General features: G+C 43.6%; 2 protein-coding genes across 2 annotated transcripts; both read right to left on the bottom strand.

The window, feature by feature from the left end:
- Nucleotides 1–14804: 14804 nt before the first annotated feature.
- rhogd (ras homolog gene family, member Gd) lies at nucleotides 14805–19943 on the bottom strand. The gene is made up of 2 exons (XM_080745527.1): nucleotides 19895–19943; nucleotides 14805–18291 (listed from the first exon to the last, which is right to left on the bottom strand). Exon 2 carries the CDS (start codon nucleotides 18259–18261, stop codon nucleotides 17683–17685), a length of 579 nt encoding a protein of 192 aa, XP_080601653.1. The 5' UTR covers nucleotides 18262–18291; nucleotides 19895–19943; the 3' UTR covers nucleotides 14805–17682.
- Nucleotides 19944–25387: 5444 nt separating this feature from the next.
- Nucleotides 25388–57994, bottom strand: fhdc2 (FH2 domain containing 2; the record flags this gene model as incomplete). The annotated part of the gene is made up of 12 exons (XM_080746545.1): nucleotides 25388–27481; nucleotides 28790–28951; nucleotides 31293–31410; nucleotides 37184–37254; nucleotides 38361–38468; nucleotides 39712–39782; nucleotides 40884–40984; nucleotides 43006–43091; nucleotides 46503–46605; nucleotides 51167–51228; nucleotides 55833–56021; nucleotides 57656–57994. 12 exons carry the CDS (start codon nucleotides 57992–57994, stop codon nucleotides 25388–25390), a joined length of 3504 nt encoding a protein of 1167 aa, XP_080602671.1.
- Between the last annotated feature and the right edge of the window lie 14095 nt (nucleotides 57995–72089).

Consider the following 72089-nt stretch of genomic DNA (forward strand, 5'->3'; position numbering starts at 1 on the left):
GCCGGAGTTGACTGCATGCACCCGGTGCCATCTGGCCGCCCTCCTCTCACCACAGTGCAGGTGATTCAGACGTCAGTGGCATGCATTTGGCTGACAGTGTGAGAGCGGACCTCTTGTGGTTTCAAGGGGGATTGTACGTCAACGATGCACAGCATCACACACACTCACACACACATCAGGAGCGTCATACCAAATTCTGGGCCCTGGGTACAAGGATTCACTCCGGCCCCCCCCCATGAATGTTAACTATTGAAAAATAGCAGATATACCAGCTCACAGCTGCGAGCTTGTAGATCTGCTATTTTTGAAAAATCGTGGAAATGTGTGCAAGAAAACCTATGTTTCCATGTCAGTGGTGCTCAAACCTTTTCATGTCAAAGGACCCCCAAGATGTTATATATTTGGCCACGGACCCCCATCTCAAAATATTTAGTTCCAGGGAGTCAGGGACCCCCCGGAAGCAAAATCTGAGTCACAAAATACATAATTCAAAGATTTGCACACATTTTCACGACTTTTCAAAAATAGCAGATCTACAAGCTCGTGCCGCGCTGTGAGCTTGTATATCTGCTATTTTTCAATAGCTCAAGTTACTCGGGCCCCTCCACCTTGGGCCCTGGTAACTCAGTCCCACTCCCCCACCCCCCCCGCCTGTGACGCCCCTGCTCACACACACACACACACACACACACACACACACACACACACACATCTAATCAGCCATGTTTAATTCTCTCTAAGTGTTCCTGGAATCGGAGAGGAACGGGTACGACAGGGAACAAGGGTGTTGCGAGGACACTTGAGGACGCCGCGTTCACGGTGTCATTATCGCCAGCGGCACACAAGGACCACCTGCACACCGCAAACCAGCATAATTAACTCCTCCTGCCGTCTTCATTATCTTTTTCTTTCTACAGCGCTCTTCAATTTCTTTCGATCCTTCCTCTTTTCCGCTCATCTCTTTTTATGTTCCGTACACTCAGGAGTGTCGCATCAAATTCTGGGCCCTAGATTGGGAACGCATTATTTATTACGCATTATTTTGAACTTTAACTATTTTGTAGGCAGAGGAGAACTCTGCCCCCAGAGCATTTTCTGTCCCTCGCTATTTCAACAGATCCGAGACAAAAATAACGACTAAAGTATAGTTCTTCTAACACTTTCCTTTCAACAACAAAGAGAAGAAAAATGTGTAAATAGTAAAAATAGTAAAAAGATTCACGGAAACTGGGGGCAGAAATTCTCCTCTGCCTACAAAATGATGTCATACTTAACAGCCCCATACTGTACAAGTACTGTGAGCTTGTAGATCTGCTATTTTTTGAAGAATCTGAATATTTGAAATCCTTCTAAGGTTTTTTTGAAAAACCTATGTTTCTATGTCAGTGGCGCTGAAACCTTTTCATGTGAAGGACCCCCAAAATGATATTTGGCCACGGACCCCCCCATCTCAAAATATTTAGTTCCAGGGACCACCCCCAGAAGCAAAATCTGAGTTACAAAAGTTTGCTTACAAAATACATATATTCAAAGATTTGCACACATTTTCATGACTTTAAAAAAAATAGCAGATCTACAAGCTCGCAGCGCGGCACTCGGTGCCGCGCTGTGAGCTTGTATATCTGCTATTTTTCAATAGCTAAAGTATAAAATAATTAAGGCCCCTCCACCTTGGGCCCCTAGTAACTCAGTCCCACTTTCCCCCCCCTTGTGACGCCCTTGCTTTCACGCCTCCCTCCACCTGGGCCTTGCTTCAGCGGCTTGGCTCTTACTAGGTTTTCAATTGAGTCTCTCCAGTCTGCTGCCAGAGCCGTGCAGAATACTAATCTACACATTATGACACAATAAACATTCTCATCTAGACCCAACCCGTGTCTCCTTCCACCTTGGGAATTGAACGAGTCGAGTTGAGTCACTCTGCCCCGTCTCTCCTCATCTGTCATTTCCGCTCTCTCTCTCATTGTTTACTCTGACCTTTTTTTTTTTTTAAATAACCCTTTTAACCCTATCCCCCCTTTCGTCAGTCACCTCCATGTCATTCGGGAAAATCCGCGGTGGAAAAACGAGTGATAAATCATAGCGAATTTTTTGTTATAATGGATAAGCCTAAACAAACCAGTTCACATGAACAATACTGATGTCTGAACGGCTACATATATTTTATATACAATTAAAATGTCGTGAACCACAGTTACAGGGGGCCTAGCCCATGCTTTTCTTCTTGAAATGCCTGGATCCTGAGGCTATAAGCTGAAACTGAAGTTCCCCCTTGGGAATGGAATATTGAAAACACGGAAACACTAAAGTAGATGTATCTCAAAATGTCACTCAAGTGCAGTACTTATTATGACACTTTACATTACTATTAATTGTCACTCAAACAATTGCGATTAACGATTTAATTGTGTTTTTGTCGTTGACAATTACATTTCTGTTTGGCTTTTAGGCTTTGAAGTTGCACATGGTAGATGACGACACATAACCTAAATATACAAAGAAATTACTGACATATTTGACAACTTTATACATAAAAAAGAACATTGATAGTGGAAATAGCCGATCTACAACGCATCACGACGCGTTGTGAGCTTGTAGATCTGCTATTTCCACTATTTTTTGACTTACATGAAAAATGTTCAACATGGAAACGATTAAGACGGTTATGAAAAATAATTGCGATTATGTTGAATAATCACGATTAGACGATTATGTAATAATTGTGACAGCCCTAGTAAATGTGCTTAGTAAATTTCCACCACAGGTTGCTGTCCATCTCCCTCCCTACCTCCCTCATCAGTACCTCAGCAGCAACACTGTTCCCTCTCAGGGGCGTCAATTGGGTATGGCAGGAGTATGCAGCTGCCATACCCTGCCATGAATGTCTCTTTGTCGATCTGTGCTGGTTATTTTGTTGTTAAATATAACTACAAATGCAAAATGTAACAAAATGCCACTTTAACAAGGTATTATAATTATATTCTCCAGACTCGTATTCTCCCCATTTTGACAAAATGGTATATTCCCAGGTTCCGCAGGTCAGCTGCACAAGTGCAATGCATTATTGTTAATTGTGGCACATTTACTAACATGCCAAGTTTAGCTGCACTTGAACTACCGTTCCAGGCTGCCATATCCAGCCCAAGAAACCGTAGAAACCTATGTAAAAAAACTGACAAGACTTTGACATTGTGAAAATAGCCGATCTACATGCTCACAACGCCTCGCAGCGCGAGGCGTTGTGAGCATGTAGATCTGCTATTTTCACAATAGAACCGTGTTGTACAAAATGTAATGCCTCTTTTCCATGAGGACTCCCATCTTTGCCATACCCTAGCTTTTGCTGAACTGACGCCACTGTTCCCTCTCCTCTGAAAGGTGTGTGTGTGTGTGTGTGTGTGTGTGTGTGTGTGTGTGTGTGTGTGTGCTCGGCCCAGAGCCTCCGTCATCCCCTGTGTGTTCCTCCTTCCTATCCTGCAATTTCATTCTCCACTTCATTTGATTGCCCAAACCACAGCTTTCTTGTGTGTTATTCTCGCCGCAGGCTGAACTGCGGTAGTTCCAGCTCTTCATGGGCTTCTTTCTCCCTTCCGTCTTTCAGCGGAAGAAAGAAGTGTTTAAATCTTGTATAGGGTTTCTGTATACTTGATTATTTATTGACGATGTATAGGGTGCATAAGTCTTCATGCTTTGGTTAATATTTTATTTCTATTGTGATGTTATGCTCCTCTGTACAGGTTGTACTTCTTTTTTTTAAAGATTTGTTTTTGGGCTTTTTATGCCTTTATTCGATAGGACAGTAGACTGACAGGAAATGGGGAGAGATGGGGAATGACATGTGGCAAAGGTCGTCCGGATCGGGAATCGAACCGGCGAAGCCAGCAGGCATCGCAGCCTAGTATATGGTACGTGCCTTGACCACCAGGCCAGCGGGCACCCATACAGGTTGTACTTCTATGCTCTTTTTGCTTCTACTCCCAGAGGTAAATAAAGTACTTTTTGCTCCACTACAACTTTTTGAAAACGTAAGAGTTATTATTATATATATTATTAATTTCAACACATATAGTAACCAATTAAGGCTTGTTTTATACATCGGCCATTCGAAAGATTGCTGATCTAGAAGCTCACATCTTATGTGTTAGCACCTCTTTTATATTAACCACTTGAACACATAATCTGAGAACTTTAGCCAAAAATAGCAGATCTACAAGCTCACAAGCTTGCAGATCGGCTATTTTTGCCAAAGAGCTTTGGAGCGGGAAAAGAGCAGACTAAGTACAGTGAAAAGTCAAGTTTATTAATTATTGACGGTTCAAGTGGTTAAATATCTGAAAATCCGCATGAATCCAAAATATACTGATGATCGTGCTGTCAAACAATGAAACTATATGGAATCTATGAACAGGTTGTGGGGGTCCCTGCTTCATCTCTCTCTCTCTCTCCTAAGGGGTCCTTGGCCTGAAAGCGTTGAAGACCCCTGCCCTGGGGTATAGTTTGAATGAACTAACACATCTGAGTAGCCTACTTCTGCCAGCAGTAGCAACTGATGGACAGGGAGAGAAGGTAAGTGAAGGGAGACGGAGAGGTGAGAGACAGAATCCAGATAAACACCCCCTCCCACTCTGTAAACGCTGATGACGCACAGCTCTGTGCTGGCAGGCGAACCCCCAGCATCACACGTACACCCACCTCTCCCTGCGCCAGCGACAATTTAAGGACTTTTAAGACCTAAAAAAACAAAAGACAAATTACCCTATAAAGACTGGTCAAACAAACACATTGGCCAAATTGTCAGGTAATATAAGAAAGAGGCAAACATTGTGGACATAGCCGATCTACATCACAAACTCACAAGGCCTCGCAACGAAAGAGAGAGAGAGAAAGAGAGAGAGAGAGGATACAGGAAGAGTGGGTGCCTACACTCAGTAAATAACATTGTGGATGCAGGGCACCTCAATGTTAAACTGTCTATTTCTTCTAACACGTAAACATTTTTAATCAGATTAAGAGTTTGGAAAATCGGTACATCATTATCAGACCTAAATGTACCCTTCAACTTGTGTTACGTTTGTGTCCAAAAAGACTGGCTAGCCACAGGTTTTGTAACACTGACTGTGTAGCAATTGTAGGCCTTAAATGTCAAATGCACCAAGCATGTTCAAGCTATGCATACTTTACATCACTTCAGACCATTTTCCAAAATTATCTATTTTTGCATTTTGGGGAAAATAAGCCAATTTTATATTGAGGTGCCCACAATAGTTCCCACTCTTCTGGTTACTGTGTTTTGTATTCTGAAACAGATGAATGCAAATAGTGGGTGGCGAGTCATCTTATCATATCACCATAATCCAACAAAAGGTGGGATGTAAGATAGAGAGAAATGTAAAGATTAAAGATTCAAAAATATACATTTTATATTTGATCAGAGGGACGTGCAGAGAATGTTAGAGAGGCAGGGGCTGAAATTTCTAAAAGGGCCTTTTGGTGAAAATATAGAAAATAGCAAGACGCGTTGAGTGCTTGGAGGTTGGCTATTTTCAGTACTTTATACCACACTGAACTAAGCATAATCAAGTCAATACTGGATATGTGGTTGTAGCGGCATGGATTTCTACAGAGAGGGCAATTCTTTCAACATAAAATGCAGCATTCAAGTTCAGGAGAGTTTGGACAAGGCAATTCTCTTGAATGCTGACTTCAGGTATGGCATGGAAAAGGGGGCATTTTCATTTATTTCACCATAGTAAAAACTACATTCATGGTCTGGAGAGAGCACTTTTTACAGACAGATAAAAAAGGGGCAGTGGCTCAAGCCCCCTTTGATGTCTATGTGTGCACGTGCCTGGTTGATCATTCCCCGTACTTGCCGCACTGATTATTATGATAAACACTTGCAGTACATGGAAAGTTCATAAAATGACAGAATCGTCTGTTTGATCATCAGGATCCTTCTGTCATATTTATGTACGTTGATGGATCCACCTTTATGTGCCCTTATCCGTCTCGGCTGCTGTAATGATTGAATTTATCCAGCGCAATCAATAAAACGCAATCTCAACTATAAAGCACTGCATCTAGATAAATACATGTTTCCAAAAAGGAAAGCAATCCAATGGCCTACCAAATGGATGATCTTAACTGTGCCATGTCATAGTCATGTTTTCCTAAAAAATAGCTCTTAATTTACGGTTAGACTTACAAAGGGCTTCATAGGCCGACATTTATCAGAGGAAATACATGACACCCACTGTCCTATAGACCCTCCCTCAATACCGTGAAGAAAGACTCCTGTCACTAGACTAGAGATGGGACGATATGAAAATTTCATATCACGATTATTGTGCCCAAAGAAATTGCGATTTACTAAATAGTCACGATAATCAAAATATCCCAAACATCCATTATGCTGGGTTTGGAACATTTGCCAAAATAATAGCTGATCTACAAGCTCACTGAGCTTGTAGATCGGCTATTATTTGGCAAAGAGATTTGGTAGAGAGTGAAAAAAGACTGCATCAATTATGTATTATAAGTATGATTTACCAATAGAGGGTTTAAATGGATATGCAGCTCGGCAAATAAAAAGTGAATTGATCACAATGCATGACGGAGGATCACGATAAATTAAATCTCCACGATACGATAATCGTGTTTCTTTTATCACAATAAACGATAATATCGCTTATCGTCCCACCCCTAGTCACAACAAGTAAAAACTGTTGACAGGAAGAGGAAAGGAAGAAACCACAGGAAGCTTCACAAAAGAGGGGACCCCTTCCTTCCAGAGCGACATCCACATGCAAAACAAACGTACAACACTATTACAGTAGTGGTCTCTAACATTATTAGCATAAAAGGGATAAAGGCATATTATCCCTTTTATGCCCATATATGAAGATCCCTGAGGTCATCGATATACATCACTGGCCTGATGGCCAAGACATTGCCCATATCTGTGTGGCTGGTACAGATAGGGATCTATCTCCACGTATGGGCATACAAGGGATTGTATGTTGTGATGTAATGGGAACCACTTTAACAGAATCCCTTTTATGACACGTTAAACATCGACAGTATACTGTGCCTCAAGAACGGTGGTTGCGTACTTTGTCGAACGAATGGTGACAAATCAGTAGTTCTCAACCTTTTCAGGCCGTGACCCCCAAAATAATCATATTTTAACTGGGGACCCCCCCCCCCCCCCCCACCCACCCAGACGAACACTAAGAGTTGAGGCATTACAACACAGTTCTATTGTGAAATTAGATCTACATGCTCACAACGCGCGTTGTGAACATGTAGATCGGCTATTTTCACAATTTCTGCCTCCAATATGGCTAATGTTTGTTTGTATGCTGGCAGAGTTAAGGGTAGACCTTCAAATTTCAAAGTTATTGAGATACACTGACCTAGACTGCAGTGGTTCTCAACCTGTGCAAATTATTTTTGGGGGTTCCCAGATGATTAGCTTAATGTGAAACACTGTTTTCTCACTCAAAAGCAAACAAACCAACATACGGTTTGAGTGTATGGAGGGTAAGCACATTTCTGAAGTGACAATTTAAGGACTTTTTAATACCTCTAAAATGACACGTTAAACATTGGCCAAATTATCAAATATTAGAGGCAGAAATAGCCGATCTGCTATTTTCACAATAGAACCGTGTTATGCAAAATGTAATGCCTCAACTCTTAGTGCTCGTAGGGTGGGTGTGTGTGTGTGTTTGTGTTGGGGGGGGGGGGGGGGGGGGGGGGGGGGGGGGCCTTTTATTTTTTAGCATAAAAGGGATAAAGGCATATTATCCCTTTTATGCCCATATATGAAGATCCCTGAGGTCATCGATATACATCACTGGCCTGATGGCCAAGACATTGCCCATATCTGTGTGGCTGGTACAGATAGGGATCTATCTCCACGTATGGGCATACAAGGGATTGTATGTTGTGATGTAATGGGAACCACTTTAACAGAATCCCTTTTATGCCCATCTACGGAGATCCCTGATGTCATCATCAATATTAAGCCCATATCTAACAGGACTTCATATGGGAATGCCCATATATGGAGAAAGACAGCCCATACAGTATCTATTTCTTTTCTCTTTTATTAAGCTTTTGCAGATACAGGCTTTATGACAAAACATTCAAAGAACCTATCACTGATCTGCAGCTACTCAGTCAGGGGTGTATGATATATAAACTGAATGTTTAATGATTAAATGTCCTTGAGCTTTATGGGATTACAGTCACAGAGGTGTGTGTTCAGCCTCTTAATAAAGGCATGAATATTGCTTGGTGTAATGTCTCCAAAAACAGCAGGGGGCAGTGTGTATATATAATTATGTACAGTCAATCAACAGTAACAGCATATAATGGCAGCAATATACCATCTGCTGGCAGTAAAACATTTCCGGCACTTAACCTAAGCAGGGAACTGTCCACTCCAGTTGCCTACAGTAGGCCTACAGTATTTTTATAATTATGTTTTATTTAAGCTTCCACTTAGAACAAGGGTCTTCAACAGGGGATCCGGGACCCCGAGGGGGGTCCTCATAGAGTTACTACGGGGGTCCTCCAAATCTTGACAGAAACCTTTTTTCTCCTTTTTTATATTAACCACTTGAATCCAACGCTGCGAGGCGTTGAGCTTGTAGATCGGCTATTTTCTGAAAAGTGGTTTGGTGTAGAGGGGGAAAAGAATGTCGAGTTTATATAAAATATATTGATGATTGTGCCGTCAAACAATGAAACAACCGGTATATGGAATCTATGAAAAGGTTGTGGGGGTCCCTGCTTCATCTCTCTCTCAACTAAGGCGTCCTTGGCCTGAAAACGTTGAAGACCCCTGACTTAGAAAGTGGTATAGAAATATTTGACCAGGAGTATCGACAGTATACTGTGCCTCAAGAACGGTGGTTGCGTACTTTGTCGAACGAATGGTGACAAATCAGTAGTTCTCAACCTTTTCAGGCCGTGACCCCCAAAATAATCATATTTTAACTGGGGACCCCCCCACCCACCCAGACGAACACTAAGAGTTGAGGCATTACAACACAGTTCTATTGTGAAATTAGATCTACATGCTCACAACGCGCGTTGTGAACATGTAGATCGGCTATTTTCACAATTTCTGCCTCCAATATGGCTAATGTTTGTTTGTATGCTGGCAGAGTTAAGGGTAGACCTTCAAATTTCAAAGTTTTTGAGATACACTGACCTAGACCAGTGGTTCTCAACCTGTGCAAATTATTTTTGGGGGTTCCCAGATGATTAGCTTAATGTGAAACACTGTTTTCTCACTCAAAAGCAAACAAACCAACATACGGTTTGAGTGTATGGAGGGTAAGCACATTTCTGAAGTGACAATTTAAGGACTTTTTAATACCTCTAAAATGACACGTTAAACATTGGCCAAATTATCAAATATTAGAGGCAGAAATAGCCGATCTGCTATTTTCACAATAGAACCGTGTTATGCAAAATGTAATGCCTCAACTCTTAGTGCTCGTAGGGTGGGTGTGTGTGTGTTGGGGGGGGGGGGGGGGGGGGGGGGGGGGGGGTCGGTCCCCAGTAAAAATATTATTTTGGGGTCGTGGCTGAAAAGGACCATGTTGTGACCCAAGAAACGGTGCCTAGAAAAATTTATATCGTTCCCACATCTTTTTCAATTCATTTTTGTGTAGACCATACCCTTGTGGACTAAAAAAAAAAGGTAAAAGGTTCCACACATCTGTAGGATTTGTTAGAAGCCAAAAATGTATAGAAATGTTACCAAAAGAAAAGAAAATCTTATCCTGCTGGTTTCGCTTGTACATTTATTTATATTATTCACCTTGGCAACACAAATTCTCTGTGAAACTGACATTTACAGATAAACCATTTGAGACAGTATTGGTACATTAGTATACTCAAATGTGAACTTAAGCCATGAAATATAGCAAAGTCGTGAAGAAAAACGCTCCTTCAACACAAGTGAGGGCACCCAGCATAAGTTAACAAAATACAGTATATAAAATTTGCAACAACACAGAGGTGGAACCAAGAAATGTGGAACCACCGTCAGAGGCTACTGTGTGTAATGAAAAGAAGCAGCACACTGTAAGCCAAAATGGCTGAAAATCTAAATGCTACAGACAAGACTGAAAATATGCATCAATTCTCAGAATCAGTACAAAATGGTACTGATGGGAACAACACAAATATGAACCCAAAGGTATGGGTTCATATTTGTGTTACGTATTATGTGGCGTGTTGGCATGGAGAGAAAGCTCATTAGTATGAAAGGTCTAGTACCAGTCTCCACTGAAACATGCCTTCAGAAAGCAACAGCTCTCACCGCATGAAGGTAACACACTCACATACATACCGATGAACTGGCTTTAATAATAACAAAAATAACTTTAATTTATACAGCACCTTTCATGAACCCACAGACTTCTTTTTACAAAGCCATAGACAAACAACCAAACAAAAACAAATATATGCCATAAGCCTGAGAGAATAGGCGTCGAGTGGGTCGCCTTCAACCAGCAATTGGCACCCAAAGAAGCTGCCCAGGAAAACAGTGGCTTTTAGGACACAATCATGTTATAGACGGAAACAAAAACCATAAATAATATCACCCCGATAAAACCCGAGTGTACACAAGATGATCAACGTTATCGGTGCCACAGGCTAAAAAGGTGTGACCAGCCGTTGGCGCCGAAAGAAGCGCCCCAGGAAAACACATGGGGGCCTGGGTGGCTTTAGGACACAATCATGTTAGACAGAAAATAAAAAAGAAACGTAATATCGCCCTGATAAATCTGTGTGTACACGAGATAAACGTTATCGGTGCCACAGGATAAAAAGGTGTGACCAGCCGTTGGCGCATAAATAAGCTGCCCAGGAAAACAAAGGGTGTAAAGAGTGATAATCTTAAATTTGCACTGCAAGATTTAAAAGAAAATCTAGGTTGATACCCTCACAAAAACATGCAGTAATCCTGGTCTCAATAATGCCTCCCCCTGGCCAGCCGGGGCGTCTGATGGAGGGGAAAGGAACTGGTTGGAATAACGTGCACGAGCTACATCCATCCCAGGGAAATCCCCCCAGTCAGGTGAAAAGAAACAACTTTGACTACCCATGCATGCATTGAAGGAAGCATGAGGTTTGTCCGTCGTCTCCCCAGGAATGGCAGAGGAAATTGGCACTGGGTGAAAATGGGTTTCAAAATCGTGGGATAAACATTAAAAAGAAAAAAAGATTTAATTATGCAATATTTTATGTATTTAAGTATTTGTCTATTATTTATTTAAGTATTTGTCTATTCATTTATGTATTTCTATATTTATTCATTAATTTCCTCATTTATTTATTTATAAATGTTATAAATATCACCCCAATAAATCTGAGTGTACATTCATACCTCACTTACAGACCCGGGCCATTTAGAATCCGGTCAAGGAATCACTAGGTTTGGGAGTATACAAGTGTACTGATGAGCAAGGCATATCTGCTACCTCCATGCCACACTCCTAGACCACTTAGGCCCCAACGCAGATCTGTGTCACGGCCTGCCCAACATCCATGGCCAAGACAAACATTTGACGAAATAATCTTCATTTCAATATAATTATTATTTATCATTATAACTTAAATGAGCTGGCTGCCATCAGAGGGACCCCCACAAAAAGACCACCCCAAAAATCGGCACAAGTGCCCTTTTGTGAGGTTTGAGAACCTGCCTTCTCAGTGTTCTCTGTACGGCCCTGAGGTAAAATAGGTCTATCTGTCCATATTATAAATGGTGAGTTCACAGTTCATTTTCCATATAGTCCTTATTTGCTTCCTTGACCGTGTATATATAATGTACCGTCACTTAGCTGTAGTGTTTTTAGTTACTGTCCACCAGATCCAGTCATCCAACAGGATTGACAGTGTGCTTGAGCTCAGCTGATGTCTCAGAGTGGGAGAGGTCCGTTGTATTGCAGCCAGGTGTAGACAGCCAGCCCTTTGGGTGAGGTCGTTTCTACTCTTGTAGATGTAGATGAAGAGGCTGGTTTTCACTGAAGCTGAGCCAGCCAGCTGTCCATGAAAGAGTTGAAGCTCGACTGGTGATTTGACCATTTTATTTGTAGTCTCAAACTGAGAAGAAATAAATAATAATACATACATTTAAGTCAATTAATCATTGCATCACCTGACAAAACATGTGTACATTTCATGTAAACTCCAAATCACTATGAATACATTGCCAAACATAGCCTACACATTAACAATACAATTAGACTGTTCAGCGTGCATGCATAACCAGTAACCAAAAATGCAATGTGAGAAGATAAGACTAAATACAATAAGACCAATATCCCTCAACAGTGACAGCACAAGATTGACAAATAATAAAATCATCACCTTTCTTTTCCCCCTTCTAGCCAGGTGCTTTTGAAGTGTATTGTCTGTCAGTTTGTTCCACGGTTTGACCTTCCGTCCCTTCCCAAACAAACTTTCCTGGATGCCATTAAGCTCCTCTGCTCTGCCACCAAGGCTGTTTTATAGTCTACCTGTGTAAGGCTATCTGCAGCCATGCTGGGCGTCAGCTCCAGGTGAACTTGATTTCCTTCTAATTGTGGGCAGGAAACTCATGTAGATCGTCTATTTTCACAATTTCTGCCTCTAATATTGAACAATTTGACCAATGTTTGACCAGAGGTACTAAAAAGTCCTTAAATTGTCACTTCAGAAATGTGCAGATACCCTACACTTACTGTATACTGTATGTTGGTCTGTTTACTGTTGAGTGAGAAAACAATGTTAACATTTTGCTAAACATCTGGGGACCCCCCCCCCAAAATAATGGGGTCCCGACCCACAGGTTGAGAACCACTGCTTTAGAACAAAACCACGTTACACACAGAAACTAAGATCATAATATTCACCCATTTAGAATCCTGTCAAGGAATCATGGTTGTCCCTGGACCCCACTTTGAGAACCACTGCCATACATCAACATGGGAGGCGGAATCATGGTTGTCCCCGGACCCCACTTTGAGAACCACTGCCATACATCAACATAGGGCTTTATGATCAATCGCCTACCAGTCCCGATATTGTAAAATCCCATTTTAATTATAATTTATGTCTAGAGTGCATGTATCATGTATGTTAGGTCCATCATATGAGTCTATGTATCATGTGTGTTGTCTGACAAAAACCCCAGAGCCTAAATCCTGCGTGTGGGGAAATTCAGTTGTCACAGCAGCCAGCAATGTGAGTGAACAACATAAATCTTTGTTCACAGTGATTTTGAAAACATAAGTCGTATAGATTATTATTGCGACATTGATTGCTTTCCCGGGTCACTGGTAGCTCTGAATGGGCCCTCGGGCAATTCACAGGCCTCAGGTAATTTAGTGACATAAATGTCAAGTGCTGCTGTCTATACCACACTCTGGCAGCTTTTGGAAGCTGCGTGAGCTCATAAAACATTTAGGGACAGCGCCCCTCCGTCTTGGAGAGATGAAACAGGCCCTAAAATGTTGCTGCGGTGTTGTAATGGTTTATGGTGGAGTTCCACACAATCTGTCATGATGCCAGTAGAGCCACCACCCATAAAGGTCAGGGGAATTTTTCAGAGTTAGCAGCGGCACATTGAGCTTCTACACCCGTGCAATTGATTGGAGACAGGGGCGTCACAAGGGGGGAGGGACTGAGTTACTAGGGCCCAAGGTGGAGGGGCCTTGATTATTTTATACTTTAGCTATTGAAAAAATAGCAGATCTACAAGCTCACAGCGCGGCACCGAGCTTGTAGATCTGTTATTTTTGAAAAGTCGTGAAAATGTGTACAAATGTTTGAATATATGTACTTTTTTTAAGCAAACATGTGTAACTCAGATTTTGCTTCTGGCGGGTCGCTCCCTGGTAGTAAATATTTTGAGATGGGAGTCCGTGGCCAAATACATATCATTTTGGGGGTCCTTCACATGAAAAGGTTTGAGCACCACTGACATAACAGTTTTTTTTCCCAAAAAACCTTAGGATTTGAAATATTCAGACTTGCACAAATTTTCACGATTTTTCAAAAATAGCAGATTAGATCTACATATCTATTTTTCAATAGTTAAAGCACAAAATGTGAGTGAATACTTGTTAGCCTGATAAATCAGTCTGCACATTACCACCCCCTGAATATAGTGTGTGAAGAGTCTGACGCTTGCAGCCAGGCAAAATACTTGTACCCCCAGGGCCCAGAATTTGGTGTGACACCCGTGTGTGGTGGGTGTTCTTCTGGGGTTGAGGATGAATGATTGGCCCTGAATCCAAGGATGGGGGTTCAGACCATTAACTCTGAACGCACCGACAAGACAAACATTGTGTAGTAGGTAAGGCCCCAAGGAAGCACGCTCAATTCCATTATGATGATGATGCAGAGCTGAACGAGAGGTCTGTGTGTCCATCTAGTGTTTAGTAACGGTAATGGCAAAGGTTGGACATTGTATGTATGGGGATTTCCTCATCTAAACTGGGAATTAAAATGAGGACATCGTCAACATGGCTTTGTTCTTATTGCGTGCATCATTCGTCGCAGCCACAGCCCCACAGCAGCAGCGTTGTGTAGTCATCAGCCCATTTTAAGTACTTCCTCAAAATAAAAGCATGAAGGGAAGTTACCAAACTTTGAGGTGTGCATCGGCCTATTTCTAAAAAGAGATAAAGGGAAGTAAAAGAAACAAGCACCGCCAAAAAACACTTCCATCTGGTTTTGACCACCGTTTTCTTCTCTTTTTTTTTATTTGGCATAATTTAAAATCATCTCACTGTTAGTTCATTTATACAAATATGCTTTTTGTTATATATAAAACAATTACAAATAGATTTCTACAAATCAAGTTCCCAGTGTAAAAGTGTAGTACCACGCACACGGTAGCAATACAGACAGCTCCGGGACACAGACAAAGAGAGCCCCACACAGGTGTGTTCCACTTCCACGGCGTCTCCCGAGTGACGTTCAGAAAACACCGAGCTCAACCACAGTTGACAGTTTGACACGTTAACGCGTACACTTTAAGCCCGACTTTCATGCTCCCTCGTACGACGGTATCGCGTGCTGGAAATAGCAGACCTAAACAAGCCTTCGTTGATTGGTTCTCCGGGCCAGGGTTGGTCTTCTCGGCATCTCTCCCCTTTTTCTTGGGGGTAGATTGGCCAAAAAGAAAACAATCTACATGCTCACATGAGCTTGTAGATCGGCTATTTTTGAGGAAACGGTTTGGTATAGTCGGGGCGAAAAGCGATCTAACTACAGTTTAACTCGGGTCCATAAGAATAATAGAGTTGGAGTGGTTAAATCTGACAAGAATGAGATGCAGAATCAGAGTTTGTACGCCACGTGCTGGCGTGTACTTGTAGATCAGCTATTTCCGGCGTACGGCGGAGCATACATTAAGCATTACATTCACCCCCTCCACACATTAAGTCATATGGATCTGTTAAGACGTCACACTTCCTCAACAACACAGACTTCCTCAACAGAGACCACAGACCAACGGAATCATTGGTGTTAACACGAAACCTGGCACCCGTGTCACGCATCATTTTTGCTATACTTTACACAGACAAGCCACATTCAAAAAGTTTACTTATAACAACAGTATGCCCTTTTCATATGAGTACATGAAAATAACAAAAAAGAAACTGTATAGTAAAATGGTCTACCGTTATTGACAGCTGTGGGCATCAAGCAACCATTTTTTTGTTTTAAAAAAATAATCATAAAATGGAATATAAAAATTTCTCAGATTGGCGAACAAGGCACTTTCCACTAAAGAGTTCTTGCCACGCTTACGTTGAGAGTTATGGTGTGCCTGTAAGCCTTCTTGGCCTTATTGCTTGTGCACAACGCGGGGATGTAAACCACACTGTTCAGAAGAAACATGGGCAAGGAGCGCTCCGTTTCACACACCACCAGGCCAATCAAATCAGACCTGAGTTGACGTCGGTTTAGCACCTGTGTGCCACGAGACGAGTCTGAGAATGGGTGTTTTTCAACAGGAAGTATTGCATAAACAAGTTTCTGAAATACACATGAAACTGAAACCAGAGTTGGTTTACCCCGTGTCAAACACAGACAGGCCTGGTGGCACTCGCAGCACTACAACAGGAGCCTTTGGGTTTTGATAAGAGGGGCTTCTGCTACAGTCTTTGGTTTAGATAAGGCACCTGACGATTTCTGTTTTAAAGGCCCCTTCGATGCAGTAAGGAACTAGACCTGCAGAAATACCAGGCTATATGGCAGTCATGGCACTAGAGAATTCTCTGAGATTAAATGATGATCAGTAAACCAACACAACGTAGGCTGTAGCCTATCAAACAATCAATTAAATCAGTCAAACCTATTTATAATCTGCTGAGAGAAATGTTAAGGCGACAAACGTAATTGACAGGGAAACTTAATGCGTCCTGGTTTATCAAATCCAAGTATATTAGCTAGACAACACAATATATCATCTCACGGATCAATTGGACATAGGTTATAACAAAAATAATATTCAACTTTAGCCATGATCACACTCATGGGTTAAAAACAATAAGTGGGGGGGAAATACAACCATCAGAGTAAATTCAACATACTTAGCCAAAAAATAAAACAGTCACTGGATGATCCTACCCTGTCAGTAAGCTATGCTTAGGAGTGGTTTAAACAGCACTCAGTGTGAGTCTGAAAGCATTAAGACAAAGCTAGAGCAGAGCGGCACAACACAACCAGAGGCTTCCTGACAATGACATTTTTGACAAACCCAAGTACTGGCAAGCGGTTCATCCGTCAGGCCATTATGGACACCCGCTCCTCCATTACAGGAGGAAGGGCAAACGGTTGGCTGATTTTAATGATCCGGGGACTTATTATCTCACAGGGCCTATTTGGCTCCACTGGGGCGCTGTGGAAGGAGAGACTGGCAGCTCTCGCGTGATGCCACACCGGGCACAGGAGAGAGAGACTGGCAGCTCTCGAGGAGTTTAACCTCTAATCTGTGCACACTGGAATACGCCTCGGAGACGACCGTCACACCTCGGCTGTGGCCAGACGGCTTAGAATTAAACGTTGCGTTCACCCTCTAGACATGCCGTTTACCGCTGAAAGGGCAAATGAGGGCATGATTCAGGGGTCAGGTGGGGGGAGTTATTTTTGAAAACTGTTGAGATGCACCCAGGGTGAGAGTTTGAGGTAGTCATTATTGCTCTACCTGAACAAAAGGCAGATCTCTTCTCTCCAGTCAAACAGGGCAGCCTGGTTGGTTTGCTTATTATTATGGCTTGTGACGAGCACAGTCAGCATGAGATTTCATAAGGCAAAGCAAGAGAAAACTATTAATCTTAGAAGATGAAACATTTGTTGATGGGGGAAAAAAAGGGTGTAAATATCAAAAGTTAAAAGACAAAGAAGAGACCAAGAAAGAAAGAGGGAAGATCCACTCTGTAGCCTCTGTTTTGGCATCATAAGTCACTTTGGTGTTGATGGAATGAAATCCCCCCCCAGGAGATGAATGAGGGAAGAGAGGAGCGTACAGAGGAGCTGAATGAAGAGTCTACTACACACTGGTAGAGGTGGAGGCAGCTAGACAAGGCCCTCCTGGTCCCACATCCCCTTTCTCTCTCCTCCTCCCCCTCCGCAAGTCCGAGTCCGGGAACCGTTGGTCCATTACAACAGCACACAAACCTTTCCTCCTTTCTTTTTCGTGACGGGGTACAAGACGGCCCGCACGGCCTCGGCGAACACCTCCCGGACGCCCTCCTGCAGCAGGGCGGAGCACTCCATGTACTTGACCGCGCCTATCTGCTTGGCCAGGGCGTTGCCCTGCTGCTGGCTGGTGGGCGCCAGGCTCTGCTCCTTCAGCTTCTTCACCGTCTCGGCGTCGCCCCGCAGGTCCCGCTTGGTGCCCACCAGCAGGATAGGCACGCTGGGGCAGTGGTGGGACACCTCCGGGTGCCACTTGTGCCGCACGTTGGCGTGGGACGAGGGGCTGCCGATGGAGAAGCAGATGATGAAGACGTTGGTCTGCGGGTAGGAGAGCGTGCGCAGGCGGTCGTACTCCTCCTGGCCCGCCGTGTCCCACAGGTTGAGGCTGACCGTGCGGCCGTCCACGCTCATCTGGGCGCTGTAGTTGTCGAACACGGTGGGAATGTACTCCTCGGGGAAGGCGTTGGTGGTGTAGGAGATGAGCAGGCAGGTCTTGCCCACCGCCCCGTCGCCCACCACCACACACTTTATGGTCTGCATCCTGCCTTCAACCACTGTGGGCTGCAGCACCTAGGAAAAACAACAAGGAACAATGAGCAAAACGTACCTGTTTACCATACAAAGAACAATAAGGAAATGAGTACAATATACCTGTTTATTATACAAAGAACAATGGATGAATACTTCCCACAGATTGCACACACACACCCAATGAGAATTTGAAAACATGACCAACGACAGAAAAACTCCCATACTTACTGGGAGAAATACAACAATGTGCGAACACAACAGCAGGAATTGCAAACTGTTGTGATAAAAGAAGGCTAGAGAATGGAATACAACCACCCTAAGGACTACAGACAAAATGTGACACAGCTCTGTTTGCACAACGCTGTACCCCCTCCAACTGTACTATGTTCCCCTTTTTCAACTGTTTTTATTACATTTTGACACTTGCTTTGGCAATGCAAACGTATGTTTTCTCATGCCAATAAAGCTCCTTTGAATTGAAATTGAACTGAGTACAATATACCGGTTACTACATATTATGGATGTCGGGTGGAAACCTTATATGTCCAAAACAAACTACTTTTCAGGAAATGGAATAAAGAACTTGCGTCCTATTGGATGCAGTGTAGTTATTATTCAGTCACAAGTGCTTTTCAATATTTTTGCATTAATAAAAACCCACAGTATACACTTAACCACTTTCACTTTCAGAATTATTCTAAAATAGCACACACAAAAAAAGCCAAAACTAGAAGCTCACTACTTTTACGCAACAACACTGCCTTGAACCATTGCCATTAGCAAGAATATCTGTGGGTGCTTGTACCTGTGTATATTCCTGAAATGTGTATTTTCACAACATATTTCAAGCATTTTTGAATATCTGGCCTGTTTATTGTATCCTTATAGTCCTTGTTTTCCTCCCTCTCTCTCTCGCCCTCTTACATTTCCTGAACACCACAAACGATAGAGCTTGTTGTACCAAACAACAGTTTCACCCACTTCTTCAAACCGGTGATGTGACAATAAGTAGATTCAGATAAAACTTACAACATCAAACAAGTCAATTCAAACAACCGTCGTTTCCACATTTCCTAACGTCAGGCCACTTCATAAACACGATAACAAAATATTATAAAGCCAAATCTTTCACGCATAAGTAACACTTTGGTTTAACGAACCAAAAAAGCGTCTGGTTGTGTTTTAGCATGAGATGAGAGCTAACTTACTAACTACCGCTATTTGGCTGATCGACGAGGCAATAGATTATGATTTATATAATGCCAAGAGACTTTGCTTCTTGATCGACAAATGATCCAAGCATATCGACGGTTTCCCAAACCGAGAAAGCCCAACTATTGGCGTCAACTATTAACTTTGAGATGTTGTTTTACTTTAATGATAGTCCCAAGCCACTAGGCGTTCCCTCACTGGCTAACGGTAGCTAGCGTCAAGCTAAGGAACTAGGCGCAGTTTGGGTAGGCTAACAAGCTAACTAAGTTAGCAAACAAGTTGAAAGTTACTTCGCAAACACAATTTCAGGGCATTTCTGCTCTCGCACACGCGACCAACTCGTAGTTCATCTCGTTAATTGCACATTACGTAGTTCTGAGTGCGTAGTTTTCCCTAAAAAGCGGACTTTTAAAGCTCTTTATAAACTTACCGCCACTTAGCTTGGGAGCTCCTTTTCGTCTCGTACAGTCAATCACAGCCGCATCCGGGGAGTTGTCCATTACGTAACCCTGGGCGCACTGCACCATGGGAGTTGTGGTCTTTGTTTGACGATGGTGGCATCTGACCGCTAGATGGCAGTGGTGAGCCGTGCTAGTTTGCTTATTGTGAAACTTGCTGTATGGGCATTTGTTTTGAAATGCAACGTTTCTGTCATTTGAATTGAAACAAGTTACTTAATCTTGTTGTCCAAATTCAACACAATAGAATGTAGCCCACACACCTCTCCCTTTTACACTGTAAATAGCGATTATTTCCCTTTCTTCTTTCTTTTCTTTTTCTTCTTTATGACTATTATTTGTTTATTTTGCTCTGCAAAGTACTGTGTTCTATCCGTCTGTCATTCAATGTTATATGACATAATAAAGGTTTCCATGTGTAAATAAGCTGCAGAGCTACTAGGATCTCCTTTTAATTGACCTTAATTGTACCAGTGAACTGTACCTTCCTGAAACTGTAGGCCTACCTTTCCCTATGCAACCTACTAATAAAGTCTTCAATCAATCAATCAATCAATCAATCAAGCTATAGTTTAAACGTTTTATGTGAGTATTAGACCTATATATCATCAGATTCAGTGGTGGACAAAGAACTCAACAAGTGTAGGTTTACTCCTGGTCAAAAACTACTCAACTGCAAGTGAGAGTTTCTCTGTCACATATGTACTGTAGTTGAATTAAAGAAGCCTTCTATATGCACTGCTGTATTCAAATGTAGACATAGATTTCCCACCAAAAATCTAAGAATCTCCAGAAATGTCCCCCAAATACCAATGGTGAAAATAGCAGCTCACCACGAGTCATATCAAGATGTGCTGTGAACTTGTAGATCTCCCATTTTCACTATTATGAAATATATAATTAAATACAATTGTGTACTTTCCCCCCTTTCTAGAAATGTAGTGGAGTCAAAAGTAGGCCTAATATCTTTGAAAGGTAGTGGAGTTAAAGTCATAAGTATAAAACTAATACCAAATCGAAAGGTGCAATTCCGGGGATTTGCAAGTGTGGTTGCAAATACATTTATATTATAGGCCTATACATTGTGATGATGAAGCATCAACAGTCAGGGACGTGCAGAAAATGTTAGAGATTTCTAAATTTCTAAAAGGGCCTTTTGGTGAAAACATTGAAAATAGCAGACCTCCAAGCTCACAACGTGTCGCACGTTGTGAGCTCGGAGGTCGTCTATTTTCGATGCTTGACTTCTACACATTTCTTGATTTCAACATAAGATGCTGCATTCAAGTTCAGGAGAGTTTGGACAAGGCATGTCTCTTGAATGCTGCCGTCAGGTATGGCATGGAAAGAGGGCATTTGCATTTCTTTCACCATAGTAAAAACAGCATTCATGGTCTGGAGAGGGCACTTTTTACAGATCGATAAAGGGCAGGGAGTCGAGCCCCCTTTGATGTCTATGTATGCAAGTTCCTGACAACAGTGTGTGAAGCATGACCAAAAAAGCTTCACTTTTACGTTTGTGCAAAAGTTTACAAAAAGCAGGTTCATTTTGCTCGGACCGAGAACAATATAGTGTGTTGCCTAATATAGCAACCACTACAAATAACTTAGTAAAGTACAGCCTACTAAAACAAAATGCAGACTACTAGTAAATGTACTTTGTTACTGTTCACTGCTATGTATCATCACCACAGGCATTATGCTGAGCACTGGTGTGTGTTCAGGGGAAGGGGTGGGTGTGTGCCATGCTATGTCATGGAATTTGACAAATGTTGGGCTGATCCCAAAAGCTGACCCCCTTGACCTAAAAAAATAACAGCATGCTTCTTCTTGAAGCCGTGCAGTAGATCACAAAGCACTGATTAGTGGCCTACCTCACCTGCATTTTAAAAAGTGAGACATCTGCAGAAAAGAGGGGTTTCCCATAGCCATATTTCACGCTGTCAACTTGCTGGGAGCCGGTTGTTACATCATAACATTCAGCTGGAAGTGCAGGATGGATGCAGTTTTTACATGTGAACATGCTTTAGTCTTGCTTTGCAGTTTCTACTTTCTACTGGGGTGGGCGATATGGAGATAAATATCGTTGAGACAATACAATGTCTCCACAATATGCCTTTTCAGATATATCGTATATATTGTGATACAATAAGGGAGCCTTATAAAAAATCCTGTTGAATTATTTGTTTTTACAGAGATTCATTGCAGAATTCAATTTAAACCTGCATTTTGGTCTAAATCAGTAGTTCTCAAACTCAAGTCAAGGTCTCCCCACTCTTGACAGTATACAAATGAAACCAAATGGACCTTTAAGGGTCAATTTAGACCCCACTTTGAGGACCACTGTTACCCTGTAGGTGGTTGTTGTACTTGAAAGTAACTTGAAAAATAACCATTGAAACAAACATTTTTTCCATATTGCCAACCCCTACAATAGCCTAATAGCACCTATGACAGTCGGTGGGGGGGATTTGGGGTCATTTTCCAAGGAGGCCCTCTATCCGCAGCCTCCATGGGAGCTAACAGATAGCAGTCCACAGCCACAGACGTATTCTAGGAAAACCCTTGATCCTTCCGCAGCATGATTTATAGTTAGGAATAGGAACCAAATGGTTCCCTATAGGGGCTGGACGGTGTACACATGATGGAACCAAATGGACCCACCAGGGATATTATGGGTCCATTTGGTGCATTTGTATCTGTCGCTTTTGTACTTCATTACCGAGAAAACCGGATTACATGCATAATAAAAAATGAAGTGGATTCTGCCATGAAATAAACTAGACCCAGTACATCATTTGGGGAAAGTGAAATGCTGCATTAAATTAAAACCCTTGAAGTAATGGTATCCTACTAGGTATCCTTACGGAGTTGCCCGCACCAATGCAACTAGTCGCAACTCCTTGCAACAAAACAGTTTTACAGACAATGCAAGTCCTTGCAACTGCCATTGGGCGTAATTGTTGCAAGAGTTGCATTGGTGTGGAGTGGCCTTAACAGTGTGTGTACACACAGTGTCTATGTATTTTTTATTTCAAATGGTGCATAAAGTTCAGAATCACTGAACTAAAGGGCCCGGGTCTGTTACGATTGACCAGCGCACACACATACACACACATCACACACAGAGAGAGAGATGGGTCAGTAAAAGGTCTTGGGTTAGGTCTGTAAAGCCCATATATCACTTGTTCACCTTTAAGACATCACGGCATTATTCTCCCCAAGTCACCATAAAGGCAGCTTAAAGAGGGGGGGATCGCTTGATGATGTCACCCTCTATACACTGGAGGCGGGTTAAGAGGCCAGCGCTGACCGACAACCGGACACTCGGGAACAACAAAGAGGCACCAGTTTATTGCCTTTCCCAAGAGGCACTGGCGTCAGCGCCGCCCCATAAAGAGACGCTTCCCACTGGGACCCTGCACCCGCTGTCACCCTCTCTGACTGCAGCCCACCCAACCCCCCCCCCCCCCCCCCGCACCCTTCTATTCTGCAGGGAGACTGTCCCGGGATGCCTATAGCATCTCCTTGACAACCACCACCGACTGTGTCTCTGTGTGTGCGTGCGTGCGTGCGTGGTTCCAGAAATGTTGTGGGGTTAATCACATTAACCGTGGCATCCATATTTTTGGACAAACTTTCTTTTACTTAAAAAAATGTGTTTCATTAATACACAGCAGCATAGAGATAGCCAATGTGCCAAGCTCACAACAACGCATCACAACGGGACGCGTCATGTGCTTGCCTGCTATTTTGGCAGTTTGGCAGTATGATGAAGTATATATAGGGCTCTAGTCAAGGGGTCTTCAACAGGGGGTCCGGGACTCCTAGGGGGTCCTCAGAGTTACTACACGGGGTCCTCCAAGTCTTTGTGAGACAGAAACCTTTTTTTGTCATTTTTTTTATGAACCACTTGAACCCTAGCATCCATATTCTGGGAACTTTAGCCAAAAATAGCAGATCTACAAGCTCACAACGCCTCGCGCTGCGAGGCGTTTGTGAGCTTGTAGATCGACTATTTTCAGCAAAGAGTTCAGCAAAGAGGTTTGGTGTAGAGGGGAAAAAGAGCACACTAAGTACAGAGTGAAAGGTCAAGTTTATTAGGCCTAAGTATTGACGGTTCAAGTGGTTAAATATCTGAAAACACAAATTGACATGAATCCAAAATACTCTGATGATTGTGCTGTCAAACTAAACTATATGGAATCTACGAAAAGGTTGTGGGGGTCCCTGCTTCATCTCTCTCTCAACTAAGGGGTCCTTGGCCTGAACACGTTAAAAGCCCCTGGCTTAAGTGATTAAAGTAGACACAGCAGAGGTGAAGGGCAGAGGAAGTGGACTTCAAAATAAAGGCTCTCTAAACAAACAATTCTGAGATGACCGTCCCACTGTGTGTGTGTGTGTGTGTGTGTGTGTGTGTGTGTGTGTGTGTGTGTGTGTGTGTGTGTGTGTTAAGAGAGGTATATAAACCTTTCACACCAAACACAAAAGGAAGCACAGCTGTGAACACATAGGACTGTCACTTTGACATGGACACCAATTTTCTCACAGGCAAACCACCATTCTGATTACATTCTTTATTTCATCATCTCTTATTTACAAATGCACAGCAACAAACATTAACAACCCATACTTTTCAATTTAAGTTATAATATCTCTCTCTCTCTCTCTCTCTCGCTCCTTTGTTTAGTTTTTTCAAACGTGACAACAGCAGAAGAACGACTTCTTCACACGGTCTCTTCTTCAGTTTTTTTAAAGTGCATCAGAAACGACGAGACCTCGCGGTATTATAAAAGGACGATGAGTTCAGTAAGGTATCGGTCGAAAGTCCGGTTACTGGCCAAGCGAGGCTCACAATAATCTTGCAGCAACAGCCCACGGTTTAAAAAAACCGAATCATTATTTTGGACGATTCAGTCAATGTCATCACTAAACACAATAATAGGATTCTGTTTTCATAGGCCACTGAAAATGAGACAATTCAATGATTACAGTTGTTACACACAGATGATGAGTGAGACCTCAAGCACACGTTTTTGGAACATTTTGATAGATTAACATACTGTACTAAAAGGCTTTCATATGGAGAGCTGATGAATGGCGGGTCTCTATGCAGTGCCCTGTAGCCTGCACAGGACACTGTTAGATGTGCATGGAGGTAGTGTGTGTGTGTGTGTGTGTGTGTGTGTGGGGGGGGGGGGGGGGGGGGGGGTCATCCTGTTGTTCTGAATGTAGCTCTTTATCTAATGAGACCTCATGTATTCAAGAAAATGTGCACACGTTATTAACGTTTAACATTGATGTAGGGCTTCAGCAGAGCTGAATGATGCCCCAGCACGTACTGAAAACAATACAAAAAGATTGAGATAGAGTTCATGAATACCCGCATACACAAAGAGACAAGCTCTTTAAGACATAAACAAACAAAGTGTGGACAAACTGTAAAACTGACCTATAAAGTTCCATCACCTCCAGAGGGCTGGAGCTGGGGTGGAGCGAGGCACTTTGGGCCCGGGAATAAGTGTAGCACTTGGTATTTTGGAGCCCGCAGCAGCGGGGGCCTCCGGGCTCGCCGTCTTGGCGGCTTTGCTCCGGGCCGCGGATATGACGGCGGTGCGGATGGTCTTGGCCGTGGCGGGGGACGGACTGTGGGAGGCGGCGGCGCGAGGCTGGGACGGGGCCTGGCACTCCGAGTTCGGGGCTACTCGTTTGGACACGCGGAGGGGGCTCCCTCGGACGAAGGGCGGCTGGGGGCTGCCCGGGACCTTCCTGTCCGGCACCGTTCGGTCTGAAGTCCTGCGGGTCAGGGTGGATTCTCCGGGCGACGTGTGCGGCTCGCCCGCCGACTGCGTCCTCTCCCTCGCGCTGTGGCTTCGCTTGACCTCCGCCTGGGCGCCGGCGGGCCGCGAGATGGGAGAGGTGCGCATGGGGATGCTGCGAGGAGAGGCCAGGCGGCTGATGGGGCGAGGAGGCGTGACGGGCGGCTCGGCCGGGGCTTGGACTCTGTTCGTGGACTCCGTCTTGGAGCGAACCCGGGGAATGCCGGTGCTACTAGAAGGCGACGTGCGTGAAACAAGGCCTCTCTTGGCTCCTACTCCACTACGCACGGGTGTCTTGGCGGTCCGAGAAGGAGAATCCCCCTTGGGTGTCGGAGACGTCGAGACGGCCCCCTCTCTAAAGTCAGCGTCCCTCTCTTTCCTCCACTTGGAGCAGAGGCTAGGCGCCGGTCGTGGGAGCGGGGATGTCGGGCGTGACAAGGCGTCGTACGATCGCAGGCCTTTCACCAGAGTGTGGCACTCCAGCGTCTCGCCCACGCGAGTAGCATACGACGTGTCTTTCTCGCTCTCCCCATTGGGAAGGTCGGGGTACTCCTGCGCTCGCTGCGGGCTCAGCTCTGGCAGACTGGAAGGCGTCCAGCTCTCCACGGGCGTGCGGGGCGATTGCATGTCTGTCTGCCTTGTTAGCCCTCCTTCAGGCGTAAGGCTCAATTGGAGAGCGCTAGGTTTAGCAGCGGGCTGGCTCGGTTCCTCTCTCTCCTCTGGCTGCGTGTGTGTACCAGCTGGAACATCTGTGACCATGAAGGATTCTGACTGGCTCTCCGAGGCCTGGCGAGCTGAAGGGACAGCCCTGGTATCACGATGAGACAGCATTCCTGCGATATGAACAACAGAGTTTGGTGCAGACTCGTTAACTGAAGCGTCTTTGGACTTAGTAGTCTGTGGCCGGCGAGTAGTGTCTGATACAGGCTGGCCAAATCTGTGTATGAGGGCAGAGTTCTGGCTTTTAACACTCAGGGTAGTAGTCGTATCAGTGGTGGCAACAGTGACAGTGCTGGTACAAGAACCGGAGGAGGATTCAGTGGTCATTACAGAACGCTGTGTGTACTGCGGGATTTGAGTCACTTCATATTTAGGTCTGTGTGTTTGTGTAGTAGTAGCCACTTCACACAGACTTTGCGAAACATAAGAAATGATGTCCGTCCTCTGTTGCGAGACCTTGAAGCAAAGCCCGTGCTGACTCTGAGATGGACTGACTTTAGCAAAGTGTGAGGCCTGTACTGCTTCCACATTGTGGCCGTCTGCACGGTATTGATCGGTCTGTGTCCTGCTATCGGCGGGGGGAGGAGCTTCCCTCTTGCTCAACGGAGAATTAGTACAAATCCCAGGAGGAGCAGTGTGATGGTCGAGGACAGTGTCATCGGTTGACGTGGGACTGCTGCCCAGCTCTGGGAAGTTGCTATTATGGGCGGATGAACTCTGCAGCGTGGTGGATGATGAAGTCTGCAGGTGGGCGGTGTAGTTGATGAGGTGGTGCGAGTGCCTGCGGTGCTCCGAGCTCCTCAGGCTCCGTCGGCTCCAGGTGTAGCTCAGGTTCCTCTCCAGCAGTCTCTCCAGGTCGTCCTGGCTCTCGTCGCCGCCGCGAGGCTCCCTCTCCCTGGCCGTGGCCGGCCTCAGGCCCAGCTCCAGCCCTGTGCACAGGGCCACGGAGCGACGCTTCTCCCCGATCTCACGCTCGCGCTCGATCCGCCTCTGTTCTTTCAGCTCCCGCTCTGCGTTCTCCTGTGTGGAACAACAAGGAAGTAGGGCGGTCACGATTATGACATTTCTTTTTCTTTTTGGCTTTTATGCCTTTATTGATAGGACAGTAGACTGACAGGAAATGCGGGGAAGAGATGGGGAGTGACATGCGGCAAAGGTCGTCCGGATCGGGAATCGAACCGGTGACGCCGTCAGGCATCAATGCCTATGTGGTATGCGCCTGGACCAGTAGGCCAGCGGGCTCCGCACAATTATGACATTTTACATGACGATTAATTGTCACTCAAATAATTAGGCCTAAGTATCGCAATTAACGATTTAATTTGTAGTTGACAATTACATTTCTGTTTGGCTTTGAAGTTGCACATGGCAGATATGACACATAACCTAAATACAAAGAAATGACATATTTGACAACTTTAAAACAAAAAACATTGATAGTGGAAATGGCCGATCTATAAGCTCACAACGCGTCGCGATGATGCAACGTGTTGTGAGCTTGTAGATCTGCTATTTCCACAATATATATATATATTTTTAAATATATAATATAAATATATACATTTTTCAACATAACATAAATTATTTGTATTATGTCAAATAATTGCGATAAGACGATTATGTAATATTGTGACAGGCCTACAAGGAAGGGCATCATTTGACTATGTGCCTCGGGACAATCTATATCTTTCAATCAAACATTTGCATCCATATTGAACCTGCTGCACTAACTGTCCTGTTTGGTTGCTTCGAATGCTCTCTCACTCTGCCGTACACTGTCCAGCAGACTCTCATGCTCGGTACACTTGTATCCAAAAGAATTATTTTAACAGAGTGGATGACCTCTGTTATTTTGTGTTTCACCAGATGGCTTAATGAGCTCATATAACTACTGTATGTCATAATCTATCACTATATATTTGTTATTTTGTATTTTAACTGTTTGTATGTCTACCTTTGGCTTCGGCTGTAATAAAGTTTGATTGATTGACTAATATATTTGGAGTGGCTGCCTTGCAATAAACAGGACAGTCTAGCAACATTCGAATACATCTGGGGTCCTATACCAGCGCATCTTGACTCTGTATGACCGCTACAATTTTAATAGCTTCATGGTGTCAAATGTTGTATTTTCCTATGTTCAAGCTTTGTACTTCTGTATGATAGGTTATTTACTCGTGTTTTATATGCATTCTGGTCTGGTGTGTGTTTGTCCTGTTATGTCTTGTCGATGTCTTGTTTGTATTGTTCGTAATGTCTTTCAAAAAATGTAATAAAAAGTAATATATATATAAAAAAAAAACATTTGCATCCGTCTATGGGTCTGACCTGGACGGCTCTTTGGAAACGGTGGCAGAAGGAATGGAAGACGCGACAGGCCTCCTCCAGTTTGAAGGTGTCGTCCTCGCAGAAGAACTCCACCAGGGCCTGACTGGACATCCTCATGCCCTCCACCTCGTCCTCCGCCTCCTTCAGACGCTCTTCTGCCATCTGAACACAAAGGGAAATCACAAAGGATTCATCCAATTCTTACTTAGCATAGCAGTGATTTTACCATAGTTGCTGCCGTTTTTGCTTAATGCTTGTATCTCTCTTTCCCCCCATCTCTCCCTCCCGCGACCTGGCGTTTGCCAACAGGTCTGTAGATGCAGAATAGACCCAAATTTAGGAGAACATTTTTAAATCAAATCTTTGCTTGTGGAGGTCCCTGTTATATTTTGAGATGGGGGTCCGTACATATGTATTTGGCCATGTCAAGGACCCCCAAAATTATATTATTTGAACTTGTTTTTATTTGACACGATAAATAAATTGTAACTGAACTGAACTGAAATTCTACACTCCGGTCCATGGGAGACCAGAGTACTTCTGGTTTTCCAGCCTACCAGGAAGTTGATTTCCTTATCATACTAGCTGTCTACTCAGGAAGCAGTGGGACCTGGAGCTACCACCAGCTGAACACAATTGGCAACACAGAAGACGGGGAGTAAAACGTTCCCAGCGAACCAAACAGTAAACAGCAGATTTACTGTACAACACTGTGAACACAAATCCTGCCATGTTAAACCCATTTAGAACAGGTACAAATTATGATGTATTATTATTTAATGCTTTAACTATTGAAAAATAGCAGGTGCCGCACTGCGAGCTTGTAGATCTGCTATTTTTGAAAATTTTTGAAAATTATAATTTTGACCCGATTCTATAAATGTCTTTTGAATCCTTCTAAGATTTTTTGAAAAACCCATGTTTCTATGTCAGCAATCTGGCCAGCCATCGTCAAAGAAAAGATCCTTTTCACTTAACTGGAGCTCAGTTAGTCTGTTCTTGAGAGACTACTGTGTCAGTGGTTCTCAAACCTTTTCATGTGAAGGACCCGCAAAATGATATTTATTTGGCCACGGACCCCCATCTCAAAATATTTAGTTCCAGGGACCACCCAGAGGCAAAATTTGAGTTACAAACGTTTGCTTTGAAAATACATATATTCAAAGATTTGCACACATTTTTACGACTTTTTCAAAAACAGCAGATCTACAGGCTTGCAGCGCGGCACTCGGTGCCGCGCCGTGAGCTTGTATATCTGCTATTTTTTCACTGATTAAAGCATTCAATAATTCTAGGCCTAAATGGGTTTAATTAAACTCTGGTAGTATAACAATGGACCAAACTGCAAATTAGTGCATATAGCCAATCTACAAGCCCACAATGTGTCTCGATGCGACACGTTGTGAGCTTGTAGATTTCCACTACTTTATTATTTTTTTAATGTTTGAAAATGTATTAATCCAAAGCATCAGTGTCATCATTTTAGATTTTAGCTATTAAAAAATAGCAGATAGGCCTATACAGGCTCATGAACTGTATTTTTTTAAATCGTGAAAATGTGTGCAAATCTTTGAATGTATACAGGTACATTTTAATTTTTTCAAGTGAACATTTTTCAACTTACATCTTTGCTTCTGGGGGTCCCTGGAAATAAATAGTTTGAGATGGGGGTCTGTGGCCAAATACATATAATTTTGGGGGTCCTTGACATGGACAAGTTTGAGAACCACCAGGTTTTTCACAATTTCTTTTGTAGAATCAACCTCAGGTCTTGATGGGTTAACATATTTCAACATGGCAAACGATTATGAAAACGATTATGCAAAAATAACATTTGATTATCTCAAATAATCACGATTAGGCGATTATTATGTAACATCATTGTGACAGCTCTGGCTGTGTGTGGGTCAGCAGACGGGTGTGTTTACCCCATTCAGAACGGGTACAAATTATTGTGTATTATTATTTTATGCTTTAACTATTGAAAAACAGCAGAGTGCCGCGCTGCGAGCTTGTAGATCTGCTATTTTTTGAAAAATCGTGAAAATTTGAATTTTTACCCGATTCTATAAGTGTCTTTTGAATCCTTCTAAGACTTTTTGAAAAAAACTATGTTTCTATGTCAGCAACCTGGCTTAGCCATCGTCAAAGAAAAGGTCCTTTTCACTTAACTGGAGCTCAGTTAGTCAGTTAGTTCTTGAGAGACTACCATGTCAGTGGTTCTCACGTGAAGGACCCCCAAAATGATATGTGTTTGGCCACGGACCCCCATCTGAAAATATCTAGTTCCAGGGACCACCCAGAAGCAAAATTTGAGTTACAAATGTTCGCTTTAAAAATACATACAAGTCAAAGATTTGCACACATTTTCACGACTTTTTCAAAAATAGCAGATCTACAAGCTCGCAGCGCGGCACTCGGTGCCGCGCTGTGAGCTTGTATATCTGCTATTTTTCACTGGTTAAAGCATTCAATAATTCTAGGCCTAAATGGGTTAACATACCTCCAGGAAGGGAAGTGTATGTTGCTGGATCTCTGCATCCGCCTGGGTGTTGACACTGAGGGCCAGCAGTCTGCTCTGCAACCTGGACAGGTCCTCCAACACTGACTCTTCACACAACCTGGGCAGAAAGAACCACAATGGATTATTCGCACTATATCAGGGGTGGGCAATTTTAATGATGGAGAGGGCCACTATATTTCCACACTCACTCCAGAGGGCCACATTGCATATTGCTGCATATGTCATGCATATATGACATATATGCATACTATATGCATGTTCTATTTGTCTGTCATTCAATGTTATGAGATACTTAAATGGTTTCCTGTTGAAATAAGCTTAGTCTTTTCATGGATCTCCTTTTAGTAGACCTTGTACCAGTGAACTGTACCGTCATGAAACTGTACATTTTCCTATGCAAACTTCTAATAAAGCCTTAAAAAAAAACTATTATGTCATACAAAAGACGCAAAAATAGCAGATCTACAAGCTCAAAACCTGTCACAGCGCGACACGTTTTGAGCTTGTAGATCGGCTATTTTTGCTTCTTTTGAATTGGAATCCTGAAATGTAACATTTTGATTTAATGTCGAATGCATTTAGTTATACTCATGTTAACTTTATGAACTTAAATACAAATATGTTGGACATAAAAAATAATAATAATAATAATACTATACTAGGCTACTAATATAGACTGAAGTAAAGCAATAATATATCAGTATTCCTATATTAACCCTTCCAGTGCCAGCCCCTAGAGGGCGCCAAAGAATGCCAGGGTATCTCCCATAGGCGAGTGCATTAGCATCCGGGGACTCACGTTGCAGTGACGCGCGTGCTCACGTTCGTGCACGTCATGAAAAGGTCCCGGATGAAAATGGCTACAAAATAGCTATTAGCTTTTTCTCATTTAAAAGATCATTTTTCGGCGATTTCGCCGTAAATAAACCTCGCGCCGCCTCCCTAAAAACACAATCCAGAGAAAATGACCTTCAAAGATGTGGGTTTGCATTGGATTCGGCGGCGATTCGCGGCGGCGTTACTCGTTTACGGCCGGCCGGGGGGCGGCCGGATCTCGGTCACTGGATGGAAAATTTAGGCCGGGGCTTCAGTAGGCCTTGGATCATTTTATTCATTTCATTAAAAAAGCCGCATTAATTCGGGATCGGCACACTGGACGTCGTACCGCCGGCGGCGCCGAACATTCGGTGAACATTGGGGGGCTCAAAAATGTATTTTAAACCATTTTTAATGGAATATATCGTCGGACCATGTAAAATGGCTCGCTGGAAAGCGTAGGACGAGCCAGGACCACCCACGGCTCTACAAGCAGCTCAGGGTAAGTAAAATAATAAAAAATAAATTGTATTGGATTGAAATAAAGCCGAACTTGTTCGGGATCGGCACAATAAGAGTTAACCTGAGGGCCGCATTAAGTGACCCCACACACATGTGGCCCCCGGGCCGCCAGTTGCCCATGTATGCACTATATCCTCGCGGTCAGGTGGAAACCTTGCATACTGTAGGCCTGTCACAATTATTACATAATCTTCTAATCGCAATTATTTGACATAAACGCCATTATTTTGTCATAATCGTCAATTGTTTCCATGTTGAAAAATTTTCATATATTTAAAAACATAGTGGAAATAACAGATCTACAAGCTCACAACGCGTTGCATCATGACTATTTCCACTCTCAATGTTATTTTTTAAGTATAAAGTTGTCAAATATGTCAGTAATCTCTATGTGTCATATCTACCATGTGCAACTTCAAAGCCTACAAGCCAAACAGAAATGTAATTGTCAACAACAAAAACACAATTAAATCATTAATCACATTTTTTTAAGTACAATTAATCGTCATGTAAAATGTCATAATCTTGAATTACTTAAAGGGGGCGTGACACGGCCAAAACAGCTAATTATGGCTATCAAATTAGCCAATTTTTTTAACTCATCTGCTGCCATTTAACAATACCTTCGTACTCCAATCCTGCCATGAGTCTCCATAGACTTCCATGTAATCAGTAGTGCACGGATAATGCACACCCATGCCTAGATCATGCACCACGTGTGTCCACATTGCTCACAGCTTTCAAACAAAAAAATCAGAATGGAAATCCGTTCAGGCATTCATGAGTTAACAGCCACTATGTTTTCCTATAATGTAAACAAAAATGGCTGCCATGCTTGAAAGATGGGGTTGCTATGGGGGTTAAACATGCGATTTCGCGATCGCTATCATGCCTACTAACGTTTTTGGGGTCCAAAAAAAATTTTTTTGAAAAAAAAATTTTTTTTTTTCAAAATGGCGGCCATTCTCGGGTTCCTCGGGCGTGGCAGGGTGGGACATCGGGAAATTCTCGGGTTCCTCGGGCTTGGCAGGGTATGAGTTAATGATGTCATGTACCCCCATGTTAAATTACCCAATCAAATTAATTTATTGTAGTTACTGTACTGAAAGTAGTACTTTCTGTACAGTAACGGCAATACATTATTTTGATTGGGCTAATATGGGGGGAGGGGCGGAGACTCGCGGAGTCGAGTATCCATATCATTATCTTTTGAAACTGCCCCAAAAAAAGCTGTCCGAGGCGTGTTTCCGACTTTCTAAACCAACTTTAAAACTATCAGTTCTAGGGGTAAAAATTATACACCATTCGCTATAAAATGGTAAAAAAGTACATGTCTTCTTCAAAAAAAGGTGTCAGAGATTCGTTACGAGGGTCAACACGCTTCTCCCCGTCTAAGGGACGGTTTTGTCGGCCATACCCTGCTGTGTCTTCCGCTAAACCTGACTGGAGGACCTGGCCGGGACGCGAGTTTCTAAATTCTAGGCGCACTGGGGGAAAACCGCGCCCGCACGGCTGAACTGGAGGTAGGGAGGCGAGTTTCTAAACTCTAGGCGCACTGGGGGAAACACCGGAGCAACCGTAGAACGAGGGACCAGCGATCTCCTCCTCCTCTCCTCCGCAGAGGAGGTCCGCGGCTCATACACTGTGTGTGTGTGTAGCCTGTGTGTGTGTGTGTGTGTGTGTGTGTGTGTGTGTGTGTGTGTGTACACACACAATAGCTCTCGCAAATAGCCGTGCGGTTCAGCGCTAGCCACGCTACACGCTAACAACAAGGTTGTGTGCGGCACCGCACAACGGACGAAGTATACATTGCGCGGCACCGCACGACGGACGAAGTATACATTCACTACTAACTGATACGGCCCCGCCTCCTTTTCAGACTGTTTGAAGAAACACCACGTGACCTACTGTATCATAATGTTAATTTTCGGCCGGTGTCGCCACTCCTTTAAGCAGTTTCACAAATATGGATATACTAGGTTTCTACCTGACAGTGACGATATTTAATTTAACTTTAGTGCCATTAGCTTTTCTATACATCTTTGTCAGGTTTCTTATGTGCAGAAAGCAAACGTCGGCAAAGTTAACACAAGTTCGCAGTTTTAGCACTCTTCCGTTCTGATTTGGAGAGCATGGAAGAAGAAAGGTAATAGAAACCGCATGCCAACTCTCCAGCAGAGATAGAATACTGGCTCAGATTATCAATGCAGTCATGACCCACTTTCATGCTGCCAGATCCCTATTGCTAACAGCTGGACATAAAGCACTGATAGAGAAATTCAACAGAGCTACGCTGTAATGTTGTGTTTTAGCAGTCAGCTGGAGTGCACTGACGTTATTGAGTAATGTGCTGGTTCTCAACGTCAGGTCCGGGGACCCCCAGGGGATCCAAACGGACCCTCGTGGGTCTGTGCCTTTGGGAGTGTACAAATGGAACCACATTTGTACACTCTCAGAGTTAAATTAACACTTTTTTACAGTGTAGTTTTAGGGTCCTTTGTACACTCTGAGTTACAGAATCCATAAGGTACCGTTGGCACTATAGGGCTGCACACCATAATCGATCGTTTATCAGCATCGCAATTTTAACAAAATACTTGTATCGCAAAATAAATTATTTCACTTAGGTCAAGAATCCAACAATCCACATATAAAGGATGTTTTAGTTTAGGTTAGAAGAACATTGCAGTTGTACAAGCCAAGTGCAATGTTCTCAGTAAAACCATGTTGTTTGAATGGAAATAATCAATTTCATTCTCCCCACTTCCCCCCCAGTGTGCATACAGCACGCTATTCATCGTCTGGGATTTATGTACGCAGCAAACCACAGGCAGAAAGCCATTCAAAACGGTATATTTCACTATTTGTTTCCTTATCGCGAGTCATACTGTCATCACAACATTTAACAATGTTATCACATATCACCCGTTTTCCTAATATCGTGCAGTCCTAGTTTGAAATTGGAACCCTGGTATAAGCCCCAGACGAGACATTGAGAAACATTGGGGTAACTCATGCATGTTTCTATGTTGATTTCGTAGAATAAAACTATGACGTAAAATGTTCGTTGAGTATCTTTTTTCACTGATGAAAACTAAATAAATGCTATGATGACTAAAACTATGACTAAATATACTGTACATTTTGTCAACAAATTAAAACAAGTAGACTAAAATGTCAGGGAGGGACTAGAGTAGGGCTGGGTTCGGTAACCGCCGTACCGCCGTATCGCGGTATACCGCGGCCTACCGCGGTGTCAGGGTCCTTACCGCGGTCAAAAAAAGACAAAAAATAGGCTATTTTTATTGAGAACGAGCGAGTTTTAAAACGGGGGAGTAGCGAGGACCGCATGCGCTTCATGCCGCTCTGCTCTGGGCCGCGCACCACATGTTTGGAACAATTGGAAGCTTGGCCCGTCACAGTCTCCGACAGAGAGTGAGACACAGTAGACACTGGAGCAGTGCAGTAGCCTCGGTCAGCAGTAGGTGCATGTTGCAAAGAGTTGTGTGGTGAATCATTGGTGTGGAGCAGCTTAAAACTAGACTAAAGCCCCTTACAGGGCCCAACCAGAACTAGAATCAGAACTTTCCAAAACCAAGAACTTTCAAGAACCTGTGAAGTTCCGGGACCAAGCTCTGCTTACATTTCCATATAACCAGAACTAACCGGAAAAGTCCCAAAATACGTTCCCAGAACTCAAGTTTAGCACTACACCAAGAGCAGGACCTAAAAAAGGTTCCCATAACCTTGTCTGAAACCGGGCCGTGCGCTATGGAAACAAAACCAGAACCAAAGAAATAGGTTCAGGTTCTGGAAAGTTGTGGTTCCGACCTTGTAGTGGAAAAGGGGCCAAACTAAAACATTTCAAATGATTTTCAAATTAAAATATGACATAAGCTAAATGGACTTTTCAATGGACAAAATCAACACTGTTTGGAACCCTGGTAGGCCCCCAGACCAGACATTGAGGAACATTGGGGTAACTCATGCATGTGTTCCAGGGACGTGCTGGCCATTGGGAAAAGCGGGACAACTCCCGAACGGCCGGTTCATTCCCGGCCGGTCCAGGCCGGGCCATTAGAAAAAAATTAAACTGTTTGCACAAAAGTAAACATGTAACTGTTTGCACAAAAGTAGTGAAAACAGCAGATCTACAAGCACACAACGCCTCGCACCGCGAGGCGTTGTGTGCTTGTAGATCGGCTGTTTTCACTAGTTTAAATCATTTTTTAAATGATAAATACAAAACAAACGGTTTTGGACATACAAGGTTTCCACCCGACAACGACAAAATATAACTCATGTAATTGGCCCACTGGCTTGTCACTTGTCATGATCTGAAACGGTATATCTTTGAGTAGCAGCAGCGCTATAGAGAGAGATCTCTCTCTATAGCGCGCAATGAGGGCCTCTACAACTATTTTTCCCGGGCTGAATCAGGGGCCCAGCACGTCCCTGATGTGTTCCCCTCCGGCCTCCATCACAGAACGCTGCATTGATCACATCCATGTTTTTGGGAAGAAGAGACTGACCTGGAGGCGGAGCCAACGTGCCCCAGCTGGCTGGGGAAGGACAGCAGGCTCTGGTCCCGTTTCACTGCTTCCTGCGGAGGACAAGACAAATGATTATTCCAGCTATTGTTGAGGAAGAAGCAAAAGCAAGTCATTTTATGATGGGACTTGTTTGGACTGTGGGACAGTGTGGCTACTCTTCTCTAAACCCATGGTTCTCAACCTTTTCAGGCCTGTGACCCCCAAAATAAAAATATTTGAACTGGGGACCCCCACCCTGACAAGCACTTGGAATTGTAGGTATTACATTCAAAGTGTGTCAGTTCCACAGATAAATACAATGTTCGCCTCTTGCTTACTTAAAGGCCCGGTGACACGCCCCGAAATTATAATAGTATGATACAGTATGACCTACTGTATCGTGGTCTCTCTGAAAACGGTGTGAAATAGTCTGAAACCCATGTCACAGTGTAATCTGCCCCTCGCCCCCCAAGAACAGCTGACCAGTACAGTAAGTAGTCTAAGTACAGTCAATTAATTTGATTGGCTTATAATTGTGCATTCCCACAATGACATCATAAAAATATTAACTCATATTTTAAGATGACTTTTTAAAGTGACAGTACCCCTTTACGTGACAGTACCCCTTTAATATTTCACAGTTTGGCCAGTTTGGTATTAAAACGGTCTTGAAAATCCTTAAATTGTCACTTTATAAATGTACAGATAACCTATATACCATTGAGTGAGACATTTTTATTTTTTACATTAAGCTAATCATCTGCGGACCCCTACTTGGGGTCCCGACCCCAAGTTTGAAACCACTGTTCTAGACAAACGAAAAAAACACTTAATTTGGCACAATAAAGAGTAAACTGCATTGAAAACTAAAACTGAATGGATAGTCTTTACACTCTGGGGGCCTGGGTTCTAAAAAAAAAATTCTGTAAAAATAAAATAAAAAATAAAACTACAGGTTGGGTGCAGATAAACAGCAGCTTTTCCTGAATATGTAATTGGGAGGTGAAACTAATGGCTCCCTAAGCTTCATCTTCAAAAGTTAACAAAAGCCGTTTTAGCAAATGAATAATGCTGTTCCTTTGTGTGTGAATGTGTGTGTGGAGGGGGTTATGTTGTTTCTTTCAAGCACCTGCTCAGTGTTCATGCACGTCTTCTTTCTGACAACCAAACTTCTTACCATGGCCACGAAGTGCAGCAGGTTCATGCCAGGCTTGTTGGCCTTGGTGTCGGCCAGCTTGAGCAGCGAGTTGATCCGGAACCCGGCGGCGTTGCCCGAGTATCCACCCTGCCAGGTCAAAGCACAGGGTCAGACTTCCCAACAACGTCTCACAACATTATGACGCGTTTGAACAAACCAGCCTTTTACGAAACAGGTGGCTGCACGCCGCGGGTCATTGTGCAGAATAAATAGAAACCGTTTCTCCTTTTTATCCCTTAAGAGTTGGACTGAGAGAAAAGAAAGGTGGCACCATGGAGAGGCAAACCCGGGCCGCTAGGGTGGCACACAGGGGTTAAGTTGCCCTGCCCGTCACCATGGAGACTAGGGGCTCAAATCCTCTGCGCTCCAACTAACAGAACATTGTCCGTGGTAGAGGGAGGGAAGCCTCTGTCACTGCACTAGCAACTCAGGTTGTTTGTGGAGCCTGTTGAGGGCAGTGCAGAACCAAGAGGAACGGACTTCCCACACCCACACTTGCTGAGATGAACGATAAGGCCATCACACGCTTAGCACTCTCAATAACAAATGACACTGATCATCCTCTGTATCGTTACTTCGACCTCTTGCCATCGTGGCGTAGATACGGAACCTTGACGTGGCACAAGGTACGGTTTTGCAGGAGTTTGTCCCCTCAGCCATCGCTGCACTAAACAATCTGCTAAGCAAGCGCCCCCGTCGCTAGGATGGTTTTCTGTGAATAGTGGGGACTTGATGATCTGTCTTGTGATGTTTTGTGTTATATGGTTTTGCGTTGTTTTTTTGTGTTGAACAGACTTGTGAAGACAAATTTCCCCTCGGGGACAATAAAGATTATTATTATTATGGAGTGCGTTACGTCCTCCCAGTGAAACTCCTCCTCACTGGCAGGTGAAAAGAAGCGGACTGGTGACGTCACGTGTATTGGAATGAGGGAGACATGGTGTTGCTGACCACGGCTCAAAAATATGAATAAATGGACCGCCCACTGGCCTATCGGTCCAGGCACATACCACATACAGTAGGCTCTGATGCCTGACAGCGTGTCACAGGTTCAAGTCCCGATCCCAACAACCTTTGCTGCGTGTCCCTCCCCATCTCTCACCATTTCCTGTCAGTCTAATGTCCTATCAATAAAGGCATAAAAGGCTGATAAAAGCCCAAAAACATATCTTTAAAATAATAATAATAATCACACCCTTCCTAATGAACCAACTAGTGGTGGTCAGCAGCGATACAGAGACTACAGTACAAGAGGGAATTGGGAATTATCACAACGACTAAACTGGGAGAAATAAAAGATATAAAACCAAAGCATTGGAGGCATACTCACAGCATTCATGTAGTTCCCTGCCTTCAGCACCAAGCGGAGGATGGAGTGCAACTCTGGACAGCTCAGCAGTTCTAGGAGGATATTCAATAATTATATCAATGTTAGCTGACATCAAAGACACTATATGAGTGCAATTTTGGATGACCCTTTCACTCGACTCACTAAGAAAATGTATAATTGAGAATCATCAGAATATGATTGAAAGGAAATTGTAGTCAAATAATGGTCCCGAATGGAAGCATTTACAGAACAAAAGTGGACCCAGAATGGACCGTTGAGGATCTCCATATAAAATGATCCAGGGACGTGCTGGGCCCCTGATTCAGCCCGGGAAAAAGAGTTGGAGAGGCCCTCATTGCGCGCTATAGAGAGAGATCTCTCTATAGCGCTGCTGCTACTCAAAGATTTGCCATTTCAGATCATGACAAGTGACTAGCCAGTGGGCCAATTACATGAGTTATATTTCGTTATTGTCGGGTGGAAACTTGTATGTCCAAAACTGTTTGTTTTGTATTCATCATTTTAAAAATTATTTAAACTAGTGAAAACAGCCGATCTACAAGCACACAACGCCGTTGTGTGCTTGTAGATCTGCTGTTTAACTACTTTTGTGCGACGGCCTTGTATGATGAAGCAGGGCTTTGCTTTGGTTTCTGCCCGACAGTGACGATTTACTTTGTTGGCCGCCCAGCCACCGGCCGGGAATGAGCCGGCCGTTCGGGAGATTCCAAGTTGCCAATGGAAATCTGAAGTTATCTTGTGCACAGAAATTACAACTGTCCGCAGCTGAGCCCAATATTACCTTCTACGGACAATATTATACGCAGCAACTCATAAAGTCTGCCTGCATGCAGAACTAAAGCCCTGTTCTATTTACATTCTGGCTTCACACGTAAACACCGAAATGCAAATAACTCCACATTAACTCAGGCATCCCTATTTTGGGCATAATGTCATTACAGGCAAACACGTTTTATGCTTTTTTCCCTCCAAATATAGCAGATCTATAAGCTCACAATGCGTCAAGATTCAAAACACTGTGAGGTTGCAGATCTGCCATTTTCACTATCTGTCATAGACTAACTATATAGGTCATAAGTGGTTAAACAGGGGAAATGGTCAAGTCATACAGGTGTCATAGTTGCATATAGCGCCCCCTGCTGTTACTTTACCTCTGGCAGCCTCCCTCAGACATCTAGCAGCCACACACAGAGAGGTCACCGCGGGGTCAAACTCCTGCTGCAGGATCATGGCATCCAGACGCAGACGAAAACTACACGAGAGAGAGAGAGTAGAGAGAGAGAGAGAGAGAGAGAGAGAGAGAGAGAGAGAGAGAGAGAGAGAGAGGAGAGAGAGAGAGAGAGAGAAGAGAGAGAGGAGAGAGAAGAAAGAGAGAGAGAGAGGAGAGAGAGAGAGAGAGAGACAGAGAGACAGAGAGAGAGAGAGAGAGACAGAGAGACAGAGAGACAGAGAGAGAGAGAGAGAGAGAGAGAGAGAGAGAGAGAGAGAAATGAGTGTGATCAAATCATCTCTAATAAAGTGAGAATGAAAAGCAAAGAATGTGCCTTTAGTTTAGTGTGTGTGTGTGTGTGTGTGTGTCGTGTGTGTGTGTGTGTGTGTGTGTGTGTGTATTAAAAGAGTAAAATCCTCATTTAAAACCTACATTCCGTAACATTTGTCTTACCCGGGATTCAACCCGGGTCTCCTGCGCGAGAGACCAAACATCTACAGCTCAGCCAAGATGAGGGAATCACGACTTATTGAGATTATCAGCTTCAGGCGGGGCCTCTTGTCAATAGGGATGGGACGATACGCGATATTATCATTCATCGTGATAAAAAAACAACTCACGATAATCGTATCGTGGAGATTTAATTAATCGTGATGTCGTCCTCCATCATGCACTGGGATCAATTCACCTTTTATTTGCCGAGCTGCATATCTGGTACCACTTAAACCCTCTATAATTGGTAAAGGTACTTATAATATACCAACTTGATAGTCTTTTTTTCACTCTCTATCAAATGTCTTTGCCAAAAAATAGCCGATCTACAAGCTCACAACACGGCGCGTTTGCGACGCGTTGTGAGCTTGTAGATCTGCATTTTTTTTTGGCAAATGTTCCGCCCCAGGATAATGGATTTGGATTATCATGATAATATCGTAAATCGCGATTTCTTTTGGCACAATAATTGTGATATGAAATGTTCATATCGTCCCATCCCTACTTGTCAACCACTAGTTGTCTGACACCAGTCTAAATATCTCAATAGAGGAGTAGAGAGACAACCTCCAACCACTGCAGATGTACTAGTTACATTGTATTTTATTTCATTGTGAATAAAGACATTTAAAAGGTTCTGGATCGCATCTTTACAATCTGAGAGTGTACAAATGGATAAATTAGCTGTACTGTGCCTATACAGTAGCAGAAAGATAAGTATAACTTTACCACAACTTGCCAAACAACACAAAAAAGAAAATAGATCAACCAAAGCTATAATTAAGTTAGGCTGTACCGTTGAAAATGAAGAACAGGTCAAGCAGCATTTGTGGACACACGTTAATGAGGCTGTCTGAGCTCTTCTAGGACTAGCCGCAAATTGCAACACTAGATATAAATATGTTGAATCTAGTGTTGCAATTCCTCCCATTGACAGCCAATGCATCCAAACAGTTTTTTGCCATCTGATCGTATTAAACAAAGTCAAACTCTCGCCACAAGTGTTGAACTTTGGATGCGCTCGTCTTCAATAACCCAACGTCCCGCTGCCTCCTGCGTTATATGACATTTAGAACCAGGTGGTACACAGGACCGTTCAGTGATTTCCCACGAGCGCTTCCAAACTCCAATACTTGATTCACCTGAACGGAATTTCTTGACAGAAAGTAGCTCATAATAACATGTCTAGGGTGGATTTTTATGAAACAAACACTTTGCAGATAGAAAGAGGATAATTCAAGCTTTCCATATAGCTGCATTGTTGGTGAGTTTGACATTGTTTAACGGAGTAACAATGAACATGTGCCTTCTGTGTTTCTACTTCTCCTTCTGTGTGGGAGGCGGAGGGTGTAGTCAAGTTGCCGTCCTGTTGGTCGCTTTAACTCTAGGCCTATGGTTGGTGATGACGACCACCACCTTTCTTTTCTTTATTTTTTTATCGTTTCTAGATTAAAAACCTATTTTTGGTTGCCAATACGCGACCCCAACGGCACCTTCCCGCGACCCCCCTTTGGGTCGCGACCCACAGCTTGAGAAACAGCTGCTCTACAGTGACCCGGTTGTAAACGTACCTGGGGACCTCCACCAGCAGCACCATGAAGAGGTCGGGTTCTCCCAGACTTCCACGCTGGCCCTTGAACCTCTTGAGACGGGACTCCTGACACGCGCACACACACACACGTGCACACACACACACACGCACACGCACACACACAGACCAGACAATAAGCATAACATCTGGAAGGCAGCGCAGGGAGAAATATCTCCAAACCCAACATGTCGTTAGCAGTCACTTATAACCCATTAGGCCTAGAATTATTGAATGCTTTAACCAGTGAAAAATAGCAGATATACAAGCTCACAGCGCGGCTGCGAGCTTGTAGATCTGCTATTTTTGAAAAAGTCGTGAAAATGTGTGCAAATCTTTGAATATATGTATTTTCAAAGCGAACGTTTGTAACAAAAATGTTGCTTCTGGGTGGTCCCTGGAACTAAATATTTTGAGATGGGCGTCCGTGGCCGAATACATATCATTTTGGGGGTCCTTCACATGAAAAGGTTTGAGAACCACTGACATAGTAGTCTCTCAAGAACAGAATAACTGAGCTCCATTTAAGTGAAAAGGACCTTTTCTTTGACGATGGCTGGCCAGATTGCTGACATAGAAACATAGGTTTTTCAAGAAATCTTAGAAGGATTCAAAAGACACTTATAGAATCGGGTCAAAATTCTAATTTTCACGATTTTTTTAAAATAGCAGATCTACAAGCTCACAGCGCGCCACCGAGTGCCGCGCTGTGAGGGCACAGAGGGCACCGAGGGCACGCTTAGATCGTGCCCCGCCGATCTAAGCCGCGCTGTGAGCTTGTATATCTGCTATTTTTCAATAGTTAAAGCATAAAATAATGATACACAATAATGTGTACCCGTTCTAAATGGCATAATATCGTTCACCAAAGTCCCTCGTCAGGAAACACTCCACATCAGGCGGGAGATGGCGTAATGGTAAACTCTTGATCATGTTAATGGGGACCAGATGATGGTGTTGGGGGGGGTTTGGTCAGTGTTGTTGCTGTAATGAAGGGCGTTGCCAGCAGTGGACAGAGCACTCAAACCGCCCCTTATGTTACTTGAGCCAAAGTATAGATAGATACTCCTGGGTAAATAACATTCCCTCAAGTTGATCCGTCAAATTTGTACTGGAGTTATAGACTAGTACTGAGTACTGGCATTCCTGAGCACGTAATTTGATCACCCCCAGTGGTTCCGGTAGGAGACACAAAGAGTCTCCTTTGGATACATCTGGATACATTAGGGCACTGGTTCTCAACCTGTGGGTCGGGATCCCCAGGGGGGGGGGGGGGTCCCCAGATTATTTTGTGGGGTCCCCCCAGATGATAAAACTAAATGTGAAACATTGTTTTCTCACTCAACAGTAAACAAACCAACATAAAGTTTAAGTGTATAGAGGGTATCTGAACATTTCTAAAGTGACAATTTAAGGACTTTTTAAGGCCTCCAAAATGACAAATTAAACATTGGCCAAATTCTGAAAATGGCAGATCTACATGCTCACGCCTCGCAACGCATGTAGATCTGCTATTTTCACAATAGAACTGTGTTATTGCGACCGTCAGGGAGCAGTTTACTATGAAAACCTCCACCGGCCGTCCGTCCGTCGGTCGGTCGGTCGGTCGGGTCACACGTCACACGCCACACCTTTGCCCTGCTCATATCTCCGCATCAGTATATAGGGCTTGTTTGTTTATTGTATGACATCACGCCACATCATCAGCTGTGGACTCTGTGATGTCATCGTATCGCATCAGTATATAGGGCTTGTTTGTTTATTGTATGACATCACGCCACATCATCAGCTGTGGACTCTGTGATGTCATCGTATCTCCATATATGGCCATCTCCGTATATGGAGATATAAGTCGTCCATGCCCAAGTATGGGCTGGTGAGGTCAGACTTTGTGTGATGCGTAGGTTATCTCCATATATGGAGATTCAACATTCCAGGCAATGCTCTCTTCCCTGGTGAGAATTGCCCCTTTATATAGGGCTTGTTTGTGTATTGTATGACATCACGCCACATCATCAGCTGTGGACTCTGTGATGTCATCGTATCTCCATATATGGCCATCTCCGTATATGGAGATATAAGTCGTCCATGCCCAAGTATGGGCTGGTGAGGTCAGACTTTGTGTGATGCGTAGGTTATCTCCATATATGGAGATTCAACATTCCAGGTGTAACTATGGCTACCCGTATGACGTGAGAGGTGGAGGTTGTGATATTTGTGGAGATAAGCGACCAACGGTCGCTTATCTCCCGATTAGGGAGTCTTACTGGTATTATACAAAATGTAATGCCTCAACTCTTAGTTCTTGTCAGGGTGGAGGGGGTCCCCAGTTAAAATATGATTATTTTGGTGGTCGCGTCCTGAAAAGGTTGAGAACCACTGCAGTAGGGTCTTTATTACTATCAAATATATCACCATCAAATTATTGTCTCAGGAATGTGACAAAAACAAAAACAAATCCATGAATTCGAGTCTACATGGGGTGAGTAATCGATAGAACAAAGGTCATTTTGGGGGTGAACTACTCCTTTAAGTGTTCAAAAGTACATTAAAGGCCTACATGCTTTTAGAAATATATATTTTTTTTTCAATAAATATCAATAATAGTAAAAATAGCAGATCTACAACCTCAAGCTGATTATATTTGAAATGGGGTGTTGGTTCTTATTGTACTTTTTGATCGGTGCCAGTCTGCCAGCAGCTCCAACAACTGACCGCATGTGTATGTCTGTCGCCTCAACAGCTGAAACACATCTGTGTGACCAACCTTCAGGGGGCGCTGTTAAGCAGCATTTCAGTGTTTTAAGTGATACTGTGTGTGTACTATGGTGTGGTACAGGCTCCTACTGGGTGGGATTACTTCCTTCCTATGAATGTGGTGGAGTCGAAAGTACAATATTTGTCTTTGACATATTATAGTGTGGTGAAAGTCACGAGTATCTAAAAATAGGAACACTCGTGCAAAGTACAGATACTCGAGAATGTACTCAAGTACAGTACTGAAGTAAATGTACTTCATTACAAGTGTCCACCAGGGACGTGCAGAGAATGTTAGAGAGGCAGGGGCTGACATTTCTAAAAGGGGCCTTTTGGTAAAAATATTGAAAATAGCAGACCTCCAAGCTCACAGAGGTCGGCTATTTTCGGTACTTGATTCCACACTGAACTAAGCATAATCAAGTCAATACTGGAGATGTGGCGTGACGGCATAGATTTCTACAAAGAGAGAGGGAAATTCTTTCAACATAAGATGCTGCATTCAAGTTCAGGAGAGTCTGGACAAGGCAATTCTCTTGAATGCTGCCTTCAGGTATGGCATGGAGAGGGGGCATTTTCATTTCTTTCACCATAGTAAAAACTACATTCATTTTTTTACAGACGGATAAAAGGGCAGGGGGCTCAAGCCCCCTTTGATGTCTATGTGTACACGTGCCTGGTGTCCACCAGCCGTTGCCAGAAGAGACATAAAGCAGACCTTACCTCCTCCACGTCAGGCAGCATCTTGCAGAGTTCCGTGAGCTTCTCGGCTCCGTAGCGCTCACTGGCCCCCTGCCTGATGTCCTCCACTATCTCCTTAGCAGCGCTGTGGAAAAACACGCCCATCTTTAGCCTGATGACATCGTCTTTAAAACCCATTTAGGCCTAGAATTATTGAATGCTTTAACCAGTGGAAAAATAGCAGATATACAAGCTCACAGCGCGGCACCGAGTGCCGCGCTGCGAGCTTGTAGATCTGCTATTTTTTTTGAAAAAGTCGTGAAAATGTGTGCGAATCTTTGAATATATGTATTTTCAAAGCGAAGGTTTGTAACTAAAATTTTGCTTCTGGGTGGTCCCTGGAACGAAATATTTTGAGATGCGGGTCCGTGGCCAAATAAATATCATTTTGGGGGGTCCTTCAAATGAAAAGGTTTGAGCACCACTGACATAGTAGTCTCTCAAGAACAGACTAACTGAGCTCCAGTTAAGTGGAGCTCAGCTCGCAGCGCGGCACTCGGTGCCGCGCTGTGAGCTTGTATATCTGCTATTTTTCAATAGTTAAAGCATAAAATAATGATACACAATATAGTGTACCCGTTCTGAATGGGTTAAACACGCAATGACACCGCATGCATGGCCGGAGCTGGGAAGCATCAATGACTCTAAAACAAGAGGGGTTTCCCAGAACCTTTCAGCTCGAGACACAAAAAAAAAGAGAAATTGGGTGTGTTCCCATGCAGGACCCCAAACGTACACAAATACATCACGAAGCACTATTTCCAAAAACAGACGATCTAAAAGGTCACAATGCACCGCGATGGGACATGTTGTGAGCTTATTGAACTGCCATTTGCACTACTTCTAAAAAAGAATTACATTTATGGATTCATCTATAATCTAGCCCAACAAAAGATTATAGTCCCCAACATACCAACTGAACGACAATGCCACCAACAGGCAAAATTGAGTATCAGTTCAATGTTGTATGTTTATATCGGCGGTATCCACTTTGTTTTCATTCATTCATGTGCCAAGTGTGATTTTGATTCACCATAGAGTGGATGTAGTCGCTAGACGCTAGTTCTAGTTCCTTAATCACAGAAGCAAAGGATGAATTGAATTGAATGAATATTATGGGTAATTTCATGTCAAGGTAGCTAGTAGCTACTTCAGTATATTTTGATTGATTCATTGACTGATACAATATATTCCTACATTCAGTTACACCTCAGAATTATACACACTGTTCTGTCTTCTCTCCCAAGCTTCACAAATCAAATCTGCCACAACAAAAGCTCCTTTAGCAAAACACAAAGTTTTTCATAATCATTTAACTCTAGGAAATCACCACAGATAGAAGACATCTCATTAACAAATACCTCTGCGCGAGGCGTTGTGAGCTTGTAGATGTGCTATGTTTGGCTAAAGTTCTCAGAATTTGGACGCTAGGGTTCAAGTGGTTAATAGTAAAAAGGAGGGAAAAAAGTTTCTATCACTCAAGGATTTGTAGGACCCCCTGTAGTAACTCCGAGGACCTCCTGTTGAAGTCCCCTGACATAAAGGTTCTACAGCCAAGGTTCTACCAAAAGCTCCAACAGGCAGCAAGGTGTTCAACGAGGTGAGTACACTGAGCAGCATTGACTTTGTCCAACTATCATACGTACACACACCCCTTATCAATTCTAGACTGTTAGGGTAGAGGGAGTTTTGACGCCACACTGGCGACTCACTGTGGCGTCTGTACTGAACAAATAAGCACAGGCACCGGCCCGCACACACAGAAACACACACACTCACTCCCTGGATGTCAAGTTGTCATTGGAGAGGACAGACAGGAGGGCTGCCCCTGAACGTTTGAACTCTGTCTTATTTAAAAACCCCAGGACAAAAATCCACTCGTCCTAGAGTAGACAATTCTCCCTCCTGGCCCCCAAACTGTGGAATAAACTCCCTGTCACACTTAGAACAACAGACTCACTCCCTAGCTTCCGCTGTGGCCTGAAGACTCACCTCTTCAGACTCCACCTAAACCCATAGCACTCGCCTACCCTCAATGACCATACATTGAAAGCTAGATAGCATTTTTAGGTTTTATATAAAGTTTTTACTGATTAGTTGCTTGGTCTACTTACGTTATTTTTTCCTAGATAGATATTTCTATGTATTTGGTGTATTGATGTTTTACCTTGCTATTGTACTGATGTATTAGCCTGCTTTATTGTAAATCGCTCTGGATTAAGAGCGTCTGCTAAATGCCTAAATTCTAAATTACTACTTCCTGATGACACATCTGTCCACCATGCAGCCAAACTCCAACCACAGTGAACACACACAGACACACAAGCCCATACTCACACGCACACACTCTCCCCTCTGCCTCATTACTCAGCCCATCTTGGGTAGTCATACCCCACTTTGTGTGTTACGGTAAGTTTCCTTCATTCTGTTCATAACCCCACGCACTCACCATGGACTCAACTCATCACTCACCTCACTATTCTAACGTTAACTCCGAAGGGATCGACATCAAACGTGTTAGTAAGAAATGAGTAACTCCCATTCTTTCATTTTCACAGGCACTCAGAGAGCTGTGGTTTTCTTTTGTCCTTTCCGTGTAAAAACAAGATACCGATTTCTTTCAATAACTGCCCATAGCAGAAAGATGACAGTAATGAGAAGGTAGGAAGCAGGCAGGGAGAACAGAACATGGTGTCTGCCAAAATAAGAGGAGGAGGGGGAGAGGAAAAAAAAGGACTTTGTTGAAGCTGCACCCTTATTTCAGAAGTGGGGCGGTCTCTCTGTGCTTGGTCACACAGACACAAGGCAAATACGCTCACCAGTGTTTTGTGTATAGAAGAAGAAGCACAGCTCATCTCACATAATGGCTTTACTTCTAACAAGTCTTGACAAATCTAGTTTAGAGAGGCCCGCTCTTCAATTAGGATGCGCACAATTGAAGCACCTCCACCGACTCTGGTGTACACGAGAGCAGACACGACAACAACATACCAGCTCTGCACAGGGCTTTGCCTTGATTCTCTCTCTCTCTTTCATCATATTATACCTGTATCTATTATCTACAAAGTCAACATCAATCATATTCTGCCATAAATAAAGTAATACATCAGATGATCAACATGACACCCTGTCATCCCCATTTTGAGCAAAAACCTTTCACAATTTTCCACCATTTTAAGGGGAGCCCTCTGGCCTACCGGTCCAGGTGCATAGCACATAGGTTCAGTGCAGCCTGGCAGTGTGTCGCTGGTTCAATTCCCGATCCCGACTACTTTTTGCTGCGTGTCACTCCCCATCTCTCTTTCCTCATTTCCTGTCAGTCTACTGTCCTAACAATAGGCATAAAAGCCCCAAAAACAAATCTTACATTATTTTCACCATTTCAAAGTTTTCACCACGCATCACATTGTAATGCAACTTGCACTTGCAGTGAGCTTGTACATCTGCTGTTTCCGAATAAACAAAGTCTAAAATAGGGCTTAAGTGCTTCAGAATGTGCCCGATTCCCTGATTACTTAGCCACTCATTAATGAGAAAAGCGAAAACCCTTGTTTGAAGCCAAGGCAAACATCCTGAAGCCAGTGTCTTTTCAAGAGGAGCGATGAATATGACATGTCTCCAGCAGGGTCTCTCTCCACAGGGGGGGAGGCAGCTTTTACACAGGACTGCCAGCAGGTGACAACTCTGACCCTGGTGGTAACAGTCTACCCATTTAAGCCTGGAATTATTTTATGCTTTATCTATTGAAAAATAGCAGATATACAAGCTCACAGATCTGCTATTTTTGAGAAATCGTGATTTTTTTTGTATTTATTTTTTTGCAAATCTTAGGATATATAATTATGAAAAAATGTTTCAAAGCAAACTTTTGTAACTCAAATCTCTGCTTCTGGGGGGGGGGTCCCTGGAACAACATATGACGAGATAGGGGGTCCGCGGCCAAATACATGTCATTTTGGGGGTCCTTGACGTGGAAATATTTGAGAACCACTGATTTAGAAGACATTTATGGAATCGCGTTTTTAAAAAAAAATAGCAGATCTACACGCTCACAGCGCACGCTGTCAGCTTGTAATATCTGCTATTTTGTCAATAGACAAAGCATAAAAATAACGGTTAAAGCGGTTCAAATCTAAAGCCACACAGACTTGGCGTTCCCAGTCCCCGAACGGAGGCGGTTTTTACGAAGTCTACCACAGCCTATAACGTTGCACCTCACCCACCGACCAAACCTTCCTTCCTCCAAGACCCCCAGCCTCGCAGCTGGGGGTGAAAACTCCCTCCACTCCACCTGTCCCCCCCCTCGGCCCCCCGAACATCGCAAACATCAGACAGACAGACAGCCATGGCTTAATGGGGCCTTCACAGTTCACACTTGACACTCACTCACACACGTCGTTGACAGAAGCCGTACTCTATAGTGTCCATCTCCAGTGTGAAGTGGTCGTTCCCCCGGGCACGGTTCCACACACTTCTGCTTCCTGCTCTTAAAACTAATGGCGCGCTTGATTGATGCGTATGACCTCCAGCAAGGGCAAAGCAAAAGGGTCCATATGGCCACAATTACTTTACTTTTGTCCCAAAAGAGACACAGACGGAATCACGCACAGCGTGTAACAGATAGGCCGTCAAGAAAGAGGGCTTACGTTTTGAACTGGCGCAGGAATATCCCCACGTTCATGCTGCGCTTGGCGTCCAAGAGGCAGACCTGTGAGGACGAGACAAAGAAAAGACAGAAACAAGTCAAGCACTTTGATCAGAACGGGTACACATTATGGTGTATTATTATTTTATGCTTAACTACTGAAAAATAGCAGATATACAAGCTCACAGCGCGGCACCGAGTGCCGCGCTGCAAGCTTGTAGATCTGCTATTTTTGACTTGGAATTTTGACCCGATTTGACCCGATTCCCTAAGTGTCTTTTGAATCCTTCTAAGGTTTTTTGGACAAACCTATGTTTCTATGTCAGAAATCTGGCCAGCCATTGTCAAAGAAAAGGTCCTTTTCACTTAACTGGAGCTCAGTCTGTTCTTGAGAGACTACTATTTAAGCCCCGTGCACACTGGGCCGATCCCGGGGCCGATTCCCCCGGGGCCGATTGTCGGGATGATCCCCGGGAAAATCGTTCGGTCGGCCCCGGAATCGGTCTTCACTCTGAACGGTACCCCGACACGAACGGATTATGTTAATTAGTTTTTTATGACATCGGGACTCGTCGGGAGCGCTCACGATAATATCAAAAAAGCTTGATATTGTCGGGTCATCGGGTAGGAATCCTTTACAATTAATGTCGTCTGAATGAGCCCACGGGATTGCTTCAGATTATATGAAGCCAGCTCTTCCCTTTTTTTTAGGCTGCGCAGAGTGTACACCTCACAATAGAATAGCCTACACTTTTATTATTATTATTACCTACTTACTTTTTACTTTAGCCTACTTTCTCCCTAAAATGTTGTAATCACTTGTTCAAACGTTATAGCCTATAGCGTTCTTTTTTTTCCTTTTTTTTTCTTCTGCGCAGTCATTTGGCGGAGTTGAAGTTCTCTTCTGCTCTATCTTGCTATATAGACATAGCCTATGCTCATGTCTGTGTAATGTCTGGCTGGTTGCTGGTTAAAATGGTGGTTGATGCTACTATGCCACATTATTCATATAATGTAATACTCAAGAGACATTCCATTGCATTCCTTTATTTTTTTTTTACTTTTACGCGCGGGCTGCGGGCACGTCATTGCGTCTCTCGTGCTGTCAGTTTGTTCATTGGTCCTCAAAGAGGACCGCCAGTCCTTGGGGAGTTCCAGGGGGTCCCCAGCTAAATGATATTGAGGAACCTAGGCCTGTCCCTATTCTATATGCTTGGATGAGGTGGTGGGACAGTAAAAAAAAAGCGAGAGGGTTAAACTTTTTTTTTTCTGCGACTGCACGCACACAACGGCGAGGTTTGGACATTCATAATTGCTATTAGCTGATTAAGCTCATGTCTGTTTAATGTCTGGCTGGTTGCCGTTAAAATGCTGGTTGATGCTATATGCCACATTATTATTCATATAATGTCATCATACTCAAAGTCAGAGAGACATACATTCCTTGGGATTTTTTTTCTTCTTTTTTACTACGTGTGGTCTTTTTTCTTGTTCTGTTTGGTGTTGTACAACTCATTAACACCACGCAATTTAGGCTATTGTTCAAATATCATTCCCACGTAATATTACAGTGCACACAGGATTATTTGGTCATCAAAATGCGCAGCATGGTTAATGTTCCCAAAATAACAGATCTGTTCTCTGCAACTTGACAGTGTATGGAACCAAGTGAACCCTACAGGTAAATGTTCCTTTTTGGACAGTTGATTGAAGGCTTGGATGAGGCAATGGATTTTATTAAATCAATGATATTGGAGATGCGACACTCTCATTGCACACTGCGAAAGTTTGCGTACAAACCGCAACATTCCAGAAGAGTGGCAGTGATGGAGACTGTAATCTTTTAAAATATGTATAGTGAATGAAATCATACTGGACGACTGCATTATTATGCCCTTCTTAACTATGCGTAAAAGGTAGGCTATACAATTTACACCGGCTACCAGAGGAGCGAGACGCGCGCTGGGATCCTTTCCACTTTAAACTTTTATCACAGATGCAATATCTGTTCTTATTTTTATAGTTAACTTAATATCTAGGAGTCATGCAGAGCCAGATGTCTCGCTTGCTTGCTTGTCGGAAATGGAAGACATACAACACAAGATCAAAATGTCGTGAGCGCTAATATTTCAACACGCATGATTATGAATTATGAAACCAAATGTAGCCATACGGCGGTTTCATTTTACGCCCTCAAGAAGATTAATAGGGTCCATTTGGTTACCATCTCCATAATTAAAGCTGGGAATCACCTGGGACACCCTCATTGTCAAAACATTAAACGAATGGCAATTAAACTGACGTTAGATAGCGAATATATTTGTTTAATTTCGTCATTTTAATATTATAAAATCACAACCCATTTCCTGCCCTCAAGAAGATTAATATAGGGTCCATTTGGTTACCATCTCCATCATTAAGCTCCCGATCCACAGGTTGAGAACCACTGCACTTGTCTACAGTACAGTATGTTGTCACTACCTGTACTATACCTTCTTTATACACTATTATGGAGAGGTAGTTCACATTTTTAATGGAGAGGTAAAATGTCCTCCAATTCTGGAATGACCCATTTTGGTTACAACAATATATTCATTATTTATTTATATTGGTCGGCAAAGCCCATGGGACCTTCCGCGATCCCACGTTGGCTCGGGAACCATATAGTTTGAGAACCACTGCCCCTTTCAGATGCAATATCTGACTTAATAGGCTACCTAGTCATGCAGACAAACTTTTTGAAAATTTGTTTTACTCCAGTCAGCTGTTGCAGCGACCACCAGCTGGAACTGATGCGCTAATTATTGATCTGACCTAGTTTGTAGCGCACTACATCGTTCAAGTTCAAACTCTCTCGCATGCTCACAAGACGCTCACATCACAACATGTCGCTTTGATGTCATTCAGAATGTAATGGGCAATTTCCTATTGATCAGATACACACCTGAAAGCATTCACGCTGATGAACAGTTAATTTGAGCAGTGATGGAAAAAGTACTCCCATTCTTTACTTAAGTAAAAGTATCAATACTGCATTATAGCTACAAATAGGCCTATGTCACAGACAGAGAGAGAGGGAGAGAGAGAGAGAGAGAGAGAGAGAGAGAGAGAGAGAGAGAGAGAGAGAGAGAGACTCTTATAGCGAATATATTTGTTTAATTTCGCCGTTTTATAATATTTAATTGGCAGCACTGATGAAAGCACCATGCGTGCCTTGTAGAGAGGCTGCGCAAAAAAAGAAAAGGAAAAAAAAAGCAGTTGATGACCAGCGCGCGACGGAGCTGTCATTTGATGCACATTGCAATAGTATTTTGTAGGCCTACACTGTAAAGAGTTGAAGGGGGAGACCTTGAAATGTTCGAGAAACACAGAATCCACAACGCCAATATTTATTATAACGTAAATACAAATATTGGAGTTGCCCACAATCTGCACCATTCCAGAAGAGTGCGGGGATGGAGAGACTAGAGAATCTCCTGAAAGACGGACGGAATGTAAAGTAACTGAAATCATACTGGAAAGTAGGCAATTTCAATTAAACGCAGTTTCTTTTTTCTTGTTTTGTTTGGTGTTGCACTGCGGGACTCATTGAATATGCGAACAGAAGGTAATAAAATGGATTTGGGAGCATAGCCTAATTACAATGCTTGTCTCATAAAAAACAATATATATGTTATAGTTGAAGGGCAAATACACGTTATACACAGTAGTATGGTCGGCAATGTGCGAGCCCATGGCACCTTCTGCGACCCCAAGTTGGGTCGGGACACATAGTTTGAGAACCGCTGCCACTTTGTCTTTCCGTGGAGGCTGGAGCCTTGTTTCTTTATTCAATCAACTGCCAGAAAAAATAAAATTAAACTTTTTCCCCACTCAACTCTGGCCCGAGATCGCTAGGGGTGGTCATCCAGGATATCTGGCTCAATTGAAAAGGTATCAGATATTTCACTGGCACAGCGGGATATACCGGGCCCGAATTCAAGGCAGAGGATCGCTGTCGTTTGAAATGAACACCGATAAACCCCCGGGCACGAGATCTGATCTGATGCAATATCGCATTTCGTCTGCGTGGGCCCTATGTCAGTGGTTCTCAAACCTTTTCATGTGAAGGACCCCCAAAATGATAGGCCTATGTATTTGTCCACGGACCCCCATCTCAAAATATTTAGTTCCAGGGACCCCCCATAAGTAAAATTTGAGTTACAAACGTTCGCTTAAAAAACACATTATATTCAAAGATTTGCACACATTTTCACAACTTTTTAAAAAATTGCAAGATCTACAAGCTTGTAGATCTGCTATTTTTCAATAGTTAAAGCAGTCAATAATTCTAGGCCTAAAAGGGTTAAGACTCAAAATGGGACCCCACGGCTCCTTGAAGGGGTTCAAGGGGGTCTTTTTTTTATTGTTATTGAAAAGCCTCGTAATATCTTCACAACAAAACATCTTCTCTTATGGGCATCCGCGGGAGAAAAACATTTTCAAATGTGGGGTGGGGGGGGCCTGTGTCCAAATAATACAGTACATTATCAATCTGTGGGTCCTTTGAGGGGGAACCGCTGCAATAGAGGACAATAGAGTCTAGGTTTTTACAACCGCGTCTAAAGAGGTCCCAAAAGGAGACAAAGCAGTGTTGTGTGTGGTGTCCATGCGGTGCGCCCTCTGACCTGGTCGCCGGTGCTCTCCTGGGGGGAGCCGCAGCGCAGCAGGACGGAGCGCCGCCTCAGACTGCCGGAGCCTCCGTCGGCGGGCCGGGCGTCCTGCTGGCCGAACAGCTCGTCCAGAGAGTGCAGGTCGATGGGGAACTCGTCCTCCCCCGTCGCCGCTCCGCTCCACACGCTCTTCCTCCCCTCCACCTTAAAAGATGGTACGCAATTTTAGGCGTTTTAGCACACTTGGTTCCCAAAACACTGGGGAAAATTCCATAAATTAGAAAACAAAAATGTTTAAGAAGTAGTGAAAATAGCCGATCTATAACTTAGCTCACAACCCGGCGCGAAGCGACGCGTTTTGAGCTTTTAGATCTGCTGTTTTCACTAGTTTGGGTCCCGGGCAAAAGTCTAATCTCTCTTTTGGGTCACAAGCTAAAAGGTTTGGGAACCACTGGTTTAGCAGACGCTCTCTCTTTATCCAAAGGGACTTACAACAAGCAAGCTAAATAAACACATAGATAGAATGCAGAGAAAGCAACGTAGTGCCTCGAGAAACTATCAGGTTGCAAGTTGCATGTAATGATGCTATGAGAATCCTCCTCAAAAACCCAGAGGGGGCAGTGCTAGGCAGATGTTTGTCACTGCTGGAGGGAGGACTTTTAGAGCACTTTCAAGAAACGTAATGTTCAAAATGCTTGGATGTATCTACTAACAGCATCATTGTGGTGCTTTCAAGCCCACTTATGAGCAGTTCACGCGATACATCCAGACTAAGGGTGCACTGGATAAAATGCCTGTGGGTTTTTCCTGTGGGTTAAGTTATGTACTATTTATTTCACAGTTTCTTAATGATTTCTATTGCTCGTCGTGTTTCTTTTATGTACTGTACCCTGTTTATGGACCCGAGTCCGCTAATAAATATTGAATTGAATATCAGGATAACAGTCAAACCATGAGCCAACATCTGTCTAAGAACAACATGCTATCCAAAATAACAGTCAATCTGTACATCAAAACTATGGGATAGCAGGTAAACAAGGACCCCTAGAATCTGTCTTCAAACATGCTAATAACATTATGTAATCTGTACACTGAAACTACAGGACACCAAGGTAAACAATGAACCTGGTGTCTGTCTTCCAACATGCTATCTAAATTACACTCTGTACATAGTAACTATAGGATACCGGGTATAAACAAGGACCATAGCATCAGTCCTCAACGTGATATCTGAAAAACATTCTGTGCATCGAAACTATAGCATACCACCAGGTAAACAATGAACCTGGCATCTGTCTAAATCAGTTTTCTCAAACTTTCAAATGTCAAGGTGTCCCCTTAACTCTGACAGTATAAAAATGGAACCAAATAAACCAAATGAACGCTAACGGGTTCATTTGGTTCCATTTGTACACTGTCAGAGTTACAAACTTGTATGGCTGAATCTAGACTAAAAAGGAACCCACAGACGAAGTCCCTGGAATCCACTTTGTGGCCTTTTCCACTAGCAAAGAACCGGTTCGGGTTCTTTCTCCCGCCTATGGGATGGCAACTTTTACTTTTCTCTGTGGAAAAGCTCACCTCTGGTTCATCCCATAGGCGGAAGAAAAACCCGAACCAGTTCTTTGCCGGTGGAAAAGGCCTCTTTGAGAACCACTGGTCTAAATAACATGCTATCTAAATTACATTCCTGACATTTGGGGTCCCAAGAAACACGAGATATGAGAACGAACGACCAAGATAAAGTCTGCATAGTAGCCATATCTTGGTCAGTCGACGATGGCATCGAACGAGAGAGAGAAGGTGGCAAGAAGAAGGTGGCAAGAAGGGGGTTGTACCTTCTCTTTGGGGATCCGCTCCCAGTTGAGCTTCCTCAGCCGGCTCCTCCGGGCGACGTCGGCGCGGTCGAAAGGGGAGCACGGCGACGACGAGGGCGACGAGGGAGGGGGCGGGGGTGGAGGTGGAGGAGGAGGAGGAGGGGGAGGTGGAGGCGGAGGAGGGGGAGGAGGAGGCGCGAGGGGAGGTGGCGGCGGGCTGGTGGTTTCGGCCGGGGCGGGCGGCATATCCATGGCAGTCACTTCCACAGCGGCAAGAGGAGGGTCGTCGACGACGGCGGGCGGCGTTCCATGAAAGGCGCGGGACGGCTCCTTACCGGACACGCTCAGGTTGATAAGCATAGAGAGGAGGGTCAGGGGGCGGCTAGTGGGCTTTAGAACGCTGGCATGGAGGCATGGAGGCTAATCTCCGTGTGCCAACAGTGTCTCTGCTCAGCCAAGGATGCCCTCTCGTCGACCGTGCAGTGTGGACGCAGTTCAAAAGGTCAATCGATCTCTCCCGGCTCCAGTCTAGATAGAAGAAGAAAAGAAGAACACACAAAAGAAATGAATAAACCTCAGACCAAAGTTATTGAACACAAACAAACAGGCATCTTTGGAGTTTTCTTGTTGCAGTCGTGCAAGACTGAATTGGTGATGTTTGGGGCTTTGAGTTGGGGCGTTTTCTTTCAGCTGTAAAAAAGGTGATGACCCCGGCTAAATATTCCGTAATTAGCCCAGCGGACTAATTGTGACACCTGGCCTGTTGAGGCCTTTCATTATAGCGGCCAGTTGGAGCTGAACATTGTAACCTCGGGTTCAACTTTCAGTGGAAGTTCAAGGCGTCTTTTTTTTGGGAAAGTACTAGCTGTGAGGTGAACCCTCTCCTCCTCTCGCTCTCCTTCATTGGCTGTTTGAACAGCTTGTCCCATCCTGTTCGGTTTCACCCCACTGACTGCACGCGTGCACAGTGCACACACACACACACACACACACACACACACACACACACACACACACACACACACACACACACACACACACACACACACACACACACACACACACACACACACACACACACACACACACACACACACACACACACCTCCACCACCACATGCATGCCTTCTTCTTCCTTCTAATTAGACTAAAATGAAGACATCAGAAGCAAAAGGGACACACAGGTAACCACAAGACTGAGATAAGAAGAAGGGGGCGATAGGTTTTTGCTGCATGAAAAAATCCTGGAAAGTATTTGAAGTACTTTGAAACAGCAGACAGACATTCTGGCAATGCCATGAAAAGAGTGACAACACAGCCCAAAATCAGTCTGAGATCTCATTTGGGAACCTACACAGTGAAATGAACATTTAACTTCACTCTGGCACAAATTAACACCTCATTTAGGTGTTTGTGTGCCAGAAAAATCTGTGTTTCTGTGTGCCAGTAACATGAAGTTATACTGGCGTTGCCTACACTGGTACACAGTAAAGGCCCATTCCCACTGGGCCAGATAATCAGATAAAAAGTATCTGTCTCCATTCAAGTGAATGGTAAGAGATACAAAATGATGTAGGGCTATCTGTATCTTACCATCCACTTGAATAGATACAGATATTTTTTTATCTGTGTATCTGGCCCAGTGGGAATGTGCCTTAACACCTATATTGTAAACTAAACCCAGGGAAATTATGTTATTAGGCAAGCAGTGTTTATTTCCAATCAAAATGTCTATTGACAGCTGTGAATAAAAAGTGCTGTTGTTTTGTCCTTGTGGGAGGTCAGTCACCCTCTGATCAAAAAGAACCAAACAAACATGTGAGCATATTGTACACACACACACTTGCACCAGCAAGTTTTTTTGTGAAGGATTAGTCGATGCAATTACGGGGAATGACTCATAGGACTCTCAAGTGTCTGCTTCTAAAAAGGCGAGCCTCTAATCATTAACATGGTTGTAGAGTTAGCCCAGAAACTCCACAAATATAACGTGTCTAGAAAGAGAGCAGTGCATAATTGATCAGAAGTGATGGCCAAAGTGTTCCAGTGAGTGGCCAACCACCACCACATGAGTGCGCACAAATGAAAACCATCATAAAATGTATCTGGAGTTCTGGACTGCCACCCACCGTTCACTGAGTTCAACGCGGTTCAATGGTAGGAACTTTCTTGGTAATAAAGACCGGAAAAAAGTTATAATTCGTATGTTTTTCAAACATGTTGTTTGCCATGAGTCCGTGGAAATAACAGTCCTTAGTAGGTAGCATATAATGTCATTTACAAAACCTGTCAACCGGTTTGATGTTAATTAACGATCCAAAACCAGTTTAAAGCTATGCTTATTTGCGGTTTTATTAAAACTTTTTTCACACAAAGCGAATTTTTCATCTTTAGTTTACATTTACACACGACTTGACACTTTAGCTAATATTTTGACTACCGTATTTTAATTTATTTTCCACAATAATCCAATCCAAACAAAACAATTCCACGTAATAATACTTACTTGTGCGCCTTCGCGAGTCCAGTTCCACAGTCACAGTGAGTTATTTATTATCTCCACAAATAGATCCAGAAGATGTGTGTGTATATCCAACAGCATTTAACTCTACAAACTCTTAACTCTAAACTCCAGGCGGTATGATTGTAATCCGTGCGCTCCGCTCTTTCTCTCAGTCTCAACTAAACTCACTCGCGACGCTCAACTCCAGGGAAACTTTCCAAAGCTTTCCAGGAACGCGCACGCGGGCAGGCGCGCTCTCGCGGCCAGAGCAGACTAGTAGCCTATCCTCCTCCCAGTTTTCCCATGCATGATGGTGGATGGGATGGATTGATGGTGGTGTGGGAATCAGTGGAAAAAGTGCTCAAACTTTTTACTAGAGTTTAAAGTATCAATTCTGCAATGTAGAAATACTCTGTTGCAAATAAGAGTCCGGAATTCAAAATGTAGGCCTATAGTAAAAGTAGGAAAATATATCAAAAAGAAAAGTTACAAAAGTAAAAGTAGACTACCGGTATACCCATTGTGCAGAATGTCCCATTTACATTTCAAATGAATAAAAATCTTTTGAAAATAGCAGATCTACAAGCTCACATTGTGAGCTTGTAGATCAACTATTTTCAAATGGCCAAAATGTATAGGGCTTAAGAGGTTAATGTATGTTTTGTAATAATAATCAAAATCTACAAAGTAAATAGTAACTAACCCTTGAAAATATGTACAGTGTTTGGATCTGAGATGTAGTGGAGTAGAAGTAGAAGTATTGGAAAATGGAAATATATAAAAAAGAAAAGTACAAATACCTCAAAATTGTACTTGTAATTGGCCTACAGTACTTAAGTAAATGTACTTAGTGACTTAGTTTCCCACCACTGGTGGGAATGGCATTTGCAGGTTCTCAATCTTTGGTCAACTTTACTATCAGTCTTTGGGCTAGAAATGCATGTCTGTTGTGTTGAAGATCTTGGGTAGAATAACTAAAAACCTCTAAGGTAAAAGTAGCTTATTACTTTCAATTATTAATCGTGACTCAAGTAAAAGTAGGCTATAGTCATCCAAATAATTACTTGAGTAAAAGTAAGAAAGTATCCAGTGAAAAGAGTAAATACTGAGTTGCGTAATGCAATCCAATTAAATGATCAGAATGTAATTATCTAAAATTATTTATTATAATTGGTAAATCATTCTCTTATAGAAATAAACAAAATTGGCTAAAGTGAAACAAACAGAACGTGCATGTAGAAGAAAGGGGAATGTAGCCAAAAAAAATAGCCTACTTTTACATTTGGCCCAAATGCAAGAGCACAAGTAAAAATACATTTTCACAAATAAGTGATTATTTTGTCGCTGTAAAACGATAGCCGAGCCTACAATGTATTCAAAAGGTTTCTTAAGTAAATGTAAGTAGTAGTAGTGAGTGCTTATTTCCCACCTCTGTGCGCTGAGGTAAAAGTGTTTAGACTACAATCAGTCACCTCCACTTTAAAACCCTCATAATTAATGGGAAAACCTGGGAAGAGAGAGAGAGAGAGAGAGTCATAATTATAGACAAACAGTGATTCTCACTGTGCAGAACAATGTCTGTCAAGTCCAGATAAGATTATTAGATGAAAGGCTGTCTTCTGGCCAGGAGCAGCATATTGACAACCTGACAAGTGTCTATTTCAGAGGAGTCATCTGAGAGGGGTCCGGGTTGTGATCCTTGTAGTGTAGAGGGGTTTGATCAGGCTGAAAATAATATACCACGACCCAGAGAGAGAGAGAGAGAGAGAGAGAGAGAGAGAGAGAGAGAGAGAGAGAGAGAGAGAGAGAGAGAGAGAGAGAGAGAGAGCAGATGGCTGTCAGGAATTATGTCCACATTTCTCCTCATTTCTCCAGGATCCGAGAGACATGAAGACAGGGGCGTCGCATCAAATTCTGGGCCCTGGGTACAAGGTTCACTGCAGGCCCCCCATGAATGTTCTTCATAGGGGGAGGGAGTTTAACCCATTTAGACTGGGAACGCATTATTGCGCATTATTTTGAGCTTTAGCTATTGAAAAATAGCAGATCTACAAGTTCACGGCACGGCACCGAGTTCCACACTGCGAGCTTGTCGATTTTTGAAAATTTCAAATCCTTCTAAGCTTCTTTGAAAAACCTGCTTCCCATCTCAAAGTATTTAGTTCCAGGGACCCCTCAGAAGCAAACTTGAGTTACGAAGGTTTGCTTAAAAAATACATACATTCAAAGATTTGCATACATTTTCACGACTTTTCAAAAATAGCAGATTTACAAGCTCGCAGCGCGGCACCGACGCTTGTATATCTGCTATTTTTCAATAGCTAAATAATTAAGGCCCCTCCACCTTAGGCCCTAGTAACTCAGTCCCACTTTCCCCCCCCCCCTTGTGACACCCCTGCACATTTCTCCCCTCATTTCTCCAGGATCCGAGAGACACGCAGAGAAGCCAGGAGTCCCATATGAGAGTGCTGAAACGGCCCCGGCCCGAGCTGTTGACACGCGGGAGGTGTGGAGCCGTAACATATGGGGCCCTTTCATCCCAAGTGCCGGAGCGCTCCTCCTGGCCCACATCACCTGGTGCACCCATAGAACCCAGCTACACACAGCTCAGGTAACCCCTCTCCCATGGCCCCCGCTGACAAGTGCTAGTCAGCACCTCTCTCTGGCTTCGGGAACAGTAATTAGGGGGGTTAGGACCCCTTGAGATCTGGCTATTGTTGTGGCTGTCCGCCCCGGGGGCATGTTATGGGCCCACTCGTGCCAGAATAAACCTTTTTCTCAGGAAACTTCACTTTCTATTGAGTTCGCCCGCTCCCTCCGAGTACAGTGCAAGCGTTCAGAATACAAGGAAATGCCACCGCTGAGCGACGGGCTACTTAAATCCCATACAGGTCGCGAGCAACCCCTGTACAATTCCGTATATTGTGTGCCGTGATGGTTCAGTGCAACACGGGAGCACATTGCGACAGTGATTAATGAAGAGCTATAGCAGTTCATTTAGCATCACCTCACTTGTTTCACCATGACAGGGGAACTGGGAAAGGCAAACCAGTCAGTACCGCGCTCCTCACGGCGTTTCCAGGCCCACTCCCAAGCCGAGAGGAGCCCCCGTTTGCAGAGGCGTCACAAGGGGGGGGGGGGGGGGGAAGTGGGACTGAGTTACTAGGGGCCCAAGGTGGAGGGGGCCTTAATTATTTTATACTTTAGCTATTGAAAAATAGCAGATATACTAGCTCACAGCTGCGAGCTTGTAGATCTGCTATTTTTGAAAAGTCGTTAAAATGTGTGTAAATCTTTGAATATGTGTATTCTTTAAGCGAACATTTGTAACTCAAATTTTGCTTCTGGGGGGGTCCCTGGAACTAAATATTTTGAGATGGGGGTCCGTGGCCAAATACATATCATTTTGGGGGTCCTTCACATGAAAAAGTTTGAGCGCCATTGATATAAAAACATAGGTTTTTCAAAAAACCTTAGAAGACTTGCACAGATTTTCACCATTTTTCAAAAATAGCAGATCTGCAAGCTCGCAGCGCGGCACTCGGTGCCGCGCTGTGAGCTTGTATATCTGCTATTTTTCAACAGTCTAAGTACCCAGGGCCCAGAATTTGGTGCGACACCCCTGCCCCCGTTTGCATAACAGCGAGAGCCCCCCCAAGCCTGTGTGTGTTTCACTGGGGCTCCTATTCTTCGGTGAATGAATGTACGCAAGGGTGTTCATGTGTAAGACTTTATGTGTGTGGGCGCAGAGAGGGAAGGCATCTCATTGAGTGTTTTTGTGAATGACTGCATTCAAGGTTAAACTGCTGCCCTGTGTAGACGTCAGCGCCGGGAGGCCTGCGTGTGGAGAAAACGGTGTGATGGTGTTTTTCTACCAAAGAGACGACGACGGTACAAGTGATTCTCATCAACACCTCCGTGATCTGACAGATCATAAAGCGTGAGAATCTTTCAGATTTGTGGAGGGAACAACCTGCTCCCGCCTTCCCTGGCTCCCTGTCTCTTCAATGAACGAATCGTTGCAGAAACCTTGTATCTCCACTAATGCCCTACTTACTAATACGTCGTTGTATCACGTACAATTCGTGAAAATGGCTGATCTACAAGTTCACAATGGGTTGCATCTGCTGTTTTCTCCATTATTTTACTTTTTTGAGCGGTGGTAAACCGCTCCATAGAGTGGCTGTGCGTGTGTCTGTAGCCTTTTTCCTCAGCGTTTTGCCATAGCAAAATGTGTGTACGTAGCATCATGTTTGTCTAGTGATGTCATTTGTCGTATGTCTGTAGCCTTTTTCCTCAGCGTTTTGTCATAGCAAAACGTGTGTGTACACCCTAGACTCAAATCCTAGCTTACGTTATGCAAGCACGACCACCGCTCACTTCACATTGGGTGTGATTTTTTTTAAGTGACAGTGAAAGTGGTTGAGTGAAGGTACGTGCACACTCAAAGCGGGCTTGAGCTCCTGGCCCTGCCCTTTTATCTGTCTATCCCTCTTTCCATGCCATAACTGAAGGCAGCATTCAAGAGAATTGCCTTGTCCAAACTCTCCTGAACTTGAATGCTGCATCTTATGTTGAAAGAATTGCCCTCTCTGTAGAAATCCATGCCGTTATGCCACATCTCCAGTATTGACTTAATTATGCGTAGTTCAGTGTGGCATCAAGCACCGAAAATAGCCGACCTCCGAGCTTGAGCTTGGAGGTCTTTTATTTTTGATATTTTCACCAAAAGGCCCTTTTGAAATTTCAGCTCTCTGCACGTCTGCACATTTATAAATATTGAACCAATGAAAAAAGTGTGAACAATAGCTTGTGACTACAAAACTACTTTGGCTGCATTGGAACACAAGGTACTTTTTTTCCATTTCCTGAAAAGTAGCAGTTTGGACATACACGGTTTCCACCCAACAGTGACGAAATAGGAGTTAAGTCATAAGAGCCCATCACAATATGTGCCGAATCCCCCCCCTTCCCTCCCCCCTTTCAGAAGTGGGGGTGCTTAGCGTGCTTAGCGTGATGGGGCGGTTTGGTTTGCAGCCGTGCGGCAAGTGTTAGTCTCTCTCTCTCCCTCTCTGCGTTTTAATCTCCCTTTGATGTCGCAGCAGGGTTACGTAAAGGTGAAGGCTATTAGCCTCCCTCCTTCGCTGCTTGCACACACACACACACACACACACACACACACACACGCACGCACATAGGCACGCACACACACATGCACGCGCACACACACTCACACTCACAATCGTGACACACATATCCAGACACAAAAACACATACATACATATTCATACACACATACAGTACATAGGCTACATATTCATGCATGTATACACACATCACTATAATAAGCAAGATAATAATGTCAGCACATCAACAACAATACAACAAATGCATAGGAATATCATACGTGCTTTTCGTATTTATCATTTAAAAAATGATTTAAAATTGTGAAAACAGCCGATCTACAAGCTGTGTGCTTGTAGATCGGCTATATTCACTAGTTGTGTGCGACAGTCTTGTGTGATGAAGCAGCGCTTCACTTTACGAGAAAACGTACACATTTGAAAACTCTCACTCAGAACTTTTTGCTTTTACTGCAGCGATCAAGTTCTATGCATGGTGACCCCCCCCCCACCCAGATCTAACCCCTGGTTTAATTGGCGTTTCACGCTGCAGAAATGAATGCGGATGTAAAGGGATCAATGGAATAGATTTTTTGTCACCCCAGCTGTTCCATTTATATGTCCATAAAAACACCACAGTGAAAACTATTCCATGTCAAAGTATTGATGCAACGTTATAGGATGACTGAAATTCTGCCTCCGGTGTGTCTGCTGTGCTGTGTGTGTGAGGACCTCCTGGAGTTCCACCACTTCCATAGTGAAGCAACTAGGTCACACACATGCACGCACGCACACACACACACACACACACACGCGCGCACACGCACACACACACACACACACACACACACACACACACACACACACACGCACACACACACACACACACACACACACACACACACACACACACACGCACGTTACTTATATACTTTTCAGGACATCAAACTTTTAGGATGTCGATTTTTTTACCATTTGTATGTTTGGCCTACTTATTAGTTGTGTGTCGAAAATAGCCTATATCCAAATCTGGATCCAAAGCTCACAACACGTTAAGCTTGTAAATCTTCTCTTTTTTTGATGTGAAACGATCGGCATGCAACTAAATAGCCTATAAATCAGGCGGGGTAAGACCGCTTTGGCAGAGGTTTGGGTTGTGACGTTTGTGTAGTTGATGTAACCCCAAAGGTAGGAATGAAATCTAAAATAATTTCTCCATTGACTATAAATTGCTCCTCATTGACTTACATTGTACGGTAAGACCTCTCTGCAGTCTGAAAATAAACGCAAACAAACCTGATTTTGTAGGCCTGGTGGGTTTCGCCATGTTCTACAGTCGGATTTGTTTGCCTTCGTTTACAGACTGAAAAAGCCTGCAGACTCTTGTTCCCAAACTTTTTAGCCCATGAACCAAAAGAGAAATTAGATGTTCGCCTGGGACCCAAAGTAGTGAAAATAGCAGATCTACAAGCACACAACGTGTCGCTTCACGTTGTGTTGGGAGCTTGTATCAGCTTTCTCACTACTTCTTTAAACATTTGTCCTATTCTTTTATGTATGTATGAAATTATCTTTTTAAGTTGTCTTTAATTCATGAAGAATTGTAGCTTTAAAAAATGTAAATATTTGTTTCCTTTTTTTAACATTTTAAAATGATAATAATTGAAAACAAAATGTATAGGAAACCAACAAAAATATAAAGGGATATTTATTTATTTGTGACCCATAAAAATTGGTCCGCGACCCACAAATGTGTCCCACTCCCGACCCAGTGTTTGGGAACCAGTGCTTCAACGTTTTCAGGCCAAGGACCCCTTAGTTGAGACAACTTGAGAGATCGATGAAGCAGGGACCCCCACAACCTTTCATAGATTCCATATAGTTTCATCATTTCATTTGACAGCACAATCGTCAGTGTATTTGGATTCATGTCATGTGTTTTCAGATATTTAACCACTTGAACCGTCAATACTTGAAAAACGTGACCTTTCACTTTGTACTTAGTGTGCTCTTTTTCCCCTCTACACCAAAGCTCTTTGCCAAAAATAGCCGATCTACAAGCTCACAATGCCTCGTAGCTATTTTTGGCTAAAGTGGGAAAAAGGTTTCTATCACACAAAGATTTGGAGGACCCCCTGTAGTAACTCTGAGGACCCCCTAGGGGTCCCGGACCCCCCGTTGAAGGCCCCTGCTCTATACTAACCTGTGTCTGATCTTAGAGTGGAACAGTAGGTCTTTTGGGGGAGTTTGGGGGAGGGGAGGTAGGGTTGTTACTAATCAAAGCCAGGTTGCTCTCAGGTCTCAGTTCCATGCACACACACACACACACACACACACACACACACACACACACACACACACACCCACGCACGCACGCACAAACGCACGCACACACGCACAGCTGCATTCTGCTCACGTGCAGGAAAAGGACAAGGATCTCTGGCTTTGGTCAGCCTGCGACAACTGATAAGGAGAGACAGCACTCTGCCTCGCTCTCCCTTTCTCTCTCTCTCTCTCTCCTTTCACACAATTCAATTCAATTCAAAGGGCTTTATTGGCATGAGAAAACATACGTTTACATTGCCAAAGCAGAAATTTACACAATACAATACAATACAATACAATCGGAACAAAATATTTACAAGTGAAAAGAGTGTAACAGTTTTCATGCATCAAGGTTACATGCAGGCAAAGCAGAGCAGCACACTCTCACCTACCACATTATATATATAAAGTACATGCCCTCCTCCTCCTGAATATGTGACAAATATGAAGTCTTTGGATCTTGAATCTTGCCCAACATCTCGTAAGGTGATCTACATTCTACAAGCTGTCAGCTGTTTCTTGGTGAAGACGTTTAGCAGTAGAGATTAAACAGGACAGGACAGGGCCCCTGGGGGACTCCAGTCTGCCACGCATCTCTAGGGTTTGAGTGGTTCCAATCACACAGGGAGAGAGAGAGAGAGAGAGAGAGAGAGAGAGAGAGAGAGAGAGAGAGAGAGAGAGAGAGAGAGAGAGAGAGAGAGAGAGAGAGAGAGAGAGAGAGAGAGAGAGAGAGAGAGAGAGAGAGAGAGAGATGCTCCCACAGCACTGTCTGCAGGGGCGTCACACCAAATTCTGGGCCCTGGGTACAAGGATTCACTGCGGGCCCCCCATGAATGTTAACTATTGAAAAATAGCAGATATACAAGCTCACAGCGCGGCACCGAGTGCCGCGCTGCGAGCTTGTAGATCTGCTATTTTTGGAAAATCGTGAAAATGTGTGCAAGAAACCTATGTCAAGGACCCCCAAGATGATATGTATTTGGCCACGGACCCCGATATCAAAATATTTAGTTCCAGGGACCCCCCCAGAAGCAAAATTTGAGTAAGAAATGTTCGCTTAAAAAATACATATATTCAAAGATTTTCACACATTTTCACAACTTTTCAAAAATAGCAGATCTACAAGCTCGCAGCGCGGCACTCGGTGCCGCGCTGTGAGCTTGTATATCTGCTATTTTTCAATAGATAAAGTTATTAGGGCCCCTCCACCTTGGGCCCCGGTAACTCAGTCCCACTTTCCTACCCCTTGTGACGCCCCTGACTGTCTGACTTGGTGTGGGTTCACAGACAGGCCATTAGTTGCCTATAGTTGCAGCCATTATTGAGACGAGAACCAGAAGATGAGATGACAGGCTGTCAGTCACAGGGAGAAATAATGCTGGAAGGATTCTCTCGTTGACTGTATCTTTCTTTCTTTCTTTCTTTCTTTCTTTGACTGCGAGCTGAGGACAGTAAGGACACGTGAGGTCAAACTATGTTGGTTGCCGCATTGTTGCCTTTCAGGTTTCTTTTGTTTCTTTAGTAGATTAAACAGTCTGGTCTGGTCTGGTCTGTCTGTCTGTCTGTGTGCAGTGGTGTAAAAAGGTTCTTGCTGTACATTCTTTACTTAAGTATAAGTATCAATACTGCAATGTAGATGTACTCTGTTACAAGTAGAAGTCAACAACAAGTATTGGTATCAACATGTATGAATAGTACCAAAAGCAAAAAGTACTCATTGTGCAGAATGTCCCATTTCAAGTTATCAAATGTATTAAAATCTTTTGAAAATAGCTGATCTATAAGCTCACAATGCGTCGCGATCATCGCGACGCCTTGTGAGCTTGTAGATCGTCTATTTTCAAATGGCCAAAATGTATATATGGCTGAAGTGGTTAATGTATGTTTTGTAATAATAATACATATCTACAAAGTAACTAACTAAAGTTTTGAAATAAATGCAGTGGAGTAAAAGTGCAACATTTGGATCCGAGATGTAGTGGAGTAGAAGTAAAAGTATTGGAAATTGGAATTACTCAAGTAAAGTACAAATAACTCAAAAGTGTACTTCTCTCTCTCTCTCACAATCCTTGCATGATCGTGTCCCACAATCACTTTTCATTTTTTAAAGATATGTTTTTGGGCTTTTATTGATAGGACAGTAGACTGACAGGGAATGGATAGTGACACGCAGCAAAGGTTGGTCGGGATCGGGAATCGAACCAGCGACACGCTGTCAGGCTACACTGAGCCTGAGTGGTATCAGCGTCTGGATCAGTAGGCCAGCCAGCGCCCCCTCAGTCACTTGTCATTTGCCATTCCAGAGAATGATTCAGCAACTCAGAGCGTCCAGTAAAGTATAGCCTACAGTCGCGCATGCTCTGTTGTGATCAATTAGTTATTTCCTGGTTGAATGTAGGCTACTGCAGGGGTGCCCACAAGGTATAGATCGTCATCTACCAGTAGATCACAAAGGATGTGCAGGTAGACCACATGACATGATGACAGGCCCCTAAAAGATTTAAATAAAGTAGGCATACACCCCCAATGCAATGCTTTGTTTTCAAGAGTCGAATAGCTTCCACTTCCATACAGAATGGGATGAAGACTTTTCTTCCCACTATTTTCCACTTCAAGTATGTTATATACGGTATGTAACGCCAGGTCTGTTATTTCAAAGGCCCCTCAGGTACATTTTGTTGAGCTGGTCATTTTAAAAGTAACTCTCAGGTCAAAAAAGTGTGGGCACCCCTGATGTACAGGATATGGCGGGAGAATCGTTTAGCAAATGGCATATAGAGGGTATGTGCATACATAAAGTGAATGGCAAATCGAGTGACAAATCGAGTGGCGAAGTGAGTGGCAAAGTGAGTTCAATGTCGTTTAATGCAATCAGATAGGACTTTACTTTTTGGATGTAGCCTATGGGCTGTGAAGGCCAGAAAGTATTTTTTTTCCCACTCAGTAGGCGTTCCCGCATAACTTCCGGGTATGATGATGATGTCACGCACATACCCTCTATACTGTAAGATATAGGCCTATCGCTATGGTTATATTCTGTTAGGTCCTTGAGGAGTTACGGTTACGGGTCCATTTGGTTTCAGTTGTACAAACAAAAACAACATATATTGTATCAAAGTGACCTTTGAAAAAGTTGAGAATCAATGCATTGGTATATCTACAATATCTACATATCTGCAAAGTATGTGCATGCAGGTTTGGACCCAAAAATGTAAAATAAAAACATAAGCTGTGTGTTCAAATAAGAGATGAAGGAGAGGAGGACTGAGTGGGTCAGTGATCGCACCAAACTGAAACTCAGTGGAGCCTGACGAAGGCCTTTCCTTGTACGTAGTGCCAAAACGCCTGGGTCACCTGCGTTTCATTTCATTCTTTGCCATGGATAAATAACTTGAACAAGAGTGCCTTGGACTGGTTTCAAGTTCACTGCCAGACTTCTCACTTTGATGTCTCACCAAGGAAAGGAAAAAAATGTTTTGACCCCAAAAAAGCTGCGTGTGGTCTGTTGTGAGTTATTTACAGGTTGAAGACATTTGACCCGGCATATCGCTCCTTGCAGGCACGTGCACACATAGACATCAAAGGGGGCTTGAGCCCCTGCCCTTTTACCACTCTGTAAAAAGTGCTACTCTCCAGACCATGAATGCTGTTTTTGCAGTGGTGAAAGAAATGCAAATGCCCCCTCTTTCCATGCCATAACTGAAGACAACATTCAAGAGAATTGCCTTGTCCAAACTCTCCTGAACTTGAATGCAGCATCTTATGTTGAAAGAATTCCCCTCTCTGTGTAGAAATCCATGCCGTTACGCCACATCTCCAGTTTTGACTTGATTATGCTTAGTTCAGTGTCAAGCACCGAAAATAGCCGACCTTAGAGCTCACAACGCGTCGCAGCGCGACGCGTTGTGAGCTCGGAGGTCTGCTATTTTCGATATTTCCACCAAAAGGCCCTTTTAGAAATGTCAGCCCCTGCCTCGCTAACATTCTCTGCACGTCCCTGGCTCCTTGTTTGTCTCCCCTCCGATAGCCCGAGGGAAAGCACTCTCACTGTCTCTGCTGCCGTGACCTTGTGGCAGAGGCAGACGCATGCGGCAACGGGGGGATTGATTCGGTGGTGGATCTGAGAGGAATCTCCGCGGCCCATGTGTGTTCCTCTGCTGCCGCAGCGCAGCGTTGCGTCTGTTGAACTTTAATCAGAGGACAGGCCACGCAGGGGCGTCACAAGGGGTAGGAAAGTGGGACTGAGTTACCGGGGCACCAAGGTGGAGGGGCCCTAGTAACTTTAGCTATTGAAAAATAGCAGATCTACAAGCTCACAGCGCGGCACCGAGTGCCGCGCTGCGAGCTTGTAGATCTGCTATTTTTGAAAAGTTGTGAAAATGTGTGAAAATCTTTGAATATGTTGTATTTTTTAAGCGAACATTTCTAACTCAAATTTTGCTTTTGGGGGTCCCTGGAACTAAATATTTTGAGATCGGGGTCCGTGGCCAAATACATATCATCT

The sequence above is a fragment of the Nannobrachium achirus genome (genome assembly GCF_963921795.1).
Source record: "Nannobrachium achirus genome assembly, chromosome: 17".
NCBI lineage: Eukaryota > Metazoa > Chordata > Actinopteri > Myctophiformes > Myctophidae > Nannobrachium > Nannobrachium achirus.

Excerpts from the sequence above, each read along its gene's own strand:
- rhogd (XM_080745527.1), bottom strand. The coding sequence starts at position 18,261 with ATGCAGACCATAAAGTGTGTGGTGGTGGGCGACGGGGCGGTGGGCAAG.